This window comes from Eulemur rufifrons, chromosome 5 (assembly GCF_041146395.1).
Source record: "Eulemur rufifrons isolate Redbay chromosome 5, OSU_ERuf_1, whole genome shotgun sequence".
Lineage (NCBI taxonomy): Eukaryota > Metazoa > Chordata > Mammalia > Primates > Lemuridae > Eulemur > Eulemur rufifrons.
This window is the reverse complement of record NC_090987.1, coordinates 5011585-5083673: the sequence shown is the minus strand read 5'-3', so window position 1 is coordinate 5083673 and position 72089 is coordinate 5011585.

Below are 72089 nucleotides of genomic sequence, written 5' to 3'. Positions count from 1 at the left end.
CGCATTGAGAAGGTGATTTATGGTAAATTACTTGAAAAAAGTAAGGTTAGTTGTGCAGATAGTTGAATATCGGTAATGGGATCAAAAAAAAAAAATGCGAAAACTTCAAGAGTGGTCAGTCTGTATACTGGAATGACAGCAAGGATTCCAGCAGCCCTGGAATATAGTGAGTGGGAGGCCCCGCAGTGAGGAGGATGCAGAGTGCTAACAGAGGGTCTCCCAGGCCTGTATGACAGTTTCTTTTTTATTCTGAATAAAATGAGAAATATTGAAGAGTTTTGAACAAAGGAATGTCATGAGTTGATTTATGCTTTAAAGTAGGCACCCAGTAAATATTGAATTATATTGAACTGAGTTGGTTTTGAGAAAAAAGCTAGAAACCGGCAAGTTTGGCAACTTATCAGATACTATATATAATAGAAAATCTAAAAGGGATTATTGGAAAATATATTTAAGATGATGGGAATGGAGTTAATTAATATGAAACAGTGACTGGCATTTAGGATGTTGACATTTTTGATGATCTAAAGCAATTTCTAAAGAGAACTTCAGTTGAAAATGTATATAAAGACATACACTCGTGCACACAACTTCCAGTTGAAAGTTAAAGTTAATATGTTACAAAAGAAATTTATAATAACAGACCCATGTTCACAGTAACACTTGAGGGATAATCTTTTTTTGTTTGGAATATTTTAAACTAAACATTATTAAATGCAAGCTGTTGATGACAATACAGAAAAGGTTTGAATATTTTAAGGAGAGTAAACGTCAAAATTCATGCTATAATATTTTTGCCTAAATTATATGCATACATTTAAATACTTAACAGACTTTATTTATCCACAGAATTTTTTACTGCTATAAATAAAATACAATGCTTTAATTAATTTGGATAAGAAGTAGATTGTCTCCTTCCTATCCTGTTATAAATTATACTGTATATTTTACCTACTGTACACATATCATTATTCTTTTGTATAATATTCTCAACATCTTCACTTGATTGCTTGTAAATACTTTTCAGCTTATTATTATGTCTAATCTATTTTTTTGTTTTTACTTGTTTGGTTTAGTGGCACTCTCCCCTTTCAGGAATCAGATGACCTTTTTAGCCTTTGAGTTACTTCCCTTTTAACACCCAGGGGCTGACAGCCCAACAAAATTCCTTTTCAATAAAAGAAGAATGTGAAAACAAACAAAAAAAAAGAAGTAGATTGGGATTTTTCTATCCTCAAAAGTTGTCATTTGGTTTTTAATATCTAATTTTAATTCATTTTTAGGATAATTTGGCTATCCATCACCTCAAGTATTTATCAGTTCTTTGTGTTAGGAACATTGCAATTTCACCCTTTAGTTATTTTAAAGTATACCCTAACTTATTGTTGATTATACTCACTTTGTCATGCTATCAAATGTTGTCTAATCTATCTAAGAATCTAACTATATTTTTGTACCCATTAACCATCCCCACTTTATAACCCCCTCCCTCTACCCTTCCCAACATCTGGAAACCATCATTCTGCTCTCTGTCTACATGAGATCAATTGTTTTAATATTTAGCTCTCACATATGAGAACATGAGAGATTTGTCTTTCTGTGCTTGATTTATTTCATTTAATATAATGTTCTTCAGTTCCACCCATGGTGTTGCAAATGGCAGGATTTCATTCTTTTATTATGGTTATATAATACTCCACTGTGTATATGTACCACAATTTCTTTATCCATTCATCCATTGATGGACACTTAGGTTGATTCTAAATCTTGGCTATTGTGAATAGCACTGCAATAAACATGGGGTACAGATATCATTACAATATACTGATTGGTTTTCTTTTGAATATATACCTAGCAGTGGGATTGCTGGGTCTTATGGTAGTTCTAGTATTTTAGTTTTTTGAGGAAACTCCATATTGTTCTCCACAGTGGTTGTACTAATTTACATTCCCACCAACAGTGTACAAAAATTCCCTTTTCTCCACATCCTTGCCAGCATTCATTTTTGCCAGTCTTTTTGATAAAAGCCATGTTAACTGGGCTGAGATGATATCTCATTGTAATTTTGATTTGCATTTCTCTGATGACTAATGATGCTAAACATTTTTTCATATGCCTATTGGCCATTTGCATATCTTTTGAGAAATGTCTTTTCAGATCTTTTGCCTATTTTTAATCAGATTATTTGATTTTCTCCTATTGAATAGTTGGAGCTCTTTACATATTCTAGTTATTAATCACTTGTCAGATGGGTAGTTTGCAAATATTTTCTCCCATTCTGTGGATTGTTGGTTGCTGCTTAAGTGTGCAGAAGCTTTTTAACTTTATGTGATACCATTTGTACAATTCTGCTGTGGTTGCCTGTGCTTTGGGGTATTACTCAAGAAGTCCTTGCCCAGACCAATGTCCTGAAGTGTTTCCCCAATATATTCTTTTAATAGTTTCAGAGTTTCAGGTCTTAGATTTAAACCTTTAATCTACTTTTTAAAAAAATTTTTACCTCTTTACCTTTTATTTTTTTAAATGTATAATTAGATATATACTTAATATGGTAGGATAAATTATAAATGGATTAGAAATTTATGTGTAAAAAATAAAATTATACATACATAAAACTATATTCTTCTAGTATCTGGAAATGTTGAAACATTCCAAACTATTATTAAAAACCCAGAAAAAATAAAATTTTTTAAATTATAAATTTAAAAAAACTTACATAGGCAAAAATATTATAAGCAAAGGAAACTACAGGATAGTAAAACATATTTGTAACTTAGAAAAATGCCGATATGTATAATGTATAAAGAACTTATAAAATTTGAAAAAAATATACTGAGAAAAACATATAAATATCCAGTTCACAGGAAAATAAATGCAAGTTACCCTTAAAACCCCATAATATCCTGAATTTAAAAAAATTACAAAAAAAGAAATATTCAACTTTTTTAGAAAAAGTTGATCTCATCAAAGCAAAGAGTAGAATGGTGATTACCAGGATCCAGGGTGGTTGGGGTGTCAGAGAGATGTTGGTCAAAGGATACAAAATTTCAGTTAGATAGGAGGAATAAGTTCAAGAGATATATTGTACAGCATAGTTACCATAGTTAATAATATGTTATATTATTGAAAAATGCCAAAGGAGTGAACATGAAGTGTTTTTAACACAAAAATAATGACTATGTGAGGTAATGCATATGTTAATTAACTAGATTTAGTCATTCCACAATGTATACATACTTTAAAACATCATGTTGTATGTGGTAAATACATATTAATACAATTCTGTCAGTTTAAAAAGTAAATAAATAAATCAGTTAACTTGTAATTTTTTTTAAATACTCATAAAAACAAATATTCAACTTGCTCATAAAATATTTAAATCAAAACTATCCTGATATACAATTTTTTTTCTCATAAAATTACATAAAATCCATAGAATCTGAAACATCTTCAATTGTCAAGCCTGTTTTGGAAGAGCCTATTTTAGGGAAATAGACACTTCCAAAAATTCTTTGTAGAGATCCAAAGTGCCATAACTTCTTTTTTTTTTTTTTTTGAGACAGAGTCTCACTCTGTTGCCCAGGCTAGAGTGAGTGCCGTGGCGTCAGCCTAGCTCACAGCAACCTCAAACTCCTGAGCTCAAGCGATCCTCCTGTCTCAGCCTCCCGAGTAGCTGGGACTACAGGCATGCGCCACCATGCCCGGCTAATTTTTTTTTTTTTTTTTTTTCTATATATATTTTTAGCTGTCCATATAATTTCTTTCTATTTTTAGTAGAGGTGGGGTCTCGCTCTTGCTCAGGCTGGTCTCGAACTCCTGAGCTTAAACGATCCGCCCACCTCGGCCTCCCAGAGTGCTAGGATTACAGGCGTGAGCCACTGCGCCCGGCCCAAAGTGCCATAACTTCTATGGAAGGAATTTAGTAATATGTATCCAAACTAAATTTACATATACCCTTTTAACTCAGCAATAAAATTTCTAGAAATCAACCCAATGAAATTGTCAAAATATAGAAATATACATGTACCTATGTGGTTATTGTAATGCCATTGGTGATACAAAAATACTGGAGATAAGATACTCAAGTACATTGTGATATATACACACAAATGAGTATTTGGCTGTTAAAGGGAGGAAGAGATGGCACCGATAGATCACCAGAATACATTCTTAGTTGAAAATAGCATAGTGGAGAAAGTATTGTATATAATATGCTCATATATGTAAAAAAGGGATGATATGAATAAAATGCATATATATAGCTCATATATGTAATTATTTTTATCAATATTGGAAGGATACATGAAAACTAATAAATGTTAACTGCAGACCCTAACTGCATATAAAGTTGTTGGTTTAATTGTATTTAGAAAAATTCTGTCATTTTAATAAACAATAATTTGACTGTATATACAATAAGGACAAAAAACTGAATATAAATTTTAAACTGATTTTAGTAATTATTTTGCTACTATTCATAATCTTCACTAAGTTTCCAGTGTAACTCTGTTACTATTTATATCAATAATAATATTTTGAAGTAATTATACATATAGTCAGATAAGCCAAATGTATAATTATGTTAATTTTGTTAGCAATTTAAAATTTTAGTGTGAAAAATATTATATAAAATCAAGTAAGACCAAAAAAAAAAAATACCCTGTAGTTTTAAATTGTAATTGCAAGCTTCATTATAAATATATATTTATTTTAAAAATAAAATGCAGTTTTAAAATTTAACTGCTGAAATGACTTAGAAACAATGACAAAGCACTGAGAACCTCTACTGCTCACAATGGAGTCAGTAAATACTATCCAACAAATGGAATCTTTTTTTGGAGAAATGGCTTACTTCCGGGTCTGACACAAAAATGTACACAATGAATTTGGAATATTACATTATAGGAGGAAGCAAAACAGCTATCATAGACTACCGAGAATGTGGCCAAAACAATAAAGAAAAGTGGGTCATACATTAACAGGGTGCCACTGAACAAAGTTGGTGTAATTAGAACATCAAAAAGAGCAATAAATGCAATTTCTTTAAATACATACTACTCGGCCATGAAGAAGAATGATTTAATGCCTTTTGCAACAATCTGGATGGAACTGGAGACTACTATCGTAAGCGAAGTATCTAAAGAATGGAAAAACACACATCACATGTACTATTAAATTGAAACTAGTTGATCAGCACACATGTGCATAGAGGGAAGTAAATTGCCAAGGAAATCAAGCAGTGGGGAGGGGAGAGGAGAGGATGGGCAAAAACCTACCTAACAGGTCCAATGAGCACTATCTGGGTAACGGGCACACTTATAGCCCTGACTCGAGCATTACGAAAACAATCCATGTAACCAAAAACATTTGTACCCTCATAATACTTTGAAATAATAAAAATAAAAAGGTGAGAAGTTTCAGAGGAACCAACCCTGCTGGCACCGTGATGGAGAACTTCCAGGATTTCAAAGTGCGTTTAAATGTAAAAGGCCACTATAAGAAAAACTAGGAGAATAATGTCAAGTCTTTGGAGTAGGAATTTTTACTCATACGTTACTTGAGGTATAAATGAAATAATTGATAATTTGGATATATTAAAACTAAGAAATTCCCTTCATTAAAACCACAATTAGGAAAGATAGGGCAAAACATAAGGTGGGAGAAAATGTGTGCATACATGTATACAACAAAGTAATTGTCCAGAATGTGTAAAGATTTCCTAAAAATCAGTGTAAACCCCCCCAAAACAAACAAAAGTCCCCTTTTAATAAATAAATGAGCACAATACTCAAAGAAGAGCTTTAAAGAGAGTATGTTCAAATGGCCATAAACATATGGCAGAGTACTTAACCCCATTAATATTCAGGTAAATTACAATTAAAAATTTTAAATGGGCCGGGCGCGGTGGCTCACGCCTGTAATCCTAGCACTCTGGGAGGCCGAGGTGGGCGGATCGTTTGAGCTCAGGAGTTCGAGACCAGCCTGAGCAAGAGCGAGACCCCACCTCTACTAAAAATAGAAAGAAATTATATGGACAGCTAAAAATATATATAGAAAAAAAAAAAAAAAAAATTAGCCGGGCATGGTGGCGCATGCCTGTAGTCCCAGCTACTCGGGAGGCTGAGACAGGAGGATCGCTTGAGCTCAGGAGTTTGAGGTTGCTGTGAGCTAGGCTGACGCCACGGCACTCACTCTAGCCTGGGCAACAGAGTGAGACTCTGTCTCAAAAAAAAAAAAAAAAAAAAAAAAAAAAAAAAATTTTAAATGAGGCACCTGCCAAAGACCTATATTATGAGTAGCCCAGAGTGGTACTGTTACCCTATATCATTCCCTATGGAATATAGGTTCATCAAAGCTTTATAAACTGATGAATGACATCCTGAGATGTGGCTTTGGATGGTTCCTTCTTCTAAAGTGTGAAGTATAGATTTTAAGGTGATGCAGTTGGACAGAAGCATGTGGCATCTATATTTTCATCACTAGGCTGAACTCTCTTTGGGGAGTGAAAGATATCAGTCACATGGACCAAAAAACCCATAGGACAAAAAGAAAATTATAAGACCTTGATGGATGGATTATTTTTAATCTAATTCAAAACTCAGTGGCTATGAATGGGAACATATATTTGAAATGAAGGGGGAAGTGCCATGCATATTTTTCTACATAAAGAACTGCTGTCACTGTCACAATTTCATTTACTTTCAGCTCTAAGTTTGGCATTAACTGGTTAACCTGTTTCGTTTTCATTGTTGTAGGATGTATGACCCACACAATGTACACTGTCTTTCTATGGATAGTCTATGAGCAGTTTCTTAATTCGAATGAGATTCTCACATTCCCTTTCTTCTCCTACATTATATTTTTCCTACTGTGATGATTTTTTTAATTAGGATAATTAACTTTAAAACTGAGATTCAAGCTAAAATATTAATAATAATAATAAATCTCTTCTGACAATTTCTGTTTTAAATGTCAAACATTCTATTCCCTTTCAATGCTGTGGCTCCAGGCTTTGTGTTTGCACAATTTCCTCACATTCTCAAAGGTCTGTCCGAAGGCACTGAAGGAATGAAGCCCACGACATAACGAGAAACTGAAAGTATTTTGGTGTCTTTGCAGCCCAGGAGTATAAGGAAGTACAGAAAAGGTTTTCACATGTTTGGCTGGAGTGGAAAGTGGGGGTGAAGTGTGTTACTAATAACCCTTAAACATCGAAATGAGCACAAATGTGTCTTTACCTAAGTTGTCATTTTATATTATTCTAATTATGAACTTTCTCTTCCCTTATATACCACTAAGTTATCTAGACTCAGATTTTTTATAGTATACATTTTATGACTTTAATACTATTTTGAGAATCATTTAGATCTACTTTTATAAGGTTTTGATAGGTTTTGATCAATATCTATGTATCACAGAAACATCCAACATTATAGAATTAAGGAAGAAGATTTTTACTTAAGATTTAGTATCAAAATGTTACAAAAATACCTTAGTATACTGATGAATAAGTCTCATTTTATAGTTATAGTGGCTTTTCAGTTTCTTCAAAATTGAGTCATGAATTTTTTAAATCATAGATAAAGCCATATCAATTTATGGCCTAAAGCATGCATAAAAGATAAGTAAAAATTATGCCGGCTTTTTATATTAAAAAGTCTGTATTTCTCAGTCTCCACAAAGGAGTTTTTTTTCCTTGTTTTATCTATGATTTAATTCAAAGGGCAAAGTGAAACTGTTAGATGTTTCTTTTTCCTTATATTTCACGAAAAGTGCATTCTCTTTAATCTGTCATTTCACTGGAGTTGTTTGTTTGCTTTTTAGTATATAGTTGGTCTGTGTGCACCTCCCCTTCAGAGGGATGTCAGTAATATTTTTCAAAAAAGATAAAGAAGACATTTTTTAAAAAGGTATTGCTCATAGAGAAGGTAAGTCTGAATTATTGATAGGCTCACTCATCCAAAGAGTCAGCCAGGGTGACTGTGGTTACTGCCTGTGTCCTCTGGGTTCTGCCTTAGGCACAACTGCCAGTTGCTCCATACCCTGCCAGAAGTACCAGCCTTGTTCTTTGCTCCTTTTTCCTGCAGGGCAGTTTTTGAAGGCTTGCCTGTTTACCAATACACAGCAATAATCCAAACAGAACTCAAAACCCAATGGAAATATTCTAGAAGGGGGCCTGGTGATGGATTAATGTTGACTGCTATTATGACCTGGAGAAAAGCAAACAAAGCTTCTATTAATAATCAGTCACAGGAATGACTTCAGAACTGTTGTAAGAATTATTTTCATAAGATGTATGAATTAATGAAATACTTGAATAATTGTACTATAAGCTTGGTGTTTTCATTTTTGTTTTTCTGAGTGTGTTTGCATGTTTAACTGTTTTCTCATTCTCCACCAGGTAGTTAAGTAAGGGCTCATAAAGAGACAGAGAGAGACAGTAGCAGCAGTGGTTTTTATCTATTTAAAGAAAGGGGGTTTCCTTTACTTAAGGTTTGGCTATGTGAGTGGGTAAGTGTGCAGCCTCATTTGTTTAAAAAAAATTTGACAAATATTTTCTGAGATGTTGGTCTGTTTTTAACATATGTATGAGGATGAAGGTTGGAAGAAGTTAAAATGCTCTTTGTTACTTTTTATTTTCCTGAATGTTCACTGATGTCATGTTTATATTTCTCCTTATCAATCCTAGAGAAAGGGGAAGGCATCATACCCCCGTGGCAGGGAGTGGTGATATGGTGACCCAGAATCTTTCTTTGTTCTGAGCCTTTGAGGCTGAGGGAAGGAAAAATATGCCAAGATTAATATTTGTGGGGTAGAGTAAAATTTTATTTGTTCTCTCTGTGTTTACAAAGGTACATAGAAATGGGTAATCATCTCTATTACTGCCAAACTAATCCAATGACATCATCTCCATTTGTTTTCCTAACATTATCTTATACTTACTTAACTGAGTTGAAGTTGGTTCCGTAAGTTAATAGTATTTTTCAAAAAATATTGTTGCATTTGATATGCTATTATTTTCTTTAGAATTTGTATGCTGGTGTTAACATAGTAAACTGGTGAGATTCAGCTTCTTCAAGGATCTCCAATGTTTTAAAGTGTTGATTGAGCGTAAAGAAATTGAACTGTAGTTTTTAATATGCATGATAAAGTGTATAGGAGTAAAATATGAATACCTCAAAAATAAGATGGATTAATGAATGAATGGAGGACTGGGTAGATATATATGCAATAAATAAAATAAAGTGCTAATTGTAGAAGTTAGTGTCTATATCAGTATTCACTATATATTTCTTTCAAATTTTCTGTGTTACAAAGTATTTATAATTCAATTTCAGAAATATTTAAAGTATATTTCCTACTGTATAATAGACAGTGTAACAATACATTTTATAGATATTTAGTCATGAGACACCAAATAAATTTTATTGAATTGTCATAAGTAAGTTACTTTCTGTAATCCCCTTTATTATTTAACCTAAGAACTAAAGACTCCAGGAAGGTTGTGGATACTTTAGTGACCACTTCACAGGTGAAAAGGCAGTTCCATTTTAAATGGTGAATTCTTAACACCAAGGAACTTCACTCTATATATAAATAGAAAAACTTAACCACGTGACATTCACTATTCTGAGAAAACTTGCTGAAGGGATTTTGAAGTAAGGTACTTGACTGGGGATCTATGCACTCTGATTCATAAAATCTTCCCTGGATTTCTGGTCTCAACCCAGTTTGGCAACAAAAATGGAAAAGTATTGAACTCTTAAATGACCTTTGCAATATGCTTCAGCAAAGTTTCATATCTAAAAAGAATATTTCTTAGAGATATTTCCTCCATATGTCATCCATGGAAGATAGCGCTCTGACTACATGGAATGTTAAACTCTTACAACTTTAATTGCCTGTGGTATCCAAAGAGTTTATGAGTAAAAATGTGGAAAATATCTATTCTGGTATCAGAAACAAGGTATAATTAGGAAATCTTAAATTTCTAAAGTGTGGTTTAATGGTTCTGTTTTATTACTTTATACATACATGATAATATGTACAAAAAATACATAGAATGATTGTTCCCAAAATGAATGAACACAATGACCACGTTTTAAAGCAATTATCAAGGATTTAATAAAAATGTATCCAACTCATGTTCTATGAATATATAAACTATCTTTCTCAAAGGCGATGTAGTGCAAATGGTACAGCCTCTGTGCAATCTTGCAGAATGCTAAAGAAAATATGTTGGCTTCTAGAGTTCTTTGTATTGTGTGAGATGCCCACCAACAACTAGCATTGCCATTGCTAGGGGCTTTCAAGAGAAATGTCACTCCTCACAGCAAGTGATGAGATTTGACATATGGCATCAAAGCATCATTAAAACTACACCTGCTGCAGAAGAGGCTGTGTCTTTCAAGAGATTTTCAAGCAGAAAAGGTTACACTGAAAATCCAAAAGGCTAAGGCTTATTTCTTTTCTTTGCAGACAATTAAAAACTCTAAAGAAAAAAGTGTATTGCACAAACATATGTAATGAAAAAAAGCTACTTTTGCAACATACATTTTTGTTTTATTTTTGGGGGACACAATGCAGGGTTTTTTTTTTTATTTCAAAGTATCATGAAGGTACAAATATTTTTATTTTTGTTTTTATTTTTTATTTTAGAATTTCAAAGGGGTACAAATGTTTTGGTTATGTGAATTGCTTTTGTACAGTTTGAGCCAAAGTTATAAATGTGCTCATCACCTAGATGGATGAGGTTGTTTGTTTTATACCTGCTGATATGTTTGAGATCTTTGTAGATTCTGGTTATTAGCCTTTTATTGGATGTATAGCAAATATTTTCTCCCATTCTGTAGGTTGTCTATTCGCTCTATTGATTGTTTCCTTGGCTGTGCAGAAGCTTTATAATTTAATCAGATCCCATTTATTTAATTTTGTTGTTGCTTTGATTGCCTTTGGGGTCTTTTTTATATATTTCATACACAAATCAGCAGCATTCCTATACACGAACAATAGTCGAGCTGAGAACCAAATCAAAGACTCAATACCTTTCACATCAGCAACAAAAAAAAGAAAATACCTAAGAATATACTTAATCAAGAAGGTGAAAGACCTCTACAGGAAGAACTACAAAACATTGAGGAAGGAAATCGCAGAGGATGTAAACAAATGGAAAAACTTTTCATGCTCATGAATTGGCAGAATCAACATTGTTAAAATGCCTATACTACCCAAAATATTTACATATTCAATGCAATCCCCATTAAAATACCAATGCCATTTTTCTCAGATCTAGAAAAAATAATTCTATGCATCCTATGGAACTATGAAAGACCCTGAATAGCTAAAGCAACCTTAAGCAAAAAGAACAAATCTGTACGCATCACTTTACCAGACTTTAAGCTATAGTACAAGGTGATAGTAATCAAAACAGCACGGTACTGGGACAAGAACAAAGACATAGACCAATAGATCAGAACAGGGAACCCAGATATAAAACCATCCTCCTATTGCCATCTGATCTTTGACAAAGCAGACAAAAACATACATGGGGAGAAGAATCCCTGTTCAGTAAATGGTGCTGGAAAAATTGGATAGCTACATGTAGAAGACTGAAACAGAATCTATACCTCTCATCTCTCAAAAAAATTAATTCATAATGGATAACAGATTTAACCTAAGGCATGAAACTATATGAATTCTAGAAGAAAATGTTAGAAAAACTCTTATAGACATTGGTCTAGGCAAAGAATTTATGAAACATACATTTTTATACTGTACATATTTATGGTACTCAGAGTAATATTTCCATCCATATATGTAACAATGTGTTATAATCAAATCAGGGTAATTAGCATTTTCATTATCTGAAACATTTATCATTTGTTTGTGTTGAAAATATTTGAAATTCTCTCCTCTAGCTATTTGAAAATATATAATAAATTATTGTTAACTACATTTAGTCTGCAGTACTATAGAAAACTAGAATGTGTTCCTCCTATCTAGCAGGAATTTTGTATCCATTAACCAACCTCTCCTTATCCCCTTGTCCTTCTTACCCTTTCCAGCATCTAATAAGCAAAACTCTACTCTCTACTTCTATGAACTACAACTTCATAGCTCCCATATATGGGTGAGGACATATAGTATTTTTCTGTGCCTGACTTAATTTATCTAACATAATGTTTTCCAGGCTTATCCAAGTTGCCAAGAATGGTAGTATTCCATTCTTTTTATGGCTGAATAGTATTCCTTTGTGTATTTACAACAAATTTTCTGTATCCATCCTTCTGTTGATGTATATTTATATTGCTTGATTCCATGTCTTGGATATTGTGAATAATGCTGCAATAAACATGCAGATGCAGATAACTCTTTTTTTTTTTTTGAGACAGAGTCTTGCTTTGTTGCCTGGGCTAGAGTGAGTGCCGTGGCATCAGCCTAGCTCACAGCAGCCTCAAACTCCTGGGCTCAAGCGATCCTACTGCCTCAGCCTCCCAAGTAGCTGGGACTACAGGCATGTGCCACCATGCCCGACTAATTTTTTCTATATATATTTTTAGTTGGCCAGATAATTTCTTTCTATTTTTTAGTAGAGATGGGGTCTCGCTCTTGCCCAGGCTGGTCTCAAACTCCTGACCTCAAGCGATCCACCCGCCTCGGCCTGCCAGAGTGCTAGGATTACAGGCGTGAGCCACTGCACCCAGCCTCAGATAACTCTTCAATATACTGATTTCCTGCCCTTGGATCAATACCCAATCATAGTGGAAAAAAGCATACTTAAAAAAAAAGCATTACGAATGTTATGCTATCTTTTGCACTCACTAGAAAATGCAATGGAACCTAATATAACTTATTTCCAACTATTTATTTCTGTGAGAAAAATTTTCTCATGAAACTTAATATATAAAGGCCTGAAAATGTCATGGCTTTGTTATTTGGGCAAAATCTACTTTTAAGAGCTATGTTGTATATTACATTTCCAATTATGGAAAAGAAGGCAATATAATTTTTGATCATTAACTATATAACAGTGTTTTACATATTTTATCTTCTATTAAATTCTTACCTAATGATCTATATAGCTAAAGAAACTATGTCAGACTGGTTAAATAATTTCTCCAATCTTATACAATTAAAGGGATAGATTTGAAATTTAAGTCTATGTTGGCCAGGTGCACAACATTTATTTTTGTTTCTTTATGCTGTGCTATCTAGCTTGTTTAAGATTAGACTAAGTATATCAGATAAAGGAATTAAGGGTGGGTCTCTAAGCTTAAATATTTTATAATGTAGTTTGAAAGATCAGGCATATTCAAAAAAGAAAAAGAGAAACATGATGTAGCATCTTTTAAGCATTAATGTTAAGCATTAAATAACTTCTACCGACAATATGCACTGCCTCCGTCAAACCGGGAGATAGCACAAGGATGAGTTACTCAGGAAAGGCTCATGGGAGATGGTACTTGATAAGGGGTTATAAGAATAGAAACGATTTAAGAGAAAATTTTTTTATGTCAGTAAGGGAAAAATGTGTTTCCTACAAATAAAAATTAATCTTCCATGTCAAATCAAATTTTAGTTTTGATACACGTCAGGAGGAATGAAGGATGCCTTGAAAAATATGACCAAAAGAGCAAGTGACAGACTGTGAAGTGAAAAGGTAAATTTAAATATCAACCCAGTGGAATGCATACCCTGAATTCTATATTTCAGAACACATGTGGAGAAAATACTATCATTGATTTATTTAAAGTACAGTTACTTCAGGATACAGATAGTTTAATTTTATTACATATTCTGTCATTTAAAAATATGTCTGGAGTGTTCACTGTGTGCAGATAGTGTTCACTATGTGCTAAGTACTAGACATAAAATGATGAGTGAAAATAGATGCATTTCCTGCTCACTAGATGGAAATGTAGGTGGATGGTAGATATGAAATGTTAAAATCTTGCAAGTAAATGTAATATTTAAAATGGTGAAAAGTTTTTGAATGCATTATAGAATAAAATCAGAGAAAGTCCTGACTTACTGTGGGTCAGATTTGATTTAAATAAACTCAAATTTAAGAGAATGGATTCTGGGGAGAGAAAACATCCATCAAGGCCCTGATTCCTGAAAGAGCACTGGACATTTGTAGAAATGGAAGAGGTGATGGGGAAGGTGAAGCACTGTATGGCTCCTCGGGCCAGAAGGGCCAGGTTATGCTGAGCTTCATACGCTGAAAGGCTTTTAAATGGATGATTAATAGAGTCACCTTTAATTTATTTATTTACTTTTTAAAAACTCACTCTGGCTCAAGTATGGAAAGTGGATCGGAGGGTGTTAAAAGGATCATTGTGGTGCAGTGAGAGATGAGGCTGGCTGAACTCAGGGAATGGATAGGAACAAAAGAGATGGGTTCAAGAGACAAACACAGCAGAATGTGCTCCCTGGAAACACTGCAAAGAGCGCATCTCCAATCTCCCTCTCTCAGTGAACCAACAGTGTGCAGGGTCAGATCCTAAGACAGTGCAACAGGAGGACTTTTCTAATTGCAGTATCCCCTTCGAGTGAGGACTAAAATCAAGAAATCATCAACTCCAGGATGTACACCAAAGCCGCTCCTCCTGGCAACACCAGCTCTATGCTGTTAATGTTAGAGAAAAGACTCAAAACTCAAAATGTTAGAGAGAAGAGATGCAGATATGGCTAAAAGTTAGAAAGGGATAACTTGAACTACTCTTGACAATTTTCTGTAAGTTTTAATTTGTATATAAAAAATAAAATATCTAGTAAGGTAAAAGAATGGTGTTCAAATATTTTTAAAATCTCTACTAAAAGGTGTAGATGAAATTATGAATAAGCGGAGAAACATATCTTGGTCATGAATGGGAAAATTTTGTTTTAATACTGTAGCTTCCCTTTTAATTAATGTATAAACATAAGATATTTTAAATATTTTTAGCAGACTATTTTGAAACATTTGATAAAACAATACTAAATGTTTTGTGTAAAATTAATGACACTGAATGACTAAGACCATTTTTAAAATAAAGACTAAAATTGGGGACATACATGATCATTGATTATAAAGTAGAGTAAAACATTTTACACTGATACAGAAACATATCTGGAAATTGAATATATGATAGAAATGTAGTTGGTGTTAAAAAATGGGTCAAAATATGGAGACAAATAAAGTTGGAAACTTATACTATACCATATATTAGTGGATTCCAGGTATATTGAATTATAAAAAGTGAAGGCAATTTTAAACTCTGTAGGAGCTTATTTCTGTGGCTTTGCAATGTAAAAGAACTTACATCCTAATATGATAGAACAAATACTTTATGTCTATTACTTCTTTAATGGTAAGAATTTTTATTCAAGTGAAGGTGCATTGGATAAAGTTCCAGATGGGAGGATTTTATAATGTGTAAAGCTAATAAGGGACTATTACTTATTACCTAGGAGATAAAAAAAATAGAATGAAAGTGCAAATAAAAATTCACAGATAGGGAAGCCTACTGTTTGTTGTAATCAGAGAGTTTAGAGAACTTAAAATAAAGCATCAAAGATAAAACACTTTATACTCATCAGATTTTTTCTTGCTGATTTTCTTGAGTTCTGTATAGATTCTAGTCATCAGCCCTTTATCAGATGTGTAACATGCTAATATTTTCTCCCATTCTGTAGGTTGTCTGTTTGCTCTCGTGATAGTTTCCTTGACTGTGCAGAAGCTTTTTAATCTGATCAGGTCTCATGTCAAAAATTAGAAAATAGAGTGAACCAAATATCTATAAGCATGTGGAAAAAAATAGGAACCTTACACACTGCTATTAAAAGAGTGAACCGGCACAGCCACTCTATGGGACAATTCGGAAGAATATAGTTAAATTAAATATGCATATACTAAGCCACTTATTAAACCCTGCGTGGTGCACTGACCCATGAAGCACTCTTCCACAGATCCATTGAGGGTATGTATTGGGATGTTCATAAGAATATTTTTGGAGGGTTAAGAGTTTCTAGCAACCTAATTGTTCATCACTGGAAAAATGAATAAATACAATGAGGCAGATACATTCTGAGGAAGTCGGGAATTAATTGTACATGGAGAAACATCATGACTCTTAAAACAGGTTCAAAAAGAAAAAACAGAATAGAAATTTACCCCAAAATATTTTATTTAAAATACACAATTATTAAGAAATTCCTGCACAGAATACAAAGGATATGTGTTACATGTATCAATATAGCTGACAATGACGATGACAACAGGCAAATGGAGTTAGAGATAAGGAGAAAAAACAAGAAATATAACACTTGAGGACTTTGCCTGGGGCAGTGATTACAGCGTGCCCTGAATTCAGACCACTGTGATTATACAACTTAACAAAAGAACAAAAAATACTTCTACATATTCACAGCAAATCAAAGATGTGAAAAGTCAGAGTAGCAAGGAAAAGAAACATCTTTAATAAAGAGATAATATCCTACAGTATTTAATGCTGCTCAGAAATTAATTAGGATCAGGGACAATCAGGATCCATAGAATTTATAAACATGAGAACTTCTGGTTAAACTAGCAAGATCAATTTTTATGAATTTAAGGGGTCTGCTCAAAGACTGGAATTGTCTGAGGAACACTGGGAAAATATGCAAGTTTCTATGAAGTACTGATAGGAAGGAAAAGAAAAACATTTTGGTGGTAAATATTCCTATAATCCAGAATTTGTTTTTGTGTTTATAATAGAGTTCCCTAATAGGATAAAATGATGAAAAGGATGAGAATTTCAGAAGGAGGCATCAGCATTTGTGAAAGTTCTGGGGCAAGAGAAAGAAATTCTAAGTCAAAAACATAGAAAGCCACAGTGGTTGGAAAATGAGGAGAAAGAAGTGCACCAAAAGTGTAGAAAGTTCAGGTCAGATGGCTGTGGACATGGTTATTTCTATGACAGAGTTTGGTCACTATCAAAAAGGGAAATGAATTTTTTTAATTGGTTTCCATTTCAATTGTTAAACTTGATATGTGTCACCTTTGTGACATTGTCAATACACAAATATACAACCCACATCAAAATTAAAAATAATTGAAATAAAATAAAAAGTCAGAGATTTAGTCTAACAGAAACGTATAGTGAATCTAAATAAAAGTATTCAAAGTTCCCTTAGAAGAATATAATATGTTGTAAGCCTAGATAATTTAGCAGAAATTTAATTGAAAACACTAACTTATATAATAAAAAATGCAAAGAGATAATTTTTCTAAAAAGAAATCATAGCAAAAATAAAATTCATGGAGCCAACATTGGCAGCACTAGAGAAGCAAATATTTAGGGATAAAACTGGATTCGTCTGGTTGGAGAGATCAATTCATCTTTCTTGAACTCAGATATGTTTGGATATTATAGTTTGGTGAATTATTTGCCTACTTCTCCCATTCCCCCATTTTATGTTTAAAATCATTAAAGAGAACTTTGATAATCTGACTGCATATGTATATGTTAGGGAGAGAATGTGCTGGACAAAGAGTATCACTGGTTTATTGTCAGGTCTATTTATCTTCGTAACACATTGAAAGGCATTTTCAATTTAGACATCAATCTCAAGTCTTGGCTAATGCGACTCTCTCCTTAAGAAACAGGGGCATAGTGCAGATGCTGACTCAATCGAGTTTCTCATTTCTCTGGGATAAGGCCAGACTGTGGCTCCTAGCAAATAAATTTAGATAATTGCCTCATGGCAGTTCTCTTGGGCGACAGCCATCACTTTTTTCTCACCTTCCTTGGTTGACATTCACTGGCACTGGAATATGCAGCACATTTTCCTGTCTTCATGAGTTCTTACAAGAAGTAATGACAGAGCAATATGGAACAAATATTTCTCCTATTTAAATAGGCTATTCCCCTAAACTTACCTAGAATATTGCAGTCAACATAATTTGTACAGAGTAATTAAGAGGAAATAAAATTAACTAACTTGATTAATCTCATAAATTAATTTTTCTACTGGAAAGAAAACAGCTTTGATTTCACTAATATTTTTCAGTATTGAGAAATATACTGGTCAGCCAGGCACAGTGGCTCACACCTGTAATCCTAGCACTCTGGGAGGCCGAGGCAGGAGGATTGCTTGAGCTCAGGAATTCTAGACCAGACTGAGGAAGAGCCAGACCCTGTCTCTACTAAAAATAGGAAAAAAATTAGCCAGGAATGGCACTGTGTGCCTATAGTCCCAGCTACTTGGAGGCTGAGGCAGGAGGGTCATTTGAGCCCAGGAATTTGAGGTTGCTGTGAGCTAGGCTGACACCACTGCACACTAGCCTGGGAAACAGAGTGAAACTCTGTCTCAAAAAATAAATAAATAAATAAATAAATAAACTGGTCAATTACACTTCTACTTCTGGCCAAGATGGAGTAACAGGGACTGGATTTACCCTTCTGTATGAAATAATCTAAAACAACAAAAAATGTATATAATATAGGAAATGATTCTGTAAAATAACAAAGGCAAGCACTAGAACCACCACAATTTACAGCCTTGAGACTTCCCCAGTGTAAGGGCAAATAGGGTGCATTGCTACTGTAATACATTACTACAGAGTGAATGACTTTAAACAACTTAAATTTATTATCTTACATTTATCTTCCTAATTAAGCTCCAGCTCAAAAAATTACCGGTCATTAAAAGAAGCAGAAAAAATGATACATAATGAAGATATACATCAATTAATTGAACCTGATCCAGACCTAACACAGATGTTATATTAGCAGACAAGGGCATTAAATAGTTATCAAAACTATATTCTCAATATTTAAAATGTAAATAGAGACATGGAAGATGTAAAAAATATACTTCTAGAGAAAAAAACTACAATGAGTAAGATAAAAAATACACTGGATGTGATTGATGGCACGTTAGATGTACAAGAAAAGATTAATGAGCTTGAACACAAAGCAGTAGAAAATTCCAGATAAAAAACAGAGGGAAAAGAGTGCAAAAACTGAAGAGGGCATCAGTGAACTTTGAGGCAACTGCATGCAGTATAATACACATGAAATTACAGTCGCAGAAAAAGATTGGTGCAGGAAAAACATTTGGAAAAAACTAGCTGAAATTTTCAACTTTGATAAAAACTATAAACTTGCACAATTGAAAAGTTCAATGAACCCCAAGTGCAAAAAAGATGAAGAAAACTATACTAAAGCACTTCAGAATCAAATTGATGCCAATAAGTGATAAAGAAAGAATCTTACAAGCAGACCCAAGAAAAAGACATCCAGAGGAAAAAAGGTAAAGATATTAGTTTTGTTTTTTAGTTTGTATGCTTAGTTTTTGGAATCAAAACAATGAGGTGGTGGTAAAGCAACACACTAAAGCAGTAATAGGAAAAATGCCTAGAATGTCATGCCCAATGAAAATATATTTTGAGAGCAATGATGAAACGATAACTTCTTCATACACACTGAAAGAATTAATCCCCAGCAAACTGCTCTATACGAAATGATAGGAAAAGCTTTTTAGGTAGAAGGAAAATCACACTAAAGAAATATGTATCTGCCATAGTAATGAAGAACACAAAAAATGGTAAATGTATGAATAAAATATGACTTTTTCTTATTACTTAAATTTCTTTAAAAGGTAATAGACTATTTAAACAAAAAATTATATTATCAATATAGTATGTGTTTTATGGCATATAAAAGTGAAATGCATGACAACAATAAGATAAAGGCTGGGGTGGGACAAATGGAAGTATTCTATTGTAAAACTGTTTTACAATACATAAGTAGTTTAAACATTTGTACATAAACCATGCTAAATCAAAAGTGTATACCATAACCTCTGCCTGGAGAGAACATATAAGGTAATAAGTTGCCCTTTTATTGAGAATCAATGAATTTAATTTCACTTCTAAGGTAGTGAATGTGTTTTATTTTATCCATCTTTAAGAAGTGCATCTATTCTTGGTTTATTTGTTACCAATTGGCAATAAATACTCGACCTATGAGATATCCAGTAGACAATCTTCTGTCCCTTTTTTCAGGTAGCCTTGCAGTTTGCAATTTTTTCCTTCTTTTTGCCTCCTTATTCATGTTATTATATCTCTTTGTTATGTACAGCATGTCTCCCCTGGTATGAAATCACCATATGGACAGGTCTTTGTCTATTTTGTTTACAGTTATATCTCCACCTATTACCTGGTTTATGTTATTTGACAGATAGTTGAGTTATCTTTTATGCCTGCGTTTTTTGCATTGTTTTTATTTACAGAGTAATGGCATGTTAAACTCTTCTACTTATTTCTAAAGTTGATCTCAATTAACTTTTGGAAAATGTGGACGTCAAGGTGATCATCATCATTACAATTTTTTTCAGCCACATAGCTTGCTGTCATCTATGCCTACATCTCTTCATTGATGTGCAGTCTACAATAAAGCTATTTCTCTCTTATTTATGATGATGAGATGTAGGAAAAAAGTTTTACATTTTTTTATAGAGAGATATATATAATTGTTCCAAGAGATTGTTTCATCAAAGCTTAGCTGAGAGCACCAGGATTATGAATTAAAAATAGACAATCATGTTTGGTTTAGCTGCCTCTCTCCTCTATAGCCTCTCCATCAAAATCTTCCAAATTATGATAGTTCTTTTCCCAAAGCTATTCTTTCCTCCTGTCTTTCCATGGTTCCTCTTTCTTTTAGCTGTTTTGCCTTTGCTGAGGCTCCTTTTTTGATTTTAGAATAGAAATCTTCAGTGGATCAAGGATGTTCTCTTTAATTTGGAACCCAATCCCCCTATAGAAAGGAGGTATGTGATGTAACTCAAAGAGATGAAAGACCAAAGTTCAAGAAACCTCCGTTCTGGGTATTAACTACTTTCTTCTATAGTATCTTAGAGTGATACATATATTTCTAATTTAGTAGAATTATTTTTATGTAGAAGTGGTTTGCCTATTCTTTCTCTGATGTTATTTTTCTGAAAACCACTTCTCCCACATTAGGCTTTGAGTAAAATTATGAAGTCCATGCCCATTCACCTGACAAATAACATTATATGTGCAGTCAGTCTTTAATAATCCTGTGGGGATAGAGTGAGAGATAAGCCTGCTGCAGAAGACAGACAAAGTTCTGACCTTCTTAATCATCTCTAGTCTATGTTTCAAATATCTTTATAAGCATTATTTTCAATCATTTTTGCTTGGTTTTACAAAAGACGTTTTCTCCAATTTCCCACTTAAAATATATAATTAATTTATGCCTTTTCATATATGTTCCCAAAATTTACTCCTTAAGAATGATTTTCTTTTTCCTCTTACAATATAATTTTATTATAGCCTTCAAATCCCAATGCATTTATCCTTCCAGTAAAATTCTGATACTCTGTCCAGCTTAGTAATCTGTCCTTTTTATAACCAACTCAACTTTTAGTCTCTTTATTGGTTTGCTTTCTTGGTCTACTTCATTGATCCACTAGCTCAATTGCTTATTTCAAACGACAAGATTGTCAGTTCAGGTAATGCGTTTCTTTTTTCTGGAAATGTTACATTGTTCTCTTAACCTTGCCTAGCATTTGTCAAAAGGTGTACTGAAAAGGAGAATGGGACTCAATCAAGGCATTCACATTATCACAAAGGAAAAAAAAAGAAAACCTATAATTTTAGATTGTAGTTTATCATACACAATATATAATGCATTTTAGCTCAATAAACACATATTTCTCTGAGTATATCCTGATAAGACCTACTATTATGCATTTAAAATTCTCTCAATGTAAAGGTAATGGATTCAAACAGCATGGATATAATGCCTCTGTCTCAATCGTGGTAGATATTTCATTTTAATGCAATTTCTTTCCCTTCAAGATACTACAATTGAAAATAAAATGAGTGGGTGACAGGTGTTTCTCTCTTACTCCTCCCATGCTCCGCTCCCACTCCAGCTGAGTGATCTCATAAAAATGTCAGTTCTCCACTGGCAAAGCATGCTGCACCTGCTTGCCATGTGCTTAGTGACTACTAACATTTATATATCGCTGTATTCCAAGTCAAATAAATTGATAAAATGCAACTCAAAAATGCACCACAGTGCATCTCTAATGCTTTTTTAAGTAGAAATGTTTTCTTTCACAGTCTTAATGTAAAAGGAGCCATTTCTCATTCTATTAAGTAAAAACAAGGCCACTTCAATATTTAGTTTAATTTGGAAAATGGTGCAGAAAAATACTGAAATAAGATATATGCACTTAACAAGACAATCAAAGTCTCTTTAAGCTACTTTAGTATTGTGTGCAACTGCCACAGAATATGCTAAGCCAGCTAAGATTTTATTCTCTACTAAGGCTTGTACAAGTTAATAATTCGTCAATTCATACAATTTCCATTAGAGATTTAAAAAGCTGTAGGTGATGGCAAAAAAGTAGCATTAGCACATTGATATATGCAAATTGTGCTTGGGCTGTGCCTTTCATTTTCATGAATACTTTTGCTTATTTGCCATCTGAATTTTTTTTTGCCTCAGCTTGCTTTTATATAACAAATGTATTACTCAATTTATCAGAATCACATGAGAAGAAACTCCTAAATTGCCCTTGAGAAGAAATATTTTTCCATAATAATAACATTAATGAAGATTTTTTATGAAAACCAATAAAAGAGATAACAATGAAGTAGATTTAGTGAAGTCTCATATTTTTAAAATTTTAAATGGATACTTTATGCTAACGTTTTAAATCCATGCTTGGACTTCCTTATGTATTGGGATATTAATTTCCTGTCAGATGTACAGTTTGCAAATATTTTTTCCCACTCTGTAGGCTGTATTTTCACTCTGTTGATTGTTTCTTTTGTTGTGCAGAAGTTTTTCAGTTTTATGTAATCCTATTAGTGTGTTTTTGCTTTTGTTGCCTGTGCTTTTGAGGTCTTTCCCAAAAAATTTTTGCCAAGACCAGTGTCATGAAGCATTTCTCCTGTGTTTTCTTCTAGTAGTATCATAGTTTCAGGGCTTACATTTAATTCTTTAATCCACTTTGAGTTGATTATTGTATATGGTGAGAAAGATATTTTCCCAACAACATTTATTCAAGAGACTGTCCTTGCCCCAACGTATGTTCCTGCAAAGGTTTAGTTGGCTGTAAATGTGTGGATTTATTTCTAGGCTCTATTCTGTTCCATTAGTCTGTGGGCCTCTTTTTATGCCAATGCCATGCTGTTTTGGATACTATAGCTTTGTAGTCTTTAGTGGAATCAGTTAATGTGATGCCTCCAGCTTTAGCAAAGAACCAAACAATCTGATTAAAAATAGGCAAAAGACCTGAATAGACATCTCTCAAAATACATACAAATGCCCAACAGGAATATGAAGAAAATGCTCAGTATCACTGATATCAGGAAAATACAAACCAAAATCACTATGAGACATTACCTCACTCCAGTTAGATTAGCTATCATCAAAATGCAAAAGATAAGCGTTGGCAAGGATGTGAAGAAAAGCAAACCCTTATACACTGTTGGTGGGAATGTAAATTAGTATAGCCATTATGAAAAACAGTATGGAGTTTCTTCAAAAAAATTAAAAACAGAACTACCATGTGATTCAGCACCCTCACTACTGAATATATATCCAGAGGAAATGAAACAGGATGTCAAAGAAATATCTGCGCTCTCATGCTTATTGCAGCACTACTCACAATAGCCAAGATATGGAATCAACCTAAATGTCCATCAACAGATGAATGGATAAAGAAAATGTGGCATATATACACAATACAATATTATTTAGCCTTAAAAAAGAATGTAATTCTGTCATTTGTGACAATGTGAATGAACCTGGAAGGCATTATGTTAAGGGAAATACGCCAGGCACAGAAAGGCAAACGCCATATGATCTTGCTCATGTGTGAAATCTTAAAAAGTCTGTCTTGTAGAAGTAGAGATATGAAGGAAGTTACCAGAGGCTGGGATTAATAAGGGAATTGGGGGGATGCGGAGATAATGGTCAAGGATTACACAGTTACAGCTATACAAGAGGAATAACTTTTGCAAGATCTATTGTATAGCAAGGTGACTATAGACAGTGATGATATATTATATTCTTGAAAAATGTAAAAAGAGTGAAGGTTATGTGTTCTCACCACAAAAAAAGATAACTATGTGAGGTAATGTGGTTGCTAATTAGCTAGGTTTAACCATTCCACAATGTATACATACTTCAAAACATCATGTTATACACAATACAAGCATACACTGTTCTCTGTCAATTTAACAACAACAGAAAACACCAAATAAGTAAAAATATATCTATGCTTTATCTTTTTCCTGGATCTTCAGAAACCTTTTCCCTTAAACTGGCATAGTATTTTGGATACCTGATGAATGCATGTCTTATCGTCTTATTTTTAAAAAGTTAGGATGTGAATTTTGTGAGTTTTCTTTTGTAGTCTTTTTTTTTTTTAAAATGAATCTCAAGTCAGTATCTCCACATAGACATCCCCACCAAGTTTTAAACCAGAGAACATATATGTAAAAGACTGCAGCGGTTTGAAAGATAAAATAAATGAAAAAGGCTCCTGAGAGAATGGCCATGCTCTCTCGGATGGGACACATGTTATTTAGTATTTTCATGAAGGGACAAACACCCAGTATGGAAAAATTCCATTTCTGGTGTCAACAATGATAGATTAGTAATAACTGCCTAGCGATGCACTTTAAGATGGATTCTAAGTCTGGATCCACAATCAGTGGGAAATAATGGCAAGACCAATTTACTAGTCTGTCAAATTTTATAAGCTACAGTAAAACACATTTTGTTGTATTCAACCTTCAATTGCAAAATGATATATGCAGTATTTTCATGTGAATGAAAGTTTCTCAATAAATCACATTTTTAGAATAATCAGAAACTTAAGTAGCATAGACCATGGTTTGGGTTGCAGGTTCTATCATTTATTAACATTATACTTCATAGTTTAATTTGAAGTCTACCCTTTACCACAATAGAGAAAATGATTCAAAATCAAGGGTATATAATGCAATATTTTAATGCACATATGTTAAATGTGTATTTCAAATATATTTTATTTTAAGACAAAGGAAAACAATAATCAGTTGATATTACTCAGTGTTATTTTTTAAATCATTAGCTTTCTTTTACTTAAAAATCATAGATGTTTTTAGTGTCAAGAAAGGGCATTATCAGTCTACTGTAACCACTAAATATTCTTTAAATAATTTTTTGAGTTCTAATAAAGAGAAATTGTCATCATATAAAGTAAAAGATATATAGTTGGCCCTCTGTATCCACATGTTTCACATCCATGGATTCAACCAACCCTCAGATCAGAAAATTAGAAAAAAATAAAAAATACAAAAATAAAAATAAATAAATAATTAAATAAAAATAATATAAATAAAAACCAATACAGTATGACAACTACTTACATAACATTTACATTGTATTCGGTTTTTATAGTAAGTAATCTAGAGATAATTTAACGTATACGGGAGGATGCATATGGCTTATATGAAAATACTATGCATTTTATATAAGGGATTTGAACATCTGCAGTTTTTGGTATCCTGGGGGTGAAGAGGTTCTGGAAATCATCCCTCGTGCACACCGAGGGACAACTGTAGCATTATTTGAATGTCAGAGTCAGATATATTCCAAATAACGACATAAACCTGGGCAATTAAGATTAATACAAGCTTTGGGAGTAATTATTAGTTTTTCATTTGGCTAGATCATGAATAAATAGAAGCATAAGAATAATTCTTGGAGAGTCCCATACCCTAGTTAAATAGTGAAATGACCAAACCTAAATAGTTTGTAAGGTTTGGCTTGGGTCTGGTTTATATCAACAAAGAGAGATTAAAAAAATTGATTATTAATGTTCATTATCAAGTTGTTTTGCCATTATTGTATTTTCTTTATGGGATATACTAAAATATTGTAAAAGTAGATTCAGGACATATTCAAAAGCTTTGTTATATTTCCAGATATCCTCATGTAATGAGTCCACTTCTTACTCTATCAAAAGTTTCTATCACATATTCATAAAGGCATAAATATTAGGTTAGATACATAATTTAAATTCTAGTTGCTCACTATTCTGTTAATCTGTTCTGTCATATGATCACTATACAGTTGTCCCTTATGTTTATCAGGTGATAATGTATTGTTATAAAAAAAGAAAATATTTTTTTCTTTCTCAGCATTTTTATAAATCTTCTCTGTGGTAGAATGAATGATGCTGGATACCTAAGTTAGAAGGGGCTACATAAGGAACTCCAATGGTATATTTGTGTGTGTACATGTATGTATACATGTACATATGTTTGTGTACACATGTGTGTGCGTGTGTGGGTTTGTGTTTTAGATCAATCAAATACAGGATAACATTAATCCACCATAAAAGCATTTTTTTATTTCTGCATATTACAGAGGTACAAATGTTTAGGTTACATATATTGCCTTTGCCCTGCCTGAGTCAGACCTACAAGCGTGTTCATTCCCCATTCATGCACACCGCACCCATTAGGTATGAATATACCCATCCCTCCTGCCACCTTTCACCTGACTGACACCTGATGAATGTTACTACTATGTGTGCATTTAAGTGTTGATCAATGAATACCAATTTGATGGTGAGTATATTTCACTTAGTAGAATGGGCTACAGCTCTATCCAGGATAATACAAGAGGTGCTAGATCACCATTGTTTTTTGTGGCTGAGTAGAACTCTATGCTGTCTATATACCACATTTTCTTAATCCACTCATGTATTGATGGGCACTTGGGTTGTTTCCACATCTTTACGATTGTGAATTGTGCTGCTATAAACATTCTAGCACAGATGCCTTTTTTATAGAATGCATTTTATTTTGAAAATCAGAGGGAGTAATAAATTCAATGGTGTTTTAATACCAAAGGAGCTTTCTAAAGGTTCAATTTCAGGTAACTTGTATACTGTCACTTTCTCATTATCTATACTGAGTGTCATCTATTAATAATTTCCTATACTCCATATAAAATATTATTTCTCATTTATATGAACTTCTTTGTATAATTTGCATTGTCTTTGGGGTTATTTGTACTACACATTTATATCATTGTCAAAATCTCAAGATCAAGATCTAACTTAATCACTTGTATGTCTTCCAGTGCTTTAGTATAGTGTCCTACACAAAGGTGGTGTTCATGCATTTTTATTGAATTAAATAACAACTATTAATGGGATGTGAAGTGTAAAAAACAAATGTTTGTTTTCAAGATTATAAATGACTGTAACATATTCAAAAATGATCTCTCCTCTGAGAATTCAGAAGGAAAAAATAGTCTATATGCATGTGTGTTTGTATGTGTACATTATTGTTGATTTTTCTACATATAGTAGTACAAGTGATTGACTTTAATGCCTGTCTGAATCAAATGCCCATCTGTTAGAAAACTTTAGATATGTTATATTAAGCTTTCATTTTAAAGCTGATAATTCCAGTTTAATATGGAAGGCCATACTTACATTCAGGTGAAATAAATGAACCAAATGGTGTGTAAAACCTGAAATTGGGCAGAAGAATTCATTTGGCAGTTAGAATAATGATCCCACAGATTGCTACAATTCAAAAACTTTAACAGTCTATTTCTTCCTGTGGACATATGTAATGCAGATATTTGGAAAATTACAATAGTTTGCTACTGCCAAAGCTTTATAAATGAAAATTGTCAGATTTTAATTGGTATATAAATTTCCCAAGTGAAAATCCATATTTACAGCTCAGTTTTCTCGGAGGAAGGCAGTAATCTCTTTAGAAAACCTTATTTGTCTTGGAAGAGGAGTCCCCTTGGATGAAAAATGTTCTTTGTATAAAATCATAGGTATTTTACACTTTTCAATTTTTTGCAGTAGATATTACCTTGACAACCTAGACTCTGAAACTATAATGTAAAGCTCTTACTGGGAGTGAAGAATTGTGTTTCTGGGGTTGCCTCTATGTATGTTATATTTTAAATATTCAAACTTCTAAGCCAATTTTTTAAATCTGTTAAAGGATTTGATTAGAGAAGGTACTGTACTAGGGTGATTAATACTGTGGTCTTTAGACTTAAAAGTATCGAACTCAAATCATCTGTTACTTTACATTAGGCAAATTACTTATTTTCGCCATGTTTATTTATTTTTTAAATATTTTTTCTTTGATAGTCATAACAATAACACCTACAAAATGTTAGTGTGAGCATTCAATGAGGCTGAACATGAGAATTGAGTACTTCCAAATTAATGCCATTATTATTATTCAATGGTAATTATATAAATTAATCCTTCCTCCAGCTAGATCATTTCATGACAATACACATATTGTGTTTAATTATTAATAATCAACTGGAGAAGAAGTTAGACAATGTTTACTGGAAGTCTTCTTAAACGTTGATCAAAGCATTGTCTTATAAGCATTCTCCTATAAGTTTATGACTTTATGTGTTCCCATTTCTAAAGTTACTTTCTCATATTCTTTGTCAATTTTTTTTCTAACTGGGTTATTTCCTCCGTAAGCATTAATACTAGTAAGTCTTTTAATATATTGCTGGTACCATGTCTTCCTTTGATATACACCTATTATCCTTAATCTTTTTGTAATAAAATATTACCAAGCTTTTATTATACCTTCTGTAGTTTTTTGTTTAATAAATATGGTTTTGTTTACCAATTTTTTTCTTATTTTCACGTCAACACTATTCTTCTATACTTTATTTTTTTCTGTTTTCATTTTTCCATTAAATTTCACATATAGCATATGTAGCATTTAATACATTGGCATTCACCTTTGCATATGGTTCTAAGAAGGATCCTACTTATTTATTATATAAAGAGCCGATACTTTCCAGATAACCACTAAACAATATATAATCTTCTCATTATTTTGTTGTATCACCTCTACCATATTGAATGTTTCCACATTAAATATGTCAGTTTGGTTTTTATCTCTTCATGTTGTTATACTGATCTATTTGCTCTGCACTAATACTTCATGCATTTTATTATCATTCTTCTATAACATATGTTAATATCTATCAGGTCAAACACCTTTCTTCCTTTTACTTTTTTAATGGTTAATGTCACAAGTAGGCTTCTGTCCTCCTCATAACACTTGCTTTATCTTATTAAATGCCTTTTGTGTATTGCTTGTTTTACATATTTTTTTCTCTTTCACTTATTAATATGATAAAAACATTAATACATATCCTTATGTTAAACAATCCTTGGCATCCTTGAAGTAATCTTTAGTTTATATTATGTATATTTTAACACACAATTAGAATATGCTTTAGAATACTGTTGGTGGAATTTTTGTGTCTATATTCACACAGAAAGTGATCTTATAATTTCCTTTTAAAGTATTTTAGTGTTCTGATTTTAGAAATATGATTACACCAGTCTCATTAAATTATCTAGCCAATTCACTCTGTTTCTATTTTCAGAAATGTTCAAAAAAATAAGATTAGCTGTTCTTAAAATGTTTGGCAAAACTCACGTGGAAGCCTCATTGAGAAAAGGGCATTTAAGCAAGACCTGAAGGTTCTTTGCACATCGGGAGGATGAATTTTTCTCACAGAAGACAGAAAGAATGGCTAGTGGGAAAGCACAGTTCAAGAAAGTAATTGGTGTAATCAATGAAGACCCAGAAAATTAGCACAACTGGAGCTCAGTGATTGGGAAGAGCAGTATTTTGTGAGGTGTGTGTGTGTTTTCTAGATCACTAAAGGCATTATAGGACATTGGGATATACCGGCCTTTATTTTGCATTAAATGATTGGTACATTGCAGGGTTTAGCACTGAGAAGGGATATATTCACATTTATTTTGAGGAATTACTGAGTGATTTCTTTGAAAGTAAGTGATCATATAAGTGAGTGATCAAAAAAAGGGACAACTATTAGTAGTAGGCAGTTGCAGTAATAGAGGTGAGAAGAGATGTTGGATCAGATTAGCCTGATAGCCATGCAAATGATGTGAAGTGTTTAAATTCTGGATGTATTTTGAAGGTAGTGCCAGTGGGATTTCTGAAGGATGGATACATGTTGTGGGAGAAAAATAGAAGAAAAGTGGGGAATAAGTGGAAGTTGTCTTGTGGAACAGGTCTGAGGAAAAGAAGACCACGTTGATTCGAAATTTGGAGATAATAAGTTTGATATATGACCATAGACAAAATGGAAGCCAGAGAATGGTCCACATAGACATTTGTATGGAAGATATTCCAAGTATAAGAGAAAGTAATCCCAAAGATTCTGAGGTGGACTTGTGTGTGGATGGAGTGGTCACATACGCAAATTCACCACAGTCAAGATGGCCCCTGTCACCCCAGCAAGGTGGACCAAGGTGGTGTAGTAGGAGGCAACATCAGACAGACAATGCGGCAAAGGCAAATTATGAAGACAAAAGATAACCAAGGTCCTGTAGATTGGAGCTAGAATCTTCAAATCATTACATATGAAGAGAAGAACAGAGATTTGGTCAGCAAACAAACAATAACACAGAGAAAGTAGACAATATGGAGATTATAAGAAAATGAAGGGACCCCTTACTTTATTGAATGCATAAAAACTTCATCTTGCCCCAGGCAGAGCTAATTCTTTCATATCTGGAATTGATACTACCTTAGAAGTCTTCCAGTGTTAGTTACTAATTGCTCCAGCTATTTGTAACCATTTTAACAATGTTATCTGAAGGGTCAAATAATATTTTCAGATGAAAGATAATTTGTAGGTGAGTTTTATTTCCATTTCCTGATTGTTTGTCATTTATAGTGACAGAGCCAGGTTCTGAATGAATTGTACTGTCACAAAGATCATGCATATGTATAGTGTTTCCCTTCCTTAATGTTGTCCATTATTTTCCCATTAAAAAGCAAATACTTGGCAGACCATTTGTATTAATCATCAAAGTAAATAATATTTTTTGATTACATGCTTGAAAAATACTGAAGGAGTGCAGGTGGCTAATTGAGGTGCTCCAATGATGTATTACAAATGAGAAACTAGTTCTCTGCTGTTCCTAATCCCACTGCTTTGAATAACCTGTGTAAGAAGATAACGAATCAAATTATTTGGCTTCATATTAAAAATGTTATCATCTGAAAACATTCAAAGAATGCATTATTATTCCATTTTCCTTATCAGATAAGAATATACTAACCCAACATGAAGCCTCTAAACCAAAGATTATATTGATTGCTCTAAAAATAACACTCCACTTTTAAAAGTACATCTACTTAAATTAATGTACAATGAAAGTGACTTCTGTACTTCTTAAACTAAATTAAAATTATATTATAATATCATATATACTGTATACACAAAAATTTGAAAATCAAAGTGCAAATAAGTAGCTTGACCATTTTCACATTAATTAGTAATAGCATAAATCAACCCATCTAAGTTCTTGAGATTTCCGTCCTCCCTCCCTCTCTCCCTCCCTTCCTTTCTTCCTTCCTTCCTTCTTTCTTTCCTTTCTTTCTTCGTCATTCTTCCTTTTTAAAATAATTTTTAATTGATACTCTATATGCATAAGAGTTTCAACTCTATCTATAAAGCAAGCTCTTATAAGTGCCTTAAACCATCAAGAAAACTAATTATATCACATGCTTGGAAGTCAGTGCTAGAGCAGAATTCGAGTTTGCTTAATCCAGTGAATCAATGGTGGCATCAATGACTCAAGTTGTTTCCCGCTCCCCCCCGCCCCCGTTGTTATTCAGCATCATTATGAGGTCTTTCATAGGGCTCTTGCTTGTTATTATGGGATTACTGCCAGTGGCATTGGGATGCCAACCTGCTTTTCATATCTAACTATTTCTCATATGCATCTTAAGCCAATAAATATTTCCAAAAAGATCATAGACCAAGTCTTGGATCCTTCAACCTAAGGAAATGCAATTACTTTCATGGGTGTGCCCCATTTAGAATACTACCCTGAAGCTAGGGTCAGGTTTTCAAAATATGTTCCAGCTAGCCAGTGGAGAGAGATGGGAGGCATCCACCTCACAATGTTCAAAGCACTGCATTGGCACTAAAGCAACAGGCAAGAATATGCATGATTTATGCTCAGGTGAAGTCCATAGTCTACTTGTGAAGCAGACCTGCTATAACATGTTATAAAATAATATAAGATATTTTATAATTGATACATAGGAAAAGTTCTATGGCACAAAGAAGAGGGATGAACTATTACGCCTGTGTGTTTTCAGGGTTGGCCTTTGTGTACAGGTAGTATTTGAGTGGTATATTACATTTGGAGTAAATTTTCCTTAGACAGAGAATGGAGAGCAAACAGAAGAACAGTGCATGCTTAGGAAGGAATTTCAGTGGGGCTATATTTTTGTAATATCAGAGGCATCGTAGTGAAAGATTAGAGACAAGCTGCAGATGCCAGTCTTCAAAATGTCTTTGTTTGGCCATATTCCAGTGGGTTTGGGGGACTTAATGACTATTTTTAAACTGAAATTGGAAGAATCAGATGTGTATCTTAAAAAGATAATTGGAAGTAATGCAAAATTTAAAAGAGAATTTGAGAGGACAGGAAGTCAATAGAAAAGTTATTTCTTGTTTTATTTATTTCAGATAATTTTTGCATAGAGACTAAGATATTATTTAATATGAAGTTTAGAGATAAAGATGAATTTGAGGAAATTTTGCTATATAATATTTTTAATGCATTGACCAATTTGCTATAAATGGTCTATACTTTTGACAAAAAGGACAAATTAATTGAATCAGAGGTCGTAAAAATAAATAGATTTATAAAGGAAAAAACGAGGACAGTTTTTAAATATTGAATTTGAGGAAGCTATGGGAATTTTGTGAAAATGGAATTTTATTATTTTTTTATTTCAAAATATTAAGGGGGTACAAATGTTTTTGGTTACATGGATCGCTTTTGTAATGGTTGGGTCACAGCTACAAGTGTGCCCATCACCCAGTAAGTGTTCATTGTACCCATTAGGAGGTTTTCGCTCTTCCACTCTTCCCCTCTCCCCCCCTGCTTGATTTCTATTGTGCACAGAAAATGGAATTTTAAATGAAAGCTTTAAATTTTCCCAAAAATATATGGACTGATATTATTTTTAAAAATGGAGAATAAATTATAGGTGAAGCAAATGAAATCACAACACAGAGAAGAGAGATGACCAATTTGAAAAAACAGAGATTAATAACAGTTGATTTTTTTGGTCAAAGAAGAAAAATAAATAAAGAGACTTAGAAAAAAATCCAATGGGTAGGCAAGAAACACAAGACAACAATTTTTCATATTTGCCAAAGGAAGCAATATTTCAACATAGGTATTTCAAAGATGATACTTCAACAAAGACAATGCAACAGAGATCTAGAGAAGAGAAATTGTTCTAGTACTTTTGGAGGATCTACTGTGCACCAGCCATTTTTAAGCTCTCACATAATAGAAGTTAAATCTAAAAAGAGGCGAGTAACGGAGTTTGAAAGATTGTGAGTGAGTTCAGCAGGCAAATACAGCAGAATATCGAGTACATTGTAGATTCACTAATGAGAAGAGCTGAGGGAAGAAAGAAAATTCAGAACATCAAAAGAGCGATTCTCATTTTCACTGCATAATTTATTTGCAATGTATTATATAATGTTGCCATGTATTTAAAGAACTAGATTTCTTAAGCTAGTAGTGAGCTATGATTTTCATAGGACACAGTCTTTGTGCTACAAGAAATGATTCATCTCACTAAATAAGCTATTTTATACATTTTACCAAAAATGATATTACTCTCTTAAAATTAAAAAAAATTGACTTTCTAATTAAATAATGAAATAAAAAACGAAAATACTGTTCCATAAATATTGTATGTTTGTGCATGATTTAAATTACTGTGTTGTTAAAATAAAACATTATATGGTTTTAAAATTTGTATATATTTACATGGAATTAAGAAATGCCTGGAAGTCACTATAAAATGTATATTTAAATGTAATCTAATTTTTCTAAAATAAATGCTTCCAGTCATAATAGAGTGACAGTTATTAGACTAGCCCTTCCATTGTAAATAACTATAAGACTAAAAAAAAAAAACTGTATGAGATAATTTTTAAATGCTCTACTTGAGGAATAATATGACTATACTTACTAAGAAAAAGAAAACACATGAGGTGAGCCTCAGTAGAGCCCCAGGTTTTTTAGAGGGAGCACTTTCCATACAGTAGTCCAGTGAATTGAAACCCAGACCGACCACATCATGTCCCTGAGCTGAAGAGGAAGAGAGCAGAGTGAGCGGCTACTGAGATGCCCATCTGTCTGAAAGGCACCGAAAGGAAAGGGAGCTGAACACAAAGCCAAAGAATTTTTTGTGGGTGTTTCTTTGATTCTTTGACTAAATACTAAGCTACACCTATTCAAGACAAACTCCACAAAGACAGGCAAAGCAACTACTAGAGAAGAATATTCATCATAGAAAAAAAAAACAAAAAACAAAAAACAGATTAATGTTCTGAACCACCACTGAAGCTGACATAGGCCTGGGAGAATTTGGAGTGTGAGCTTTCCAGAATGGACAGAGTTCTCTGAACACCTCAAGCATTAACAATGATCCAATAAAGCTTACATGTTAGGTGGGACTAATGTAGTCATTTTAAGAGAAAATGCTACCCTAGGCACACTCTAACAAAGCTTAAATTAAATCTCAAAGGGATCCAGCTGATCTAAATATAATTTGTGTCCCAGGCAGAACAAAATATAAAGTTTCAGTAATGATAATAGAAGCCATACACTCAATAATGTAGTGACTAATAAAAAAATTAGATACACAAAGCAACAAAAATAAGGCTGATTCTGGGGAAAAACAATATGTACAAACTCAGAAATGGTAGAACTGATGGAGTTTTCATAAATGAACTTTACACAGTTATTGTCAATATTTTCACATATTTAAAGAACAAAGAAAAGAAGCTCATAGTTAAATGAAAGCCATAATAATGAACCAAATTCAAATTCTGTAACTGCAGAATATAAGATCATAAGTAAATAATAATAATTGGAAACACTTAACACAAGAAACTGAAAGTAAAATTTTAAAAGGATTAGAGAGCTTTAAAACATAGAAATAGAAATCATCCAAACTAGAACACAGAGGCTTAAATTAGTGGACAGACAAGTAATCTATGGGACAATACCAAGATGGCAAGCACATGTATTAATAGAATAGCAGTAACAGAAAACAAACAAGAGAGATTAGCATAGGAAAAAAAATTGATGAAACAATGAGCAACATTTTCCATATGGATTTAAAACTATAAACCCACAGTACCAAGAGGCTCAACAAATGCTAAGCAGTATAAACAAAAAGAAAATCAATGATGCAGAGAAAATCTGGTAAGCAAAGAAAAACAAAATAGGACAATGATGACAAGAATTTATTCTAATTTCTGATTAAAAATCATAGAGTGAAATGATACCTTTAAACAATTCCATATTTAGCAAAGACATGCTTTAAAAATAAAATCATTTTCTTTCAAACAAAATTGGAATTACTTTTTCACCAGCAGATCTGTACCACAATAAATATTAAAAGAAATTATTTTTAAAATAATTGTTCTTTAAAGAATAAAACAGCATAAAGTGGGATTTGTAACACATTGAATTAGAAAATTATTTTTAAAAAACAACTCTAAAGACACTGGGAACTAGTTTTTATATAATAGGCAAATTGCTAACATGTTATCTGAAGGCATAATTTGAAAAGGTAAAATTGCATATTGTAAAGCCTAGAGCAATTACTGAAAAAAATAATTTAAAATATTATTGATAACTCAAAAAGAGAATAGAAAAGAAGAGCAGAAGGAATAGAAATATAAGGAGCAAGTTGAAAACAAATGGGAAGATGGTAGATATAAACTGAACTACATTGCTAATTAATTTATATTAAATATACATAAACTAAATGCATAAGTTACAAGGCAGGAATTCTAACACTGGATAAAACAGCAATACTCAATTTATGTGTCATGGGTAAGTCAAAAGGAAATACATGGAAAAATATATCATGCAAATAATAGTTAGAAATAAGCACGAAGGGCAATTTTAATATCATTTAGTGTTTAGAAAAGATTATCAGAGTTAAAGAAGTTTCATAATAATAAAAAGGTTATCTGGCGAAAGCTTCATAAAAACCCTAAATAGGAATACACCTAACATTAGAGCTTAAAAATGCATAAATAAAAAAATGGCAGTAAAAGCATTTGACATTCATAATAAAAACTCATAGAAACCTAAAAATAGATAAAAGAACTTCCTAAACCCAATAAATGCCATTTATGGAAAACCTACAATCAACATCATAAAGATAAACATAAACTTACTATATGATCCAAGAATTACATTCCTAAATTTTCATCCAAAATTAATAAAACATATGTACGGAAAAGTACTTGTATAGGAATGTTATTTTGGCTTTATTTATAATAGACCCAAACTAAAAAAAAAGTTAAATTCCTGTGAGCAGGTGAATGGAAAAACAGACCGTGGTCTATAATGTAATACTACTCAGCAACAGAATGCATTAAGTAATACTACATATTACCACATAGATGAATCTCAGAAACATTATGCTGAACAAGAGACATTGATACAAAAATGTCACACAGTATGATTCACTTATATTAAGTTTTTGCATAGCAAAAGTAATCTATTGCAATAAAATAAGAACTATATTACCTATTCTATGGCTATAAATTAAAATAATATAATAAGTAGTTTGCTGTTTAAGAAATTGACTAGAAAGAACCAGGTGTAAATGTTCTGGAGTAATTGAAATATTCTATATCTTAATTGGGATGGTAGTAAAATGAGTTTACTCATAGATTAAGTCTCATAATACTACACACTTAAAACATGTACATAGTATTTATTCAACTTACATCTCAGCAACTGTACCAAACATCTCTCATAGTGAATTCTGGAAGCACCACCACTGTATTTAGGAACACGACAAGGTGGTTATAATTCCTACGATTCAATATTGCATTAATAGTACTTAAAAATATTTTTTTTACATCCTCATCATTTAACACCTTATAAATCTATCTGAAGTAGTTGCAACTGATCAAAGATTGAGATAATTGTTTAGGTTACTATTGATTTTACATGATAAAAGGGGGCTTTCAAAGCATAATGTGCAGATGTCAAAGGGTAGAGTAACTTGTTTTTGGAAGGTTAAAAATTTCATGTTTTTCTATATCTTAACACACTAGAAACATCTTCAAATGTAATCTATATTCTGTTCCCCGTGGGCTGCAGGGTCCACATTACTTCTGAGTGTCAGGGGGCCAAAGAACCTTTAACTCTTACTGTGTGGTTAACATATATTTAGCAACATTCTGGGAATAAAGGAAGGAAGCAATTAAAGTGGCTAAAAAAAAAAGATTAACCAATGTAGCAAGAACACTGGAATCATGTCATGATACAATTACAATTTCACAGGAAATCTCTTCATTAAATCTATTAAATGCACCTGTAAGAATGAAATTAATCTAAAATTGCTGCAATTTATTAAACGCATCTTGAGATCTGTTTGGGAAACTGAAGTTTACTGAGAGTACAGTAATAATCTTTTAATTCTGTGTACATTCAACACTCAGAGCAGAGGCACACCACAAGTCAGGGCCCGTGAGCTTCGGGTGGGTGGGACGGGGGGCTGATGTGAGAATTTGGCATAGCTTTAGCTTAGTCTGAATCAGATTAAAAGCTGTGCCAAGATGAATCATTGATGCTTTCTTTGTTAATGTCAGGTCTGAATCCACTTTAGACAGAATTTAGTTTCACGGATAATTTCTATTCCAGCGAAATTTGCTCTAGACTGGATTCTTAGGTTAAATAATCGATGCTTATAAATTATTATTCTTCCATTTACTCCAGGTAAAAGCCATAGAAAAAATGGCTTTCCTCAGAAGCGGAGCTGCCTGGCTTGGATATCAGGAATTTTTACTTCCCTCTCTTCTGAGTCATGCTCAGGGATCTGCTGCTAATTCTTAGTGCCTTAGCGCCTGAGGGATTATAATCCTTTGAAGAAAGCTAATGCTACTCCTTGACAACAGTTCATGGAAAAGATGGGGATATAAGATCTTATTCAATTGCTCTAAAGGGAAACCTTAGTTAACTACATTTTTTGTTTTCAGAAATTTTGCCCATTTTTTCATGAATAGTTTTTAAAACATTCATACAATACATTTTTAGAGCTGTAATGTGAAACAGGGTGTTGGAGGGGACTATGACATTTTAGCTTCCTTTCTTGCTGATGGAAATTTACAGATAAAGAATAACAAGTGGTATATAAATTCTAAATTATAATTCAAAATAAATTTACTAAGACAACAAGAATTAAAACAAAACAAAGCACCTCTAAAGTGCCCTTTACTTTTTTTTAGCCAGAATCTAGGATTTGGGTTTTAGTAAATGATGAAAAATCAATTTTTCCACTGGAAATTGATATAAACCACATGTTAGAATTGCCCCTTTGATCTTCAGACCTAGGGGTTGGGGTTGCAGGCCTTCACCAAGACTCCTGTTTAATTTAATATGTGCAGGGGTTGTACTCTTCACAATATTAACAGCACACATGAGGTGTCAAGGTCTCCAGAGCAGTACAGAAGCCCTTGTATATTTTTAACAAGGCTTTTGATGACTTACCAAAAAAAAAGTTTTTTTCTGGATAAAGAAACTATCTGTTAAATAACAGATAAAGCTACCAAGTTTGTTCATGGAAATCCAGTAACATAATATATTACCTATTTCCTGAGTACAAAAGTGCACTGATTTGACACTCAAAAAGACAGACTTTGTGTGACTCCATTAACTAAAATAAAATACAATGTTTGTTCCAAAGATTGTCTTTTTGCAGGATGGCTCTGTGATATGATGTAATTATAATTTTTGGCATTAAGGTCTTGGGTTTTATTCCTGGCTCAACTGTTATTTTATTATAAATACGTCTGCATCATTTGTCGTTCCATTTTCTCCAATGAGTGTCACCATAAATTAAATGTCTCATCTTTGTTCTTCCTCCCCAACCACAGTCCCTAACCTGGTTTTCTTTCAAGCTTTCTGTCAGTGTCTTTGGCTAATCAATTCTCACACAATCCATGCTCAAAGCCTCGTGCTACCTGTGTGATCCAATTCCAGTTGTCCTCCATTCCCAGTCAACACCAAATTAGGTGGCTTCTCCCTTTGAATTTTTTCCTCCTCTTTTATTTCCTCTTCCTTCTTATAGCCACTAATCTCATCACTTTAAAGCTATATTGTTGTAATCAATTTAACTTTCCTTATTCTATCCATTTAGGAACAGCACTACCTACATACGTAATATTGTTGAAAACATGCTGGTCTTCTGCTTTGTAGCAAATGGCATTGCTTATAAAGTCTTCCATCATTTGATTCTGATGTGACTATATAAACAGATCTTCCTCATCATCTTACTGTTTTCTGATATCCTCACCTTTATTTGGCACCTGAGAAGCTCCTATATCTAATATATAATACTCATCATTCTTTTCTTCTTTGTAGCATTTAATTCCTTTGAAAATAAATAATAGCTCAATGTTTAAAAATGACTTTAATTAGATAACTTAATGCCTGTGGTGGCATCTTGTGGTTAAAGGGATCAAATTGTCATAATAGACTGACTTACAGGGCATCTAATTGTTACCCAACACAACACTTTATTATTTGATAGTAATAGCAGAAGATGCAAGACAGGAGTGGGGATGTCTCCTGCATAAAACTCGCAGAGGCCTCTAATCCTTAAGATTCAGCTTCCAGAGGTCCCTTTTGCACACTTAGACATGGTCTGGTTATGAGGTGATGAGCATTCACCAAGAACTAGCCTAGTGCTGAGTCTGGGGATCACCGGTTTACATAATTTGCTGGTTATGCAGTCCAAGTGTATTTAAGTATGACAATTTTATAAACTTTTAGTTTGTTTTGGACCCACACGTTCTATGGGTCTTTCAATAATATTTTGAAATACTTGCAAGTAAGTATAGCTTTGGATAAAACATTTTGCAAAGAGACAAATTTCTGTCATGGTTCAATTCATGATGTGTTGGAAAATATTTACCAAAATGTAAGATTTCTGTAGAACCACGTCACTAATGGCTACCAATTCCTGTTTAGATTTATTGAACACTATGTGCATTGAACTCTATAATCTTTTTCATAAAGTTTTCTTTTTGTTTTCAAGAGTAAACTTTTCTCATGTACTTTGTAATGGTAATATGCTTTGAGAATAACTGATTATCAGTGTTAGAATCTGTTTTCTTGCTCTGCCATTCCTTTACATTATAAATTTTCTGTCATTTTTAATGTCATTTCTCATTTATAAAGTCATCCTTACTCAAATAACAGCATCATAGTGATATATGTATATTCATTCCCATAAGGACATTGATCCAGTCTCTTTAATATTTTCTTATTTTCTCCAAAGACTTGCACCACAGTCATGTGAATGAGAATCCATGTTATTGCACAGGAGTAACTTACAGCAGCAAAATTGTGAGCAGGGACAATGTCAACAGTTTGCTGCCTGGGTGCAAGTTTGTTCTAGTACCTTGTAAGATTGTGATCTAAGTACTTTGGATTCATTAACACCCTTGAATCTTTAGATAATTTGAGGGGAATAAGACATCTCATGAGGGAGAATCTGGACTTTGTACTGAGGAGCAGGAGGATAAATGAGTGTTTCTTTGCAAATATTATTCTGTAGAGCATTTATAATACTGATACTTATTGGTACACAATTAATTTTCTTCTCATTCATTCATTAAATACTGGTTGATTCTCTGTACTAAGCATTATCTTAAGTGCTGATGATGCACATATGTGTTGAAGACAAAGTTTATATCTGCATATGATGCTTAGAGTCAGTCTTAAGTCAGAGCCAGCCAAACACAAAAACAACACAAAACAAAATATAACACCTAATAATTAAAATTATAATACTTACAAAAAGATAGCAGGTAAGATGCAGGAAGCACATTTTACCCATTCTCTCCATGCAATGTACAGTTGTCTGTCTAATGTATACTTCAATCTCAGATTTCTCCTGTCTACTTCAGATCCATATATTGTTTTCCACTTGGATATGTTAAATGCACTTTAAACTCAATACATCCAGATATTTCCTCCAAACTTCATCTTACTTTCAGGAATATTTACCAGTAAAAGGAAAACCATCCATTCAACTGCAATACCCAGAATCCTGGAATATCCATCCATTCTGCAATACCCAGAATCCTGGAAACATTTCTGGCATCTCCTACTATAAAATAATTCACAGGCAAATAAATTGAGGTCCTGCTCATTCTCTCATAGCTATAAGCTTCTCTCACTCCACTGTTACCTTCTTAGATGAAACACGCATTACTTAGTTTTGAATATCGGCTCAACAGGTCAATCTGTGCACATTCCTTTTTTCTGTCTGTCAATTTTTTCACAGTGAAGTCAGGTGCTTTTTTTAATTAACATTTCTTTTATTATTGTTTATTCTCATTTTTTGTCATATAAAAATCCACAGGTCCAGCATGTGATGGTATCACGTAAGAGGCAGGTTAGCTCCACTTTTGGCGTTTGTACTAATAGATACCACCATTATTAAAATGACAATATGACCATCTAACTGCTCTGCATGAAATTATTGAAAAGGTACTTATTGCTTTTAAGGTAAAATTCAACATTATTGCTGCCTAAGAGATTCTGCGTCTTCTGCCTTTTCTAAACATCAGCCTCACCTTTACAAATTCACCATATTTCCCCTTCACTCCTATCATTGTTATTGACACAAATTAAACTTGTTTTTTTTTCTACTGGCCTTCAGGCTATCCTCTGAATTTAATGTTCTCATCCCAGTCTTTTCTTAGTACTACCTCCTTTCCTTCGTGTCACAAATGAAATCTAATACTCTCCAGAAGAGTTTTCTTGGACAGGTAAGACTATGTCTTTTTTTGCTAGTTACTTCATTTTCTTTAAACCCTTGTCTTTTTGTTAATAATTAAAACTTTTAAATGGCATTTTAAATGAGCACATAGTGTGTTTGAAATCAAAAGAAAAGTAAAGCTATTTACTTACAAATCAATTGTAGGGAATATTTATTTACCAAGGAATCTTAATTGACAGTTGTCAACTACATGATCTTAGCTGAAAACTGTGCTAAGACTCTATAGTATGTTGTAGTGGAGAAGGAATAGCCCAGGCTCATTTGAAACACAGCTCCAGTAGAGCTGGCCCTAAAGCAAAGTTGGCTGTGTAGTCAAACATAATGTTCGAAGAGGCAAATGTAGTTTCTTGATACTGATTAAAAGATAAATAACAGAAATGAAGAATAGGCCAGTGGTTCTCAGGGGCTAAAAAGGAATGACTATAAAGGAAATCACAAGGACATTTATTGCAGGGATGGGATTGTTCTACAACATGATTGTTCTGGTGGTCTTAAGAATCTATAAGGTGTAAAATTTATAGAACTAACATAAAACCAGGAAAAAAAAAACCCCACATTTTACTATATGATAATTTTAAATATGAAATAAAAATGAAGTGAATATACATGTTATTACTGATATGAAAATATAGCTGGTTCACATTGAGCTCAAGGTATTTATGAATGGCCAGATGGATGTGATGCCGCCTTATTCACTATTCCTCCCTTACCTCAGGTATCACCTCTTTGAGGTGGGAGCCCTCACCAGGTCTTGGGTGATTAATTGTCTCTCCTCACAGTTCCATTTCTTGTTGCACAAATCTTTAATAAAATGCTCATATTTTATTAAAATGGTCTATTTATAATGTGGACTTCTCACTCTAAGTCAGAGAGGGCCAATAGGTTTCAAGTTATTTCTAAGGCCAGCTTGGGTGAGATATTTTGGATTTGGTTTCAAAGGCTATGTTTTAAGATTGGTTAAAGATTTATACCTAGGTAGGTTAAGATCACACAGAAATTAAAAATAAATGCCGACACTCCAAATACTTCAGCTTAATTATACTCCTCTCAGTTGTTATTAAAAGACAAAGAAATCAAATCCAAAAATGTTGAGATTTCTCTACATTTATACTATAATGCATACCATTTTATAATGTATATCTTATCAATGTTATAAACATATATGCTACTCATATGTTAATAATACAAGTAAATGTAATTAATATAGTATCTGATAACCATAACACCATGGTTTTCACATATTTTCATACTTCAGGTGAATGTTGTTTTGTTATTCATCATCAATTTATATGTAGACAATTCAGGAATAGAGTCTTTCTCAAAGTTCTATATTTGTTAAAATGTATTTTTAGGTTTGATCTTCTACCTTTTTCAACCACTTGAGATATGGAGGGTCAAATATTTTTGAACAATTATTTTTCAAGTTCTCACTAAGTGTAGTCCTCTTGTTAAGCAATAGGAATATGTAATGATACATATTACCAAAGATACATAATAATTTATCTCATGTAATTATGGTATAGTGAAGAGGTAGATATACAATTAAACTAAAAATATATAAGATCAAAGTATGCCCAATGTAAGAAAAGATAAAAGAAATAACTGGTCAAATATTAAATTTTGCCCCCAGGGCTATGTGAATTTTATTAAATAGCTATGGATAGATAGATCTTTTTGGTAAAAAATTCCTATACCAACAAGTATTTGGCATGGGTCATTAGTGCCACAAAATTATAATTAAAAATTATACTAAAATTATACTAAATTATTCTAAAACACATAACTTTGTGCAACAAATATAACTTGGAAAATGTCACATTCAAATAAACTCAGCTATTATAACAAGATGCACAATATATATGATTCTTGACGGAATCATGCTTACTTGTAATCCTTCCTATTTTAACTATCCTCTGTAATTATTTTTCTCTCTTTTCCTTGCTAAATAAACAGAAAATCAATCTGAAATACTATTTGGCATAACTCAAAATAGGATGTGTTCATGTAGAATCACCAAGTCTTATTGTAGGCAACAATATTTAGTACATTGTCCTGAGTACTTGAATGTCTTCAGCTATAGCTGAGCCGTTGATGCATCTTCCAGAAAACTGCACTTGTTTTGTGGTTTTTCGAAGACGATAACCAGACTACATTAAATTGTGAATTTGATGTTAGAGAAGAAATAGCAATAAAAGTAAGTTAAGCACTGTTTTGTTAAATAGCATTTGGTTTGTGAGTGGGTCTTATATCAACAGAAACGAGAAATGAACAATCTGTACAGGTTTTATTTTTTTTCCTGAAAAATGACTTTATAGTTTAATAGATATTTGAAGACTGTGATGATTTAAATTTTCACTCAGTGGATTTATTTCTAATGGCTTGGAGACAGGATATCGAAACCCTAGTCAGCATAACTTCTTTAAAATAAGTGCTTCCTCAAGTGCAAGGCAGCTGGATTAATATAATTTCACATATACTTGAGTTTTAAGCTTATTCTGGGTTATAAAGTAATAACTATATATATATTTTTATATAAGTTACCTTTCTACCTTGATGACCATATTGCATTGAAATGTCATTGCTAGAATTTAAGTGTCTCTTCACAGAGGTATATTTAAAAAAATATACTGGTGAGGCTGCCTAAAACTCTGACAGTGTTAAATAGGACATAGAGCGAGGATATTAGAAAATCACATTTCCAAGTACAGCTAGTAACAGAGGATTTTTTTCAACAACAGTGTACTTTTTAACACTTTATGAAATGATTAAAGTGTCCAAAGTATGCCCACACAATATTAAAAGCAAATTTTGAGTAAAAAAATCATTCAATGGCATAGAAACAAATACCATTTCTATTTGCCTACATTTAAAATTACTGTTTTATGTTTGCAAACTCAAGTGAATTTCTTTACACTTTTTTTTCACCTTACAAAGTTTTTTGCCCCAACAATGAATTACCCATTCTCAGTGTACACATTGTAACAACACAACCATTAAAATCTGATTGATACATAAGTTGTGTTTTTAGCTACTTTTAAACAGCCATTTAGCATTGTTTATTGTAATCCTGATTACTGATCAAACTGTCATTTTAAGGTAGGGTTACAAATGCAGGAGCCTCCCTTTTTACATCATTGTCACTTATTAGATCCATAGTTTGAAAGAATGTTCATACGATAATGGAGGAGGATGTGATTCTTTCTGTTTTGTGCATTTAGCAAATATTGTGCTTTATTTTGATGATCCCCAAACACTCTATGAAATATAGGTGACATTCATCAACTATTTAATAATTATACTTATTCTAGTACTTGAATTTACTGCATGGCAGTGTCATCTAAATGAGGGTTTCTAAATCTTGTTACTATTGATATTTTGTACTGAATAATGAATGCATTTTTGTAGGTGTTGCACTGAGTGTTGTAAGTGTCCTTGGCCACTAGATACCGGTAACAACATCTTTACCAGTGACAAAAACCATGAATGTCTCCAGATAGTGCCCAATGTTCCCTAGGGACAAAACCTTCTCCAGCTGAGAACCAATAATTGAGGTAGTGTTAATATGACATGAGGTGGAGGAAGAGGAAGGTAATATCTACTCAGAAACTTTTCAAAAGAAGATAGACTAATGGCCAACAAACATATGAAAAAATGCTCAACATCTCTAATCATCAAAGAAATGTAAATCAAAACCACAGTGAGATATCAATTATCTCCAGTGAGAATGGCCTTTATCAAAAAGTCCCAAAACAATAAATGTTGGCGCGGATGTGGAGATATAGGAACACTCATACACTGCTGGTGGGGCTGCAAACTAGTACAACCTCTGTGGAAAGTAATATGGAGATACCTCAAAGAACTGCAAGTAGAACTACTATTTGATCCAGCAATCCCATTACGAGGCATCTACCCAAAAGAACAAAAGACATTCTATAAAAAAGACATGTGCACTCGAATGTTTATAGCAGCACAATTCACAATTGCAAAGATGTTGACATAACCCAAATGCCCATCAATACATGAGTGGATTAATAAAATGTGGTATATGAATACCATGGAGTTCTACTCAGCCACAAAAAACAATGGTGATCTAGCACCTCTTGTATGATCCTGGATAGAGCTGGAGCCCATTCCACTAAGTGAAGTATCACAAGAATGGAAAAACAAGCACCACATGTGCTCACTATCAAATTGGTATTAATTGACTTAACAGACCAACATTTAAGTGCACATATAGTAGTAGCATTCATTGGTTGTCAGGCAGATGGGAGACGGTAGGAGGAGATAGGTATAAACACACCTAATGGATGCGGTGCCCACCATTTGGGGGATGGACACTCTTGAAGCTCTGACTTGGGTGGGGCAAAGGCAATATATGTAACCTAAACATTTGTACCCCTGTAACAAGCTGAAATAAAAAATAAATAAATAATAAATAAAAATATTTAGCAAAGCTGTTCCTTCAAATTCTAATGTTTCATAACAATCACCTCCTAAGTAACCTGACAATTAACACATTTAACAATTTAATTATACAAAACAGGGGTGAAAAAGCCCTTAAATTTGAATCTGACTATTACTTAAGTCACCACCTAAATAATTCTGAACACACACCTAAGCCTCATGAAATTTTATACCTCATAGGCACATTGCTTTTCCTTGATAAAATAACATTGACTTAAAAGAAAATATATAGCATAGAATATACTACAGAATACACCTTTCTTACATGCTATGACTAAAAAATAACTACATATTTATATATAGGTTTTATTATTCACTTTTCAATTCTGGTTTATTTTCTATTTTTATTATGAGAATAAGTCTGCTATTTCTATGTCACTTTTAAAAATCAATTTCATATTCTTTCTACCTTTGTTTAACCTCAAAAAGATTAAACATTTACATCCCAAACACAACATCCACTACATTACTTTTTAATTTCTTGTTATATAAATATAAGCAAATTATTTACTTTATTTCATTTAAGATATCTCCCATTAACAAATTTGCAGTTCAGGTGGTACAAATTGATAGCAATCCATATAAAATACTTTTGTGCTTCCTTATTGTTCCTGTCATAAAAAATAGCAATGTTCCAACAGAAAGCTATACAATTAAAGTCATTACCATTCAATCAATTTCATACAAGGTTTACAATGTCTAACTGCCATAATCATTTGTGAAGAAATTAGATGTGTACAAAAATAAGAGAGAGAACTAATTTCTTCTCCCAAAAGGAAATTGCTGGAGTTTTCCTTTGGCCATCCTAAAAAAGATACATTTTTACCATCTGTGGTAAAATAGGATTGAATAACAATAAAGCAAATTGTATGTCCAATGGCAAGTTACCTTTGGTCATATATTTTCAATGCAAATTCAAGATGCCATTTTCAGTTTTATGAAGTGTTTAAATGATTTATGTATTCTTATAGGAGAAAGTCAGTGCTTTAAAAATCTACAGAATTAAATAAAATGTTTTTAGTATAAAGCAATGTAAGATTCAGCAGAGAGTTGGAGCTTTTTTACCAAATCAGATAATGACTATCGAAGTATTTTTAAGACCTGTGAAGAGGCAATACATTTAACATTTTTCAAATTGCATAATTGCTATTTTAGTTTATAAATATACCATAAGCTCAGGCTTAGACAGATTCCCTAAATTTCTAGACAGTAGAAATATTTTGTGTAAAATTTGACCATTATATTCATCATCTGAATTATTAAAATTCATTTAATATGTATTATAAATGTCACTTGTCAAATATCTCTTACATAGAGTTATATACTTGGAGACCAGCTGTATCTGTCTTTAATAATAATGCTTATTTAGCAAAACTGCAATCTGATACAGCACAGAATTGGATTTTCAACCATGTGTATATAAAGCTGTAATTCATTATGTATATATGTGTGTGTGTGTGTGTGTGTGTATATAAATATATATATAACATGTAGCAAACAATGTCTAAGAACCTGTGCATCTCAGGAAAATGCATATGGTATAGTTCATTAACCACTTTCTTCAATGCAATGTGCTTATTTACATATATAATCCTTCAATAGCACTTAAAGACCTTAAAGGGCAGATTTATGCTCATTTAATTTTATATATTACATTTGTTGATAAATTACTTTGCATGTAATACTAGAAAATTAATGAATGCACCCACTAAGCCACTGCAATTGAATTAATCTCTTATGTGAAATATAATGATTACACAATGTAATTAAGTCATTTATGGTTCTATGTTTATTCACGATAGATTAAAGCTCCTATATTATTTATAAAATTTATTAAAAATTTAAATATATTTTTAATCTGTCATTTATTCCCCACTATTGTATTAGAAATAAACATTTTTCCTCTAACATAGCTTATTGAATGTTCGAACAAATGAAATAAATTGATTATAATTTATATCATATATAGTTGTTTTTATCTAATAGAGCAGATATACGTATGTATATATATCTATTCATCTTCCTATCTACTCATTCTTTCATACATACATACTTCCACCTATCTTATTATTGAAATTATCCTAAAAAGTTTGTCTTCATTTAACATACTAGTATCTCAATAAGTTCATTAATGTAAATTCAACGGAACCTATAATTATTAGATAATAGCTTTTAAAATTATTATTGTATCATATTTAATAATACACTTTGATTAAAAGTAAAGGAAATGAACAACTAAAGTTTCATTGAATTATAATAAAATTAAATTCCAATAATTTTTATAGGAAGCTTGTACATAATTTTTCAAAATTTCTTCTGTAACACTTCCATTGTAGAGTTGGGGTCTTTGAGAGAGATTTGATCAGATGAAGGATCAAAATAATTTCAATAATAGTGGAGTTGAACTGATGATTCCATGAACTCCTGCCTAATCCCTAGTAGTTATTTTTTCACTAGACTCCTTCTTAAGTTGTGATCTGCAACCCAACACAGATGCCCTATACAAGGGTACTGCGAGAAAATTTTCTCATGCATCACAGATCTAGTTCTCTTTAGAATAATGATAACTGTTGCATTAATAAACTGAAGTTCTGGAGCTAATTAAGGATATTAATCAGGTGTATTCTTCCCCAGGTTTAATATCTCCCTCTGGTGGAGGTATTGATGAGATATGGAAACCTGTTGCAGTGACTTAATTAACAGCATTGTCAAAGAGGTTTTGATTTATTTGTTATTTATATTATAGTGTTTATTGAATAGTCTGTGAGGCCCTCATTCTTGCAGTCTATAAAATAACACATCATATAATAAATGTTATAATTTGTTTTAAGAAGAGAGCTGCAGTTAAAATATTATATAAACCACAAGAGAAAATTATTATTTGATCACAGATAATGCAAGCATCCAATGATAATGTAGTATTTGGGTTGAGTCTTCAAAATCTAGATAATATTTGTCATGGACTAGTAGCAGAAATCACCACCCTGACCACAACTATACTTTCCCCAACACGATTCCAGCATCACTGTCATGCCATCAGCATTAATTTGAATACTGAAGGACTTTTATAGATCTGACATAATATTGAGAAGACTTTAATCTGGCTCCTAGAATCTTAAGAAGTACTACACATACATATTTATACAATAATATATGGTCTAGGAATTATCAAAAGATATGGGCAAAAAGAGCATGCCGAGGTAATCTTCTTTCCCAGTTTCGCCTTGTTTTAAATCTATTATAGTCAGGGGCAAGTGACATCTCTAGACATGTGTTACTTTTCCAGGATAAGAAAAAAGTTACCAAATTGTCTGGTACAACTCAATATCTAAGCATGCAAACATTACCCAAATTCTCCCCTTGACATCAGAATTAATAGAGTTTAGGGAGACAAAACTAAACATATTTACCTGTGTAGGAAGAAAACATAGATCAGGGTGATTGTGAGATTAAAAAAAAGTTTGGAAGATATAATCAACTTGCTTATTTAAGGAATAAGAAACTGTATAGAGTTAGACCAAGACCAGCCAAAGAATTGGTGGGATCTTTGTTCAAAAATTATTGAGAATCTCAAGATGCTAACAGTAGAACATTAAGCCAGGACCGGGCCCTTCTGAGCCTGGGGCCCTGTGTGTGTTTGCACAGCTCACATTCCCATGAAGACATCCTGAATTAGACTAAAGATACCAAACAGAGAACAACTGTAGGAGGAATATTAGAGAGTATTATTCATAAATATATTAACAGTAAACAAGGATCCAAATAAGTTCTCCTAATTCAAAATGAAGTTGCTTTTAAATATTAAATTTGAAGGGGGAAAGTAGTCCAATAGTATGTATCGTAAAGTTCGGGTATTTATGAAGAAGAGTTATTCGTCTTATTTAGACAGACTTGAGAGTGTCTAAGAAAGAAAAATAGGGTTCATTGACATATTTAGGTCACAGAAAACTTGTTTGTTGAGAAAACTGTTCTCTCAATCATAAGATTCTAGTAAAATGTGATACCAGGAAAAAGTACATAATTATCATGTAACTCTAAACATAATATTTTAAAAAATCACCTAAACCTCTAACTAGTTAAAATTGTTTCATTTAACAATGTGTTTATACATCTGAGAGAATGGAGTTTTTTTTTCTTTTCTTTCTTTCTTTTTTTTTTTTTTTTAATGAGTAGTAGCTGAGGTAAACCAATGGGTCAGTAAAAGTGGTAGAGATTAATTAGTTGCTTAGAGTGGATATGATACCAGATTTTAAGAAGTAAAAAACTGTAAAACAAGGGCCTTCAAGAAATATCAGAGAATAGGGAATACTTAGAAAGCCTAATGAGCTATCTTCTGTCTGAGAACAAAAGTGAAGAAATTATCACATACATGTGAACTGATTAAAGATTTTTCCAATGTCCATGATAAAAAAATCATTATAGTGAGTGAAAAAGAGTCAATAATAGAATATTTAATCAAGGCCTTATTTTTACAATGAAAAAAGTTATCAGAAGTCCTGTTATTAAATATAAAGTGTACTTAGAGACATTTAAGCAAAAGAAATGCAAACGGAAGCAGGATTTTACCAACCAATTAACAAATGTACAGTTAGTCTTTGAAGAAAGTTTTTTACAAACAGAAATCCAATTTGGTTTCATTGATTGTAATTTTATTTCATTCTTAAGGTCATTATAGCCATACTATATTTAATTTCCCTGGGGCTACTTGGAAATAAACTACAACTCTAGAGGATAAAAGCTTTATTTTGAAATATATTCCTCCTGAGGAAACGTAACAGTGATTTTGCAATATAATCATTTTAGAAAATAGACTAAAACCATAGGAGTTACTTAGTTAATCCTAATTGATATTTCTCAACTTTGATAGCAGCAGATTGTTTTCCTTTAGTGCTAAGTACTACTGTTCCACCCCTTTATGTTGTGACTTAAATAAAATGCACTCTGCATGTTATCTGACATAATCTGATAATTATTTCTTTGGGGATTTAAATAAAAAAATAAGCTAATATAAAGTTATAGAAGAAAGAGCACTCACCTAACAGAGGAAATTATAGTTCTAACCTTTGCTTTTCCATGGACAAAATCTTTTCTGTGGACAACTCTTTTTTTTCCTAATTACTTTATTTCAGAAAAAAAAAAATAGGCCAAATTTTAAACAATAAAATGATTCTATTCCTAATATCTAACATCTAGTATTGTTCAAACCAAATGAAATCTTACCATTCATCGTCTTTATTTTTTAAAGTTTTTGTTTCTTTTTAAAGACAGGATCTCACTCTATTGCCCAGGCTGGAGTGTAGTGGTGCAATCATAGCTCACTGCAACCTCCAACTCCTGGGCTCAAGCAATCCTCCTGCCTCAGCCTCTAACCCAGTAGCTGAGACTACAGGTGTGCAGCACCACACCTGGCTAATTTTTCTATGTTTTGTAGAGACGGGGTCTTGCTATGTTGACCACGCTGATCTTAAACTCCTAGCCTAAAGTGATCCTCCCATCTTGGGTTCCCAAAGTGCTGAGATTACAGGCATAAGCCACCACGCATGGTCTCATTTTCCTCATCAATGTGGTTTTCTTTTTCAGACAATATTATCCACAGTTTTAGTTCAGTAAATTTTTATCCAATACCCAGACTTTGTTCGCACTGTTCTAACTGATTAAAAAATATGCTTAACAGTTTATCTAGTCCAGACTTACATTTCATTTAATTTTTCCCTCTTAAATTTCTCAATTTGTCAAAGTTCTTTAATTTTTTGAAAACACAGGACACTTAGTCTTGATAAATGTTACACTGTTTGCGTTTGGTGGGATGCTTTTTGTTTTTGATGTTAATCATGTTCCTACCCTTTTTCTCCTTTATTCTGGAAGGTTTAACTAGTGATGTGATGGACTGAATTGAACCATTTTGGCTAGAATATAACACAGATGAGTTTTGCTGTCCTCATGCCTCACTTCAGAAGATACAATGTGCTTGGTTTACCCAATATTAATGAGGAAAGAATTGACTACTAAGTCAGAGTTTGATTCTCCTTCTCTATAGTAACAATTTTGGTTTTCTCCTTATCAAAGAGTAATCTATATATAAGTTCCATATAAAATTTTGCACTGTACAAATTCCCTATGAAATATTCATGTGACTTTTTAAAATCAATTATAATGTATTCTTGAATTAATGAGTGAATTATGGTTTATGATTTACTTTTCTAATACTATTATTATATAATTTTGGTTGGCACTTTTCAACCAAATTTGTATAAATCTTTCATATGCCAGGGTTATAACCTTACACAGGATTAATGTATAAGCTCCTCCTCAATTACCTATTTTTAAAGGAAGGACTTATTTGAATATCTTCCTCAAATATTAGAGTGCAATTCTTTTTTTCTTATTTGAACATAATTATGAACGTATGAATTTTAATTGATTCAATGCTTACAATACAATAGAATTATTGTTTTTGATTTTCATGTAGTTACAACCTTATCCTTGACAATCCCTTCAAGTCGGCAGAATATGACTGATTATTTAAAGGTGCCTTTTTTTTTTTGTAATACCTTGTCCTGGGCTCTCCTTGTTTTTTCCATGACCCAGGCCAGAATTCAACCATTTCTTCAGGCTCAGGTTCCTAATGCAAGTGAATGTTAGAAGCTATAATTTGAGCCCCTGAAGTTATCATGGTTACTAAAGTAATATTTATTTTCAGTCCATTTCAATAAAATGGTTAAAAATCATGAATTTATATCAATAGTATCAATTTAATTTCATTTCACTTAACTTCATTGTACTTTTCAAAAATGTTTCTCTTTTTACAATATATATATTACAGAGCAGTGACAACTAGCAAAACCGGTATGTCAATGGCTCTCAAAAACAAGTATTTATTTCTTGCCCATGTTATTAAAGGCTGCAAGTAGTCTGCAGCTTTGCATGGCTCTGGCCTGGCTCAGCTTTTCTCAAATTTTTTTCTTATTGCAGACCATGCACTGAAGGAACTGTCCTGTATTTAAGATGTGATCAAAGAATATCACATCACCAAGGCCCAAATCAAAGAGGCATGATAATGTGCTCCTCCTACAAGAAGATCAGACCAATCACATGACAAAGGGAGAAGAATAATGTATCATCGTATTATGATGAGGAACTGATAATTGGTAGCAGTAACTCCAATTTGCCACAGTCTGCCTTCTTTGACACAAATATTTGGTTTTGTCTACTCACAATATAAATTGAAATCCTTCCCCAAGACTACCCAAAAATTTCATGCAAATCTGACATAAGGCTTGAATTCAGGATTTTATAATCCAAATTATGTTCTGATGCTGATGCAGCTTTAAAAAAAAAAAAAAAAAAAAAACAAAAAAACCCCTCTAGATTGGAAAAGACAGAATTCCTTACTAGAGATTCCCTTAGACATGTTAAAAATGGGCTACTGGGCTAGACCCTGTGCTTCAGAGGAATGTGCTCTGAAATTGCTCTGGGTGCACCTTTCTACAAAAGACAAGAAGACCACGTGAATGAGGGGATGTGGTTCCATCTGAACGCCGTGAGCATGCACGGCCTGCACACGGCCCTCCTGGCTTACCCCTTTGGGACTCTCCAGCATGCCCCTGCCGAGGCCCCGAGGGTGATCAAGAAGCAGTGGTGTCGAGCAGAAGAACAGAATGTACACGGCTGGTTGGGATGTGCCTATGTATGTACCCACGGGCCCTCCAGGTGCAGGGCAGATCTAGAGTCGGACAAAAAAGGTATAAAGCAAGAGCAAAGGGAATTGTCCGGCATCAGCCCATGGGAAGGGATGTGCAGTGATGAACAATGCTGGATTTTGTCCACATTTTCTAGATCACTATGAAAAACAAATACATACATATAAATTTATGAAAAGGATAGACTGTATCCTGACAGTTACCTTAGTTTATAACGTTTAAATTTGTGCAGATATAATATTATGAAGCTGGCTTTATTGTCTTTCCCTGCACAATTTAGAAGCAGACCTTGTCCCTCCACCCAACATACCATGCAAAACATGAATAGGATAACTGAAACAACCCTTGACATGTGAACAGATGAAAAACAAGAGGCACCTAGAAGTCACTGGTCTGGAGCAGGTCTGAGATTCCGCTGGAGAAATGTGGTAAGACTTGGCTCTTTGTTCTACTCTCAGTGATTCCAATATGCCCCACAGTACAACTGAACAGGTCATAGGAGAATGTGCTATTCTTAACTTTCTCAAACAGCTTCCTGAATAGAAAGTTGGGGGCCCTGATGCATCTTATTTTTAGATTAGTCAGTTTTTTTTTGAGGTTATCATGTTTCTGTTGGGCCTTGTTCCTGACATTGTGTCTAAAAAATGAGTAGCATCTAAATCCATTCATTTTGTTTAAAAGTAATGATGTTGCCTAAACTTTATTTTATATCTGTTGCTTTTGATTCCATATTTTAGATGGCCCGTAAACTAAATCATAGTTGTGTTAAGTACCCACTGGATGATCTTGGGAAAGTTTTACTTACAAACATCCAAATAACTGATATTCATGAATTACACTGTACCCTGACCTTAAATTAAGTGAATTGCTTTGTAATCATGCAGATAAGCTTATTCATAGTCCAAATGTCTGTGCGTAAAATATTTATTTTTTTATGTTATATAAAAATACATAATACACATTAAATTAATTACCTATATTTTCTAGAAGTATCAATTTATTGCTTTAGTTATTTCTTCCATAATGAATATTTTGGTGCCTAGAATATGGCAAGGATTGTGCTACATTGGGGTAAAAAAAAACTCATAACTTTAATTGATGATGTTTATTAATATTAGCATTTAAATGACAAAAATGTGTGAATGATGCAGAACATTGCATAAGTTACTTAAAACTCATAGAATATAATTTAAATTAGGAGATGTTAATGGTATTTTCACTGCTATTAAAAACACATGGATATTGTTAATACTTAAGTGGGAGCCAATTTATATTTTGCTCTTTGAACTTACTATATGTAGTTATACCTGGAAATATAAACAGATTAGACCTCAGATTGAAAAAAAAGGATATCAATTGTAGGGAGAAAATTTCCTGAAAATTCAATCTGGTTGTATTCTAATGCTTATTTCCAAAAAGTATAGGAAAATCAGGAAGTATGCTGAAGTGAAAGTAATTTTCATTCTTAGATCTAAGCTTCAAGGGGCAGACTGACTATACAAAAGGAAAACATTGAGCAGAAAATTCTTCTTGAGAATTCTGTTGACTACAGTTTTTTGAGTTCACATTTATAAATATTTATCCACATCTTTTAATCCCTGCAGTTTCTGAAATTCTTGACTATTTTCTGTCATGGAAATTTATAGTTCATCCTTTACCTGTGTGTCTGTATAACTTTTGTGCTTTAACTAAAACAAGAGAGTTGGCAGTTTTTAGATACTCAGGCATAGTTATAATGGAAGAATAAATGGGACAATTTCTTTTTTTCTCTCTGTTATTGTACATAAATCTCTAATGGAATGTTACTGTTAGGGCAGCAGTACCAATCAGTCACATTGTTTTCAAAATATCATTGATAATGAGTGGGACAAATAGGCCATGCTGGACTTCCTAACTGCATGAGCCAAAGTGATGTGTGAAGAAATAATGACAGTTTAAAAATTGTCAGCTTTGTTAAACCTTGTTTTGTTTATTTCTTAACATATTGAACAATATTTGCAAACACATTTACAGAATTCTTTCTCTCATGGATAGTCTTACAAATATGCTCCTTTTTATTAATAGCTATTTATTTAATGGATAAATGGCTAAAATATGTGTTCACATACTTAACAAATATGCACTGCATGCCTACAAGGGCCAGGGCCAATGATGGGCAATAAAGCTTAAACTGGAAAGAGTAAGTGTAGTTACTAAGCTTTAAGAGTTTATAAGCTTAGCATGATTATAGAGAAATAAATACTAATTAAAATATAATGTTGAAGATGCTGTGTTTATTATGTATACAAATTGCTTTACACTTTATAGGTATATAGGATTGGAATGCATTTAACTTGGTGAAGAAAACCAGTTACATCGGGAAGAAGAGGTCCTTGTTGCTGTTCATACGCACTTTTGTACAGTAGAATTCTTTTCACATGTATGTAGGACTAATGCAATGAAAATATTTGGTTAGAAATAAAAATTAACACAAAATATTAATATAATTTGGTTTGCCATGATATTAGAAGCATGAAATCTTGTTGAATCACAAGCACTTCTGTAAGAGACGTCTCAGAGGCAAAGCTATCTCTATAAGATGAAACTATAAAACATGAGCAGGAGATAGGAAGGGACCAGAAAGGATGTGTATTTGTAGGAAGCTGGGGAAGAGAGTCAGAAAGGAGAGGGCTTCATCTAGAAAGAAGGCCTGCAGGGTGGGGCAGGAGGGAACATAGCAGTAAGCGAGCAAGAGAGACATGTACACTGTGCAACTGTGGGTTTATAGCATTGTGTGGACAGTACCAACGAAGACAACTACAGGCCAGTGGCCCTCGTGAATAAAGATGCAAGCGTTCTTAATGGAATATTAGCAAATAGAATTCAGCAATATATAACTATAGTAAAACACAAGAGGCAACCTGTGGTTTACTTTAAGACTCTAAGAGTGGTTGAATATTTGACAATAAATCAATGTATTCTATCATGTAAAAAGGCCAAAGTAGGAAAATCACATGTGACCATATCAATTGACGCAGAAAATGCCTTTCAAAAATTCAAACTCATATTTATGATTAAAAAAAATCTCAGAAAAATAGGAAGAGAAGGATTTTACTGTGAATTTTGAAGCTACATATTTTCCTGCTGCCTGATCATCCCCACAGATTATGACAATTCTGCCCAGGCAACCTGGTGCCCCAGTGTGATCAGGGTGAGCTTTCCCACAGGTTTCCCTTCCGAGACCTTTAAACTCCCCAAGAGATCTCCCGGCACCTTTTCTTGCAGCCTGGCTGTCTGTCTCTGCTCCCACCTGCTCTGCTGAGCCTGCTCCCTTGACACTTCACCTGTGTAGCCAGCCCCCTCTCTGTCTCTCTAGGACCTATAAGTGTAATAAGCCTTTTTCCCCTTTGCCTCTCCTGTGTCTCCTCCTGTGGCTATACCTGACTGACCGTCACTTAACAGGAAACAAGGATATTTTCTCAACTTGGTAAGAGGTGCCTACAAAGCAATCTATAGTTAACATTATACTTAATGGTGAGAGACTGAATGCTTTCCCCTGAGACTGGAAACAATACAACAATTTATTGTTAGATTTACTTTGAAGTACTCCTTGTTTGCTAAGTGTACATGATATTGCTTTTTAATTCCATTTTCTAGGTGTTCATTGCCAACATATATTAATAGAAATATAATTGATTTTCTTATTCTTCTCTTGTACTCTGCAAAGTTTCTGATCTCACATGTTGGGTTTATTCTAATAAGCAGATAGGGCCTATTTGTTTATTAGAGTAAACCAAAAGCTGATCCTTCTGCTTTTCAAATTTATCTTTTATAGAGCATATGTCATGGATTTTCAACTTTAGGTTACAAAACAAAAGATGGTAGCTTAGCTCAGGTAGCTGATGAAAAACCATGATAAATGACCCAAATGACTTTTGCAAAATTCACTTGCAACCCAGTTACTTTTGGTAAGATAGATGGCAACAGGCCAAGCATTGGGGGAAAAAAATCAAATCCATGCTTTTGAGGAAAAGTGAATATATGAAACGAATAGCAAAATAATTTTAATACTCCATAATGGAAAACAATTTAAAAACCAAATTTAGTCAAATTTTCATATTATAAAGATATCTATATAACAATGCCAATGAAGGGCTTAAGTTGAAATTTTCAAATAGATCTTTTACTTTGTATCTGGTTTTATTAACTTTATGAGAATTTGTCATTTTAAAAATACATATTTTTTCATAATTGTTGCTTGTTTTGCTGGAGATGGGTATGCAGAGCTCCTTATGCTGTAGTACTGGAAGGGCGACTTCCTGACATGTATTATCTAAAACATTTAATGTCTATATCACAACTATGTGGCACCATAATAACTTTCAGAATCACTCATAGAACTAAATAAAAAGAAAGCTATATAAATAATAATTTTCATAACAAAAAGATCCTTTGAAAAATAGAATAATTAGTCAAAGGATTAAATTTAGCTCTGGAAAACTTGCAAATGAAGTCATGTGTCTTTATCAACACCTGTACAAAGTTGGACATAACAGTAAAAACATTTAGAAAAAAACGGTTCTATTTAGAAAGAAATATCAAAATACATATTAGGGAGTATGGTGACATTTGAGATGTTCTGCAAAGGGATTTCTAATTCCTCATTGATAATATTATTCTACTTGGTTGCCAGTGTTTACTAAATCTATTTGTGTGTGTGCATGTGTATCACATTTTGTAGAATTTGCTATTGTAAAAATTGGTGTTTATACCTTCCTTTGTTAAGCGGACCCTGACTCCATTTTACTTAAGGCACCATGAGATTGTGAAATTTCTCCTGACAATTAGGTGACACATCCTAGGTATTATGTTGATTCAAAGCAAATTTCTGTTCTCCAGAATTTTCATTTTTGTTTTGTTTTTTTCCTTGTTTCATGTTTATTTTTTGTGTTTGCTGTTCTATTCTTACAAAATCAAGTAAGACTTTAATAGGGTGTTGACTAATTTTAACTCCAGGAATAGTGTGGTCAAATAGTCTCCAAAAATCTATGCAAGTCAGGTATAAACATTCTGATAACAGCTCTGGCCCAGCTGGAGCTGGAGAGACTGCCACTTTGCCTCTCGAGGTTAAGTGCCACCATTTGCCATCTGCCACTCAGAAGATTCACCATTCATTATGAATTCAATAAGACCATCTTGATGGAGGCATATTCTGCTTTTCCTCAGCCACTGCAGAGCCACCAATGTGAGGATGCAAGTACCACTTAACCAATATATTTCTCAAAGCCTTGGTGCTGGACCTTTCAGGGAGAAAGATTCAATATATCTTCCCTCCTTTCATTGGTATGCCCATCCTCTAAGGTTTTGGATACTTTCTTCTACAGCAAATCAAGGAAATCCTGGCATCTCAATGTAGACAACAATTTTGTCTAAGTGTCAGTCAACTAACTGGCAAACTGTTAGTGCTCTCTCAGCAGCTCATGTTCACACATTGATTCCAGAATTTCTGGCTAATGTACTCATCTAAAACATTAGCCTAACTCAATAGAACATTCCTCCCCAACTATTTCCTTGAATCCCCTTCTCTGTATGGTTGAGGATTAAAGTTTGTCAATAAGAGAAACGCATCTGAGGTTTGGAAGATAGAAGTGAAACAGAAACACTATTTTTTTTCCAAACAGGATGGAGGCGGTAGGACACAGTTGGTTTTCACATCTATGTATAAGCTCCCACTTTGCAGTTATGACAGACGCAAACAACTTAACAATTAGAGGCTTTCTTTCCCACTTAAGAGCTGCAAGATAGCGTCAAACTGATGTTTTCTTCAATCTCTCTGTAGATCTTCACTTTCCCAGATTCTCCAGCTTTCATCAAGACATCGCTTTTTATACAAACTCTTTACTCCTACAATAATTAGTGTTTCATGATCACACCACCATGAGGAAATACGAAAGCAAACTGTAGAGTGTACTCATTCTCCCTTTCTCTTCCCATTCTCTATTAAGTGAATAGAATTATGTCCCAGGATTTTATTATTGGTTAGATTTTAATTGCGCTAAATTTGGCTTTTGCTTTCTTTAGTTTCATTTTTAGTAATCATATATATTGATTTGTTGATATTAATAACTGGATATTAATGTGCAGCTCATTGCATCAGAAAATATCAAAGCAACTAACTTGTTTCTTCTTAACTATGTCAGGCAATAAAAGCTCAAATGTGAGAGAGACAGACAGTGTCTCTAGACATACAATCTCTGGAAAAGGGAGATTTTATTCAACTTTTTCAATAAACATAAAAATAATTATTGTAGCAAATGCTACGACTTAGAAGGAAAGAGAAATGTCATAGCCTATAGCAGGGTGATATGACTTGGTTCATAGGATCAAAATGCTTCCCTGACAAAGTAATTTTTGAGCTGAGACCGCAAAGATATATAAAAGTTCACTGGGCTTATAGGGGATGCTGTTCCAGGCAAAGGGAACTATATTTGCAAAATTCTTAGAGGTAGAAGGACCATGTTACTTTCAAGGAATAAAAAGAGGATATTGAGTCATGAACTGAACAAGACCAAAGTTACAGGGATTTTTAATGCACTCAGAGAGGAAGACAGGGGCCAGATCATGTAGAGCCTTATACTAATTTTGAGTTTTATTCTAAGAACAATGAAAAGCAGGAGAGTGATCTGGCCATATTTGTATTTTCCAAAGATTATTCTGGCTGCCGTGTAGACACTGGCTGTAATGAGGGAAGCAAAGCTGATTGAGGTTAAGGTGGTAAGGAGGGATTTTCCTTATTCCCAGTGAGATAATGGTATCTTGTTCTACAGTTTTCTTGTAAAGGTGAGACATTAAAGATATAAAATTGTTAAGACTTAGTGGTGAATTTAACATGAAAAATTACAGTGTCATACTTATCTTTGGCCTCTGGCTTTCTCTGCCGTACGATTAGGGATATGATTGATGGAAACAGGAAATACAGGAAGATGAGTAACGAGTATTCCTTTGGAAAATCTACATAGTTGGATCACTGAGTCTGCATCCCAAAGGAAGATGTTATCTAGAGATATAAAGTTGTAAACCATCAACAAATATTTGGTAATTGAATTAGGGCTATAGATGAAATAGCACAGAAAAATATTATGGAATGAGAAAGAAGAGAAGCCTGGATCTAAGATTCAGGGAGGTTAGCAACAAGAAATTCTGAGATATTTTAGACAAAAAATAAAAAAAAAAAAAGAAAAGAAAGAGTATAATCCTATTGAAGGAGAGCACATAGAAAATCCTTTCAAAATATAAGATGAGGTGATAAATGGTAATTAGGTAATTGCTAGATATACACACATGCACACATATACATACATGCATACATATACAGTGTGTGCCTGGTGTGTACAAAATCCACCTTTTACTTACTACAATGACATTTTTTTTTAAATCCTCTTTGTCCTTTATGAACCACTAGAGAATGATACTGTAAGTAACTTTCTGGCCCATATGAAGAGTAATATGAAAGTTCACAAAAACAATGTCATTGGTTTGGGAATCGGTCAAACATTTAGGAAGGTGGCTAATATTATTGCCCTAAAGTTCTCTGCCTCTTGCTCTCTTACTGCCTTGCCTTTTAACTCATTTGGCACACTCTACCCAGGTGCCTTATGCACCTACCAATACTTGTGACAAATAAGAGGAAAAGGGGAAAAATTTGCTCTGCCAGATGGTAAGATTTATTGCGCAACCATAGCAATAAAAAAGAGTAGTGTTTGCTCGAGTACAGACAAATAGATAAAATGGACTGAGTAGAACTCAGGGTGGAACACATAAATAGTTGGAAATTTAATATAAAATATATTTAGTAGCATGAATCAATGGGAAAAATGCACAGTGTTCAATGGACAAGCATGGAAATGATTCCCTACTTAAAATCAGATATGTGGATGGATTCTAGACATGCTTTAGACCAACCTGTAAAAGATAATATCATAATTTAATAGAAAAAATAAGAAAATATTTTTGTGAGCTAAGTGGGAGAAATAGCATTTTAAATAAAACTGTAAAATCACAAAGCATATAGCAAAAATCGATGATTATGATTAAAGCAAAGTCATAATTTTACACTGAACAAAGGATATAGAGCAGTATAAAAGATGACCACACAAAAAATGCAACATTTTGGCAAGAACAAATACAAAAATATATGCATTAAATATTAAACATATTAGATTTTTAAAAATGAGTAAAGTGATCTGATTTTGCAAATATTATTCACAAAAAATCATCCCAGGTTGGGCAATTAATTATATGATTCACTATTTATGGCTGAAGAAAGGGGAATAAATTGGAGTATGAGGATAGTATTTTTTAAAAAACAGTGGTATTCTGGAAAATGTTTAATACACTCTCTGAAAAAATAGACACACATACACATAAATATGTTTATTATACATTTTACTGATATAAAGAAAGAGTAGTACACAATTCACCAAAATAATAAAATATATAGTATTCTTTATTATAAATTTCACATATCCAATGAGTCTCACAATTTACTTTGGTTGATTTCATCCAAGTCCTTGTATTCCTAGCCAAACTATGCTTGCAATTCAACCACGATCTGACAAATAAAGTTGCATCCCACTTAATGAACCGTTTTTCAAAAAATTGTCACTAAATATGATATAAAATCTACTGTTAAACTATTCCTCCTCCTCATGCAAATTTTATTCATGAAACTGAAACAGCCTTCAGCTCTGGCTCTGGATTTGTTAGTCTTATTTTTTCACTCTCAACATGGGTAAATTTTTGGCTAACTTGGTTAATAATTTCAAATACTGGAAGTGTATTTTATCATTTTTGTGTGCTATTCATAATGCAACATTACAGACACATTGCCTATTTTTTTATCCTGCATTCCTGATGTTTTCTCCATCACTTTAAATTTAAACAATAAATAAAAATTAAATCAAGCCCTAATTTGTACCATTTACCAATTCCCATGGCATTAATAATATTCCCACCATGGCTAATTTCAAGCAGTTAACATGACAGTGCTGAGGAATGAAGTGAGAAAAGATACACAGGTGCACGCCCTTGTATAGTTGTTTCCACCATACAGATTCCATAGGTGTAAATAAACGCAAAAGCATAGAAAATAATAAAATGTAATAAAATAATTATGATGTAATGATTTAAATGTTACATTGTTTTAATATAATACTTTAATTGTAAATGTGTATATTTTAATTTTTAATAATGGATGTGTGTAACAATCATCTCACAAAATTCCTGAAGATTTAACACTTGTTTCTTGTGAGACCATTTGAACCACCTCTAGAACATGGATAATTACGAATATACACATAAAATTAGCCTTGGACTCTCCCTGAATTCCTTCTGTTTATTGTATATATTTATGGAGTGCAATGGGACGTTTTGATATACATATACATTGTTTAATAATAAATCAAGATAATTAACATATCCCCTCAAGTGCTTATCATTTCTATGTGGTGAGAACGCTTAAAATCTACTCTCTTAGCAATTTTCAAGTGTATAATACATTACTAACTATGATCATCATGTTGTACGATAGAGCCTATGTTCATTGCAGCATTATTCACAATTGCCAAGATGTGGAATCAACAGACAAAGAAAATGTGGTATACACAATGGAATACTATTCAGCCTTAAAAAAGAAGGAAATCTTGTCATTTGTGACGACATAATAAACCTGGAGGACATCACGTTAAGTGAATAAGCCAGGCACAGAAACACTTATGTTGTATGATTTCACTTAAGTGGGGAATCTAAAATGTTGACATCATAGAAATAGAGAGTAGAATGATGGTTCCCAGGAGCTGGGGCAAGTGGGAGAGAAACCAGAAGAAGTTGGTCAAAGGGTACACAGTTTTAGCAGACAGGAGGAATTAGTTTTGTCACTGAATTTCTAATTCAGCATAGTGAGGCCCGAAAAAACTTTTTCCTTCATCCCACCAAAGCTCACACTTTTTCAATATCTCAAAATCTCAGCAGAAAAGCAATCACATTACACTTAGTCACAGGACTAACTTAGTAATATTTTTGTATTCTATTCCTGAATATGTCCTTGCTGGATCTGCAAACATGAGCAAGTTCTCTCTTTTCTTCCAGACATCCCTGGTTCCTCCTGACAGAGGTCTGGCCCTATGACTGCATCACCTTGCACACCAGTGGTTTCTAGCTGGGGTCACTGACAGAAGATGGAACAGCAGGAAGAGCATGCAGATGGGCATTTTCTTCTCCAATCCCCTCTCTGTTTTCATGTTTGTTTTGTTTTTTGACAGTGGCTATCTCTCTCCATGATAACTCTATAGCGTAGCACTTCCTTTATGAGTGCAGAATTCACAGGACCCCAATAAAACTATTGTTTTCTCTTTACCCACTCTCAACTATGATAATAATATCTTATCATTGTTTTTAATCTCTGGGTTCCTTGGCATCCCATTTAAGTTCCCTCACCCTGACCATATATCTATAAACCTCTGTTAAAAACTTCTGAGCCATGGGTACAGGACTGTGCTTCTTGCCAGGACAGTGACTGATCCATGTATAAAATGAGAGGGTTGGACTAGGTAATTCAAAAGGTCCTTTCTATTCACATAATTACAAAATCTAGAAAATATTGAGGCTAATTTTCCAGAAAGCATTTTTATTAATAATGCTTTTAAAATGTTTAAATAAGGAATACCTATGCAAGCAAAGCAGAACTTGGGAAAAGATGTTTAATCAAAGATAGGCCAGATTTCAAAAATATTTGATGAAAGGAAGGAAACAAATGTTCAAATTATGACAATAAGCAAAGTAATAAATAAAAGAATAATTAGATAATCTAAGGGAATTGGTCATTGATTTTATATAATACTCCAATAGGGATGATTGAAGCATATTGTCTTTTTTTTCTCATACACATATTTTTCCTTCATCTCTATATCACAGTTTGTCTGCCTTTCTACTATTAATGCCTATACCCATTAGATGCCAGTTGCACCTCCCCCAGTTACGACAACCAAAAATGTTTCCAAATATTGTTAAATGTCCTTGAGGGGGCAAAACTGCCCTTTATTAATAATGACCGATTATGTGATTACATGCACACATGCCCATATACACACACATAGATAGAGCTAGATAGCTAGAAAGCTAGATAAATAGATACAGATAGGTGCCATAGGAGATCTCAAAAATAATTTCATTAGAATCCTGTGTTCAATATTATTCTGTTTTTATTATTTTGTATATTAATATATACTCTAACACAATTGGAAATGTTCATATACAATCATCCACTGGTATCCATGGGGGATTGGTTCTGGGACCCTCTTGGATACTAAAATCCACTGATAACTCAAATCCCTTGCATAAAATGCTGTGGTGTTTGAATATAACCTGCACACGTCCTTCCTTATACTTTAAATCATCTCTTGATGACATATAGTACCTAACACAACATAAATGCTATGTAAACAGTTGTTATACTGCATTGTTTAGAGAATAATAACAAGAAAAAAAAAGTCTGTAGGTGTTCAGTACAGACACAATTTTTCCCCAAGTATTTTCAATCCACAATTGGTTGAATTCATGGACACAAAATCTTTGGATATGGAGTGTTTTGTACACACACATGCACATACACATACACACACATATATGTATAAACACACCTGCATATATCCAAGACAATTGTTTGAAAACTTTGTACTTTTTTTCCATAATATATAATTAGGTTAACTAAGTGTTTCTCTAGACTGTAAACCTCTCTGGGATAGATATAATGCGTTACTTAACTTTGTGTTCCCAGTACCTAGCATAGTCCTTTGCATATTATAGAAAAGTTTTTTATTGACCTGAAATAAATTTTAGTGTAGTATGAGTGAGATCACTTTAAAGGCTGGGCGGGGTGAAGTTTCTATTCTATTTTCCAGGCAACTTGAATCATTTAAATTTTTTGAGCCAAGGGTTAATATGATCATATCTCTATTTAAGGAAAAATAATGCTACTGGCGATGTGTGGTGTGGGAAAGAACTAAACTCCCATGAAGTCTGACACACGAGGCCACAGTTAATGTCCTTTATTAGCTGACCATTTGATTGTTGTTGGGAAGACCCTGGATCTTACTTATCTCGTCAATGAAGGAAGCTCTTCCTAAGGTAATTTTAAATTTATGATTCTAAGACTTTTAGCCATGGTACAATTTTGTTATAATTTTGGCAGAAAGTACTGTGGAAGTGCTAAGGTGTGATGTAGAGAAGTGACAGTGGGAGGGGACAGAACTGAAATGAATGTAATGTGCAATGTGGAGACAAAGTCTGCCTTATCTTCCCACCACAGTTCGCGATGGTTTCCTTTTCCTTCTGTGCTGTTACCTTCTGTTCTCCACGCTAATAGTGACTTATCTCTGAGAGTAAATACACAAGTAGAGATGCTGACAAAAACAAAAAATTAAGAAACAAGCACACTGCACTGATGTGCTGTGGACTGTTCTGCCACCACCCAGAGGAAGAGCAAGCGGGCGCAGCAGCACTTAGGTCACACTCTCAGGAATGTCACTTTTAAAATGTGAGAGAGAAATAAAAAGCAACCAAGGTGCTACATCCTGCTGCATCATCTTGAATGCAAGATGATCATTTGCATAGTCATTTTCTGCAACCCTTTCCAAAATTAAAGTGCCATTGTTGGTGAAAGTTCTATTTCAATCAACATTTCATGTATCTACTCTGCAGCTGATTCAAATCACACCTGTGCGCAGACTTTGCTCTGAATCTTGTCCTACCTTGAGTAGACTCTGATCATCAGCATAATGGGGGAGCCAATTGCACATTAAACTAAATATTTCTCAATATTGTAGAGATATTTTATACTAAATTATTTCTGTCTATGCTCTGACATAGTTACAATATATTGTGACAAATTTAATGGACTAAAATTTCTTACCAATGCCATGAGCACTTATATTCCCTTCTCATTTCCAACTATTGCCTCTCTCACTCAGCAAAAATCATTACTACTTGGAGAATTCCCCTGCCACTGCCATAAAACTATCCAAGGAAGTCCAAACATGATGCATAGAAAGTATGATGTGCAATTTATTTGTATATGTAAATATATATAACATGTATTTTTTATCTTGACCAAATTTTGAGAGAAATGACAAAATAATATATCATTTTGATGTAAATATGAACTGCAAATAAATATAGAGGTTTATCTTGCTTTATCAAGTTTATGGTTTTTACAAAAAGCTTATGCTTATATTCATTGTAAAAAATTAAAAATTTAATGAAATTATAAAATCCAACTCTCCAGGTTAAACTCTATTAATAGACACGACTGTGTCTTTTCAGACTTTTTGTAACGCACATACATTTTACAAAAATAGACTCACAGTAAACCACAGTTATGTGAAATGGTTTTTAAAAATGCAACTATATAACATGGTCAACTTTTCATTCCAAGTATAGAGATCTAGGACATTATTTTTAATAGCTTTCTTAAATATTCCATAGTATGATTTCTTTTCACTTTTAACATATGGGGGAAAAATGGTTATAAACTATTTTAAATATTCTTTACTATATGCCTGTATTTCTTAAAACACCTTAAGCCAAGGTTGATTGTAGGCTTTGTTTCAAGAGATTCTTTTTTGATGAATAGCACCCCCATAGCACAGAAGAAAGGTGCTTCCACTGAAATGGTAACTGTCTCACAGTTGATGAATGGATCTGAAACCCTGAGAGTCCCTGTGAGAATGGTATAACCTCAAAGATGGTAGCCATTATTCTTTCCTTTTGTGATTTTTTTCTTTCGTCTTATTAAAAAATTTGAAAAGTACCCATTTATAAGAATATTACTTTAAACAGAGTATCTTAAACAATATTTAGATAAATATAGCATAGGCTATTTTTGAATTTGTATCAATAAACATGTAATTTTCATACATGAAAGTCAAGAATAAAAATTAAAAAGTCCTACGTAATAATTTGTTTCTCTTTTTTATAGTCCATAAGTGTCTTATTTATATTTCATAATATGATAAAAAGATCAACAGAATTTCCAATATAGCCAAAGACCATTTATCTTTTCTAATTTCTACCCCTGATATAGTAAGAGAAGTAATCATATTCTTTTGACTGCTGGGCATTTTACTATTTCTCTGTTTTAAGGAGATTTGAACAGCTGCTGTTTTGTACTGAACTATGTCACTTTTGATTTCCTTGCACTCTTTTTAAATTCAATTCTTTGTGATGGAAAATATTACAAAAATATATATGTATTATTTGGGTCAAAAGGTCTTGCTAAACTACATTCATATGAGTAACAATTTGTGACTATCACATATCTAATTACCAAGACAATTGCTATGACAGCTCATAAATAAAACACAAGCAGAAAAATAAAACACAAACAAAAATTTAAAACACCTGACATCCAGTGCATGAGCTCTCTGGGTAACTCTGGTGGAGGTGTGGAAGCTAAAATAGATTCACAGAAATACAGCAGGAAAAAAAATCCCCAAATTTGGCTTCCGAAAATTTATTTGTTTAAATTGTAGTCATACTATGTCTACTAAAACTAGTCCCATTGCTACTGCAAGAAGAGAGAAGTTTTTAGCCAGACAAAGGCAATGTCAACACCTAAAACCTAGAGACAATTTAATATCCAGATGAATATAGTTTTGAGGCAGAAAAAAAAAAAAACTTGCATTGTGAGATTTCAATAAGTATTTTGACAATGTGCACAGATTTTACAAGGTGGCTACACAAGGGAATTTTGAAAGAGAAGGGTGGAAGTAGCAAGTAATAATGTTGTTATAGTAGCATATAACAGTAAGAGTAGTAGTAGTTACACGGGTAGTATAGTATTAGAAGTGGTAGTAGTGTTGGTGATTTTTTTAAATGAAAAGATGGGAAGAGGCCGGGCGCGGTGGCTCACGCCTGTAATCCTAGCACTCTGGGAGGCCGAGGCTGGTGGATCGCTCGAGGTCAGGAGTTCAAGACCAGCCTGAGCAAGAGCGAGACCCCATCTCTACTAAAAATAGAAAGAAATTATCTGGCCAACTAAAATATGTATATAGAAAAAATTAGCTGGGCATGGTGGCACATGCCTGTAGTCCCAGCTACTCGGGAGGCTGAGGCAGTAGGATCGCTTAAGCCCAGGAGATTGAGGTTGCTGTGAGCTAGGCTGATGCCACGGCACTCACTCTAGTCCGGGCAACAGAGTGAGACTCTGTCTCAAAAAAGAAAAAAAAGAAAAGAAAAGATGGGAAGAAAGAGGTATGCTTTATTGTTCAGCTACACTGAAGGTTATTGAGGTCCAAGTTGCATCTGATATTGAGTGGTTGACAACACAGCTGGTTCTATTAAGAACCTTGAGTGGTTTTGTTCTTTTACTGTGGGGAGTGTCAGAGAGTTGATATTATTTATGAGTGAACCAGTGTATTACCTCCAAAATTGCTGGGGACCTCAGCAACTACTCTTTATGAAGATGCTTTTGTGAGGGAAGTGAGCTGACTTGTATCCCCTTGTCTCCTCTTCCCTAGTGCTGTAGAAAGCAGAACCTATAATGATTATTTCAATTAACTTCCCACTCCACACTGCCTCCACCTAACACATACCCCCCTACATGTCTAAGAGATCCAAGGCCTGGATTACTTAGTGATGCTGAAACCAAGAATGGGATTAGGAGGGACAAGTACTTAGAGGAGAAAGAAGGGGAAGGACTTGGTGAAAAAGGCTGAGTCCATCTACGTAACTCGAGTGGAAAAGTGGAAAACTAACAGGCTGAAAAACCTGGATAAGGAAGGGTAGCTTGTTACAATGTTTTGGCAAGTCAAAGGCTTAGGAAACTGTGGAATAAAGAATTCTAAGGGAGAGAAAATAGGACACACTTGTTAATGGTATTAATGATTTGTGTGTCACTTATTGTCCCTCTATGAATTAGAATCAAGAGCACCAGCAATTATAAATTAATTTTGTCTTATTGAAATGTGCTTTTAAAAAATGGCCCAGCTCTTATAATAAACCACATGGACTGAGAATTCAATAAAGTCATCTTCTTAAACAATTATACTAATATGCTAGAAATGCTCTCAGCATGGAGATTTCTTCCTATGCAAACTTGTGTACTCTACATATGTTGTGGGAGGCTGAGAATTCATGTCAGGTTTAATTATAGAAGGGAAGGGGATTTCACTGTCTCTAACACTTAAAACTATTTAAATGAATTAAAATACAGGCAAAGTAATTTGTTTTCACAGGGAATCTGCATATGAATTTCTTTAAGATCTCTTATGAAGATTAGGAAGTGAAAGAGCACACACTGTTGCACTTGGTTTAGCTGCTGGGGAGAGACTCCAAAGCAAGGCCCTAACCAGCAACCAGGTAAGAAGAAAACGCCAAAATATTCATGATTGGAAAAGGAAAGACTATTGGAAATTTCCTAGCTTTTGAAGAAACAGAAGGGTTAGTTGAAAGATGGAGAGAAGGCTGGCAGGGTAAAGGGAGGGAGTCTGGCATCAGTGGGCTTTAAGATGTATGTGAGATAGTTTGGCGAAAACACTAAAGAAAATAATGAATGGCTTCCGTGGAGTGATCTTTTACGCGGCATTGGGAACTATGGAGACAAAGACACTTGTAGATCTGATTCAGTAAAAATCCACCAGTCATCGAGATGACTGGAGGGATAAAAGTAAAAAGAAAATAGAGGAAAAGGAAATGAGAAAAGTGAAGGAAGAAACAGTAGCATCTCTGACACACATACACAGAAAAGAGGATATTCAATCAATTGCAGCTATGATCTTTTTGGTGTGTTTTATAGATTTGTTTGTTTATTTATTTATCTTGAATGAGAAGAAATGGAGGACCTGAGATATTCCAGGCAGAGCCCCAGTGGAATTGCAGGCCACACACTGAGATAACCCAGGAAAATAAGGATCCCACATCTTCAATTATTCCAAGCAGTGCCAGTGCAGGCAAGTCTAGGAACAAGAAAAGGAAGGGGGATTTGAGCCTTATCTGTTTGTCTCTAAGATAATAAATCGTGTTTCTCACTGGATTTCTTAATAGAATCTGTGTGTATTGGTTTTTATTGCTGCCATAATAAATTACCACACACTTGGTGGCTTAAAAATACAAATTTTTTTATCTATAGTTACATACATCAGAAGTCTAGCATGGGTCTGTGTGGGCTAAAATTGAAATGTTGCTAGGGCTGTGCACTCCATTCCGGAGTCTCTATGGGAAAATCTTTTCCAGCCTCTAGAGGCCTCACCTGTCCTTGGCTCATGGCTCCGTTCCTCCATGTGAAGCCAGTAATGCTGTTTCCCTGACCATTCTTTCATGGTGACCATGCCCCTCACCTGACCTAGGATGGGACAGGTTCTTTTAATGACTCATGTGATTAAATTGGGCCCATCTATACAATTCAGGCTAATGTGGTCATGCTACAATACTTTAATCACATAATACGAGGTGACATATTCAGTTTCCTGGGATTACGACATGGCCCTCTTAGGAGAGGGGGCATTATTTTGCCTACTACACTTTGTGAAAAGATTTTTTTTCCCTACTAGTTAAATGAATGAAGAGAAAAAGATATGATTACATACTACTCTTAATATTAGGACCTTAAAAGTGTCCTTGTGCGTGAAAGGCTTTACATGTATTAAATCAGTCTAATTGTATAAACAAACAAGCAAACAAACTGGGAATCACAGAATATAATTAGAGGATCAAGAGTTAATGGCCTCTCTAGTCACAAATATTTATTTCATTCACAATTAGGGTGAATTGATTTCTTCTCTGAAATTCTTAGATATGCAATACAGAAATAGAAATCAGTTGTGAATTTTCTTTCCACAAATTACATAAAGTATTGATCCTTCTTAGATTGAGTAAATTTCTAGGTGAGCAGCCACCATATTCATCGTGTTCAT